The sequence below is a fragment of the Stegastes partitus genome, unplaced genomic scaffold, assembly GCF_000690725.1.
Source record: "Stegastes partitus isolate 25-593 unplaced genomic scaffold, Stegastes_partitus-1.0.2 Scaffold1100, whole genome shotgun sequence".
NCBI lineage: Eukaryota > Metazoa > Chordata > Actinopteri > Pomacentridae > Stegastes > Stegastes partitus.
The window spans coordinates 134,517-205,075 of record NW_007578831.1 but is presented as its reverse complement, the minus strand read 5'-3'; the positions used below and the strand labels follow the sequence as shown (position 1 = coordinate 205,075).

The 70,559-nt window shown below is 39.4% G+C and overlaps 4 protein-coding genes across 11 annotated transcripts in view; 1 reads left to right on the top strand and 3 right to left on the bottom strand.

Annotated features, from left to right (window-relative positions):
- Positions 1-10,049: 10,049 nt before the first annotated feature.
- Positions 10,050-21,498, bottom strand: c1galt1lb (core 1 synthase, glycoprotein-N-acetylgalactosamine 3-beta-galactosyltransferase 1, like b). Of its 2 annotated transcripts, none has more exons than XM_008296108.1 (4): positions 21,409-21,498; positions 16,206-16,475; positions 13,766-14,430; positions 10,050-13,452 (listed from the first exon to the last, which is right to left on the bottom strand). In XM_008296108.1, the coding sequence occupies exons 2-4, from the start codon at positions 16,429-16,431 to the stop codon at positions 13,144-13,146; spliced, it is 1,200 nt and encodes a 399-aa protein (XP_008294330.1). In that variant the 5' UTR covers positions 16,432-16,475; positions 21,409-21,498; the 3' UTR covers positions 10,050-13,143. The 2 variants fall into 2 exon arrangements, with proteins under 2 accessions (XP_008294330.1, XP_008294329.1); XM_008296107.1 differs by lacking the exon at positions 21,409-21,498 and adding an exon at positions 16,632-17,249.
- A 926-nt stretch (positions 21,499-22,424) lies between these two features.
- os9 (OS9 endoplasmic reticulum lectin) lies at positions 22,425-47,244 on the bottom strand. Of its 3 annotated transcripts, XM_008296102.1 has the most exons (16): positions 47,239-47,244; positions 34,087-34,249; positions 33,507-33,689; positions 32,022-32,085; positions 31,857-31,933; positions 31,135-31,233; positions 29,648-29,849; positions 29,270-29,425; positions 28,986-29,101; positions 28,420-28,480; positions 28,151-28,233; positions 27,832-28,035; positions 27,543-27,744; positions 26,940-27,107; positions 26,418-26,527; positions 22,425-23,701 (listed from the first exon to the last, which is right to left on the bottom strand). In XM_008296102.1, the coding sequence occupies exons 2-16, from the start codon at positions 34,234-34,236 to the stop codon at positions 23,564-23,566; spliced, it is 2,013 nt and encodes a 670-aa protein (XP_008294324.1). In that variant the 5' UTR covers positions 34,237-34,249; positions 47,239-47,244; the 3' UTR covers positions 22,425-23,563. The 3 variants fall into 3 exon arrangements, with proteins under 3 accessions (XP_008294324.1, XP_008294323.1, XP_008294325.1); XM_008296101.1 differs by lacking the exon at positions 47,239-47,244 and having other exon boundaries at positions 28,151-28,230; positions 34,087-34,275; XM_008296103.1 differs by lacking the exons at positions 26,940-27,107; positions 47,239-47,244 and having other exon boundaries at positions 34,087-34,275.
- On the top strand, positions 38,180-53,199 carry b4galnt1b (beta-1,4-N-acetyl-galactosaminyl transferase 1b). 3 transcript variants are annotated; one of them, XM_008296105.1, is made up of 11 exons: positions 38,180-38,270; positions 43,124-43,346; positions 43,435-43,611; positions 44,034-44,140; positions 46,921-46,958; positions 47,051-47,231; positions 48,890-48,982; positions 49,098-49,285; positions 49,370-49,510; positions 49,602-49,857; positions 50,605-53,199. In XM_008296105.1, the coding sequence occupies exons 2-11, from the start codon at positions 43,132-43,134 to the stop codon at positions 50,820-50,822; spliced, it is 1,614 nt and encodes a 537-aa protein (XP_008294327.1). In that variant the 5' UTR covers positions 38,180-38,270; positions 43,124-43,131; the 3' UTR covers positions 50,823-53,199. The 3 variants fall into 3 exon arrangements, with proteins under 3 accessions (XP_008294327.1, XP_008294328.1, XP_008294326.1); XM_008296106.1 differs by lacking the exon at positions 38,180-38,270 and adding an exon at positions 39,466-39,650 and having other exon boundaries at positions 49,602-49,839; XM_008296104.1 differs by lacking the exon at positions 38,180-38,270 and adding an exon at positions 39,466-39,650.
- A 3,466-nt stretch (positions 53,200-56,665) lies between these two features.
- arhgef25b (Rho guanine nucleotide exchange factor (GEF) 25b) overlaps positions 56,666-70,559 on the bottom strand; it is a 27,184-nt gene continuing 13,290 nt past the window's right edge. For 2 of the 3 annotated variants that reach the window (XM_008296097.1, XM_008296100.1), the window contains 15 exons: positions 69,440-69,762; positions 69,239-69,343; positions 65,462-65,589; positions 64,302-64,368; positions 63,069-63,172; positions 62,830-62,899; positions 61,905-61,994; positions 61,678-61,770; positions 61,270-61,320; positions 61,098-61,175; positions 60,801-60,992; positions 60,543-60,723; positions 60,256-60,461; positions 60,014-60,157; positions 56,666-57,009 (listed from right to left, as the gene is read on the bottom strand). In XM_008296097.1, coding sequence (XP_008294319.1) covers positions 56,908-57,009; positions 60,014-60,157; positions 60,256-60,461; positions 60,543-60,723; positions 60,801-60,992; positions 61,098-61,175; positions 61,270-61,320; positions 61,678-61,770; positions 61,905-61,994; positions 62,830-62,899; positions 63,069-63,172; positions 64,302-64,368; positions 65,462-65,589; positions 69,239-69,343; positions 69,440-69,762 — 1,934 coding nt within the window. In that variant the 3' untranslated portion in view covers positions 56,666-56,907. The remainder of the gene's footprint in view (positions 57,010-60,013; positions 60,158-60,255; positions 60,462-60,542; positions 60,724-60,800; positions 60,993-61,097; positions 61,176-61,269; positions 61,321-61,677; positions 61,771-61,904; positions 61,995-62,829; positions 62,900-63,068; positions 63,173-64,301; positions 64,369-65,461; positions 65,590-69,238; positions 69,344-69,439; positions 69,763-70,559) is intronic. The other variant, XM_008296098.1, reaches the window with a different exon arrangement.

The following is a 70,559-nucleotide window of genomic DNA, read 5'->3' as shown; positions in this document are numbered from 1 at the left end:
TGATATACTCAGAAATAAATGACCCACCAATGATTACAATATAACATTTATAATTAGAATAATCTATAAAATCTACTGTTTTTAGATTAGATTCATATTTTAACAGATTAATCTATTCCCTTAAAAATAATTTGTTGCAGATGCCATCTTTGCATCTTCAGTGTACAACTGGTGGGGTGACCTCATAGCCTGAAGCATTGAAGGTAGAGTTGTTTTGTCTCTTTGTGGAAATTATGTATGAATAATTTTGGAAATTGATTTTTTTTTTTTCACAAAAATGTTTTTTTTTGTTTTAAAAAGTTTTGTGCCAAATTTTTTCTCCATTCTCTTTTTTTTTCACAAAAATGTTTTTTTTGTTTGTTTGTTTTAAAAAGCCATACTTAAAGTTTTTTTTATTTATTTATATCTCTTGCATAATGTCTTGCCATCAGTTATCACTTGTTTATGTTATTTCTAGCCAGTAGAAGCCTATTGGTCGAAGAGAAAATGAACACAAGTCAAAATGTGTTATGGGTATGAATCATTTTGGACTGAATTGTATTTAATCCTCATTATACTCTGTGTTCTCGTCTGTTTGATCCAGGAAGCTGGAATGTAAGAAAGCAGCCCCCTGTGTTTCAGCCAGTTAACAGTCTGTAAAATCACACAGCTGGCTGGTGTCTGCTTAATAAAGTGTGATGGCTAATTGGAGTGCTGCTTACACTGGAATTTCTGTAGGGAACCAAGTAGATATGACACTTGTTCATGTATAGGAATAAGCCCCTTGAGTTCAATCAAAAATTATCAGATAGATGACCGCATTTCACACTGCTGTATTTTTGATTAACTGTTTGCGTTCTCGTAGCTCTTGTGACGTGTGTCGTGGCCGCACTTGTCATCACAGTGCAATTAATAGGTGTGAGCCTTTCGCACATGAAAAGTAAAGCATCTTTAATCTTGATTCAAATATGTAATTAGGACAACACCCAGAAGTTTGTCCAAGCAGCAGCATAACAAAAAAGTCAACATTAAAGTCCCCAAAACTGCAGTTTCTAGAATGGCCTCTTGGGGGGTGGCCCAAACAACGAGTCGGTCAGCATAGAACTCTGTGTTAAAATGTCCGACTTTACAGCAGAAATATGCTCAAAAATACGTTTACATCCTGTTACAAAGAATGCTGTTGGTTTCCCATTCGTAGCAGTTGTACAAGTGGTGAATTTTTACATAACTCACACTTTTAAATTGTAATAAATGTATACATATTCAAGGACGTGGCTGGTTTGATTAATAGGTGGGTGCTGTCACGGGACAATTTCTGACTCAATTTGGCTGACACTCCACCTCTTTGCTTATTGTTGGATTCACTGTGAGTTAGGAGGGGAGATGGAGCTTCAAAATGACATTTTGCAAAACCTGTGTTGATGTTATGGAGTTTTCATTCATCAGTCAATGACTTTAATGCATCAGAAAACTCTGACAGACAGATTGGGATGCTGAATGTGAAATGTCATTGTTAAACTTGGAAGCTGTGTTTGTGAGTCAGTGTGATAAAGTTGAAGGCTCAAACCAATTTTTTACATTTTTTTTAAATTTTTTTAAAGGCCAGAAAATGAATCCTGATTTACAACTATTTAGTCAAACAACAAACTAACAGCAAAACTAAACATAACATGACATTAAAGTTAATTCTGTGCCAGGAAAGAAACATGGAAAAGTCAACAGTTTTTTTCCATTATCAAAGAAGAGAAAAAAATATATAAAATACTGACTTCTTATTTACAGGTTGTCAAGTCTTAGTAAATAGTCGAACGTTTGTAATGCATTTCATTACAGTCCGAGCACACCAGTGCAAGGACCCAATTGAATCCCTTGGGTTTATTATTATTTTCCGTCCCAAGCAAATGCGATTTTGAGGGCCTAAACATGCCCGAAAACTCACCAAAATCGCCAGAAACACCAGGACTGGCGAAAAATGTTATATTTTAAAGGAATTGGGCATGTTACTGCCAAAATGGCTCCACAGCCCCACCCTGAAAATTTCAACAGACTCCTGTCACAAGCACGTTTGGCCTAGAGCTACGCAATGTGGTAGGCATATAGAGCAGGACAGGACAGACAAAAAAGTTGACCCGCTCCAAGCCAGAAAATGCAACACGGTTCAACTGCACCCCCTACAATATTTCAACAGAGTCCCATCGGGGCTACGTTTGACGTAGAGCTACAAAAATTGGTACACATATGTAGCAGCTCGGGGTGCACAAAAAAGTCCATCAGCACATTTCCGTAAACCCAACAGGACGCAAACCCAATGTTTGGCTATTTTCAAAATCTATTTCCTCCTAGGGGGTACGTTGTACACACCTGAAATTTGGCCAGCACAAACTACAGGACGTGGTGATTAAAAAGTATTAAAATCTTCTGCTAAAGTCTGATGGAAATGCCAGCCTGCGCAATTTTTATGAAAGGCCATTTTGCGCATTTTCGCTGTGTTTCCTGCATTCAACAGAGTTCTGTTGGAAGGCCGTGTCACTTAGACCTACAAAATTCAGTGGGCATGTGTAGCAGGTCAGGACGCACAAAAAAGTCAATTAGCACCAAGTCCTAAACCCGACAGAAAGTCTGCCATTTTGAAAAAACTTGTTGAGCATTTTGGCAAGTTTACCTCATTTTTGGCCATTTTCAAAATCTGTCTTCTCCTACAGCGAAGGTCATATACACCTTAAATTTGGCCATCACAAACTGCAGGAGGTGGTGATTCAAAGTTAGTAAAAGGGTCTGCAAAAGTCTGACAGCATGGAAATGACCCGTGGAATTTGGCCAAAACGCCATAAAACGGTATGTGCTGTGTAACTGGCCAGTATGTGCTCCGATTGGCCGGAAACTTTAGACATGTGCTCCGAGTCCCAGCCAGAGCACGTTTCCACCACGGCCTGACATGCACGTCGCCACAGCTTGCCATTAAACAGGAAGTGGCTTATAACTAGGCCGCACGTGCTCCAATCTGCCTGTAACTCGACACACTCAGACTCCCACCCAGAGCATGTTTGCGTCACACCCCGACATGCGCGAAGGCCAACAATCGCACGGCGAGGACACGTCCATCGCCACTTGCGGCTTTAATTTTAAATGTAATCTGAGAATATTTATCGTTATTTACTGATGCACTTGTAATAAAATCTCACCTTGTCATTACAGACGTCATTATAGTATACAATTGAAGGGTTAAGCCAGCACAGACAGGATAAGCAGCATGTTGATGGTACTACCAGTTTGTCAGGTATGTCTTGGGCATGGGCAGGAGAACACAATGTTTACATTGTTGTGGAATGATGGGAATGTTTATTCTTTCAGTGCATTCCAGTAGCTTCAAAAAAAACTACTTTTTTGTATCAGCTTTCAGAATACAAGTGATATTTGTTGCGTACAACTATGAAGCCAGCATGAAAGTACTAAAAGTACTTCACCTTTGCTACCTTTTTTTTCCTATGAAATGTAAAAATGTCAAGTTGTGGCCTGTCTGACTGATTATGAACTGGACTGGTAAGCTGATATTGAGTCAGCAGAGATTCCAGGAACCAGATCCATTTCCAATGAAACAAATGAAACAGTGTTTTGTTCTTGTACAAACAAAGACATGGCAGGTAGTACCCGCTTGTGGTTTCCGTAACCGTTGGACGGAGCCAGGCTAACTTTTTCCTCTTATTTATTTTCTTTATGCTAAGCTAAGCTAACTGACTGCTTGCTGTAGCTTAAGTTTTAACAGACAGATATAAAAGTGATATCGTTTCATAATCCAACTTTCTGCTACAAAGTAAAAAAATGCATCAAAAATATTGTTTTAATGTTAAAAAGCAACAAAAACATTTAAGTAGCTGTAAATGTAAATTTAGTGGAGTACAAAGTAATGTGTTTTTCAACTAAAGTTTAGAAAGTATGTCTGAAGTTCTACTTTATTAAATGTACTTCATACATTCAACAGTCATACTTGATGCACAGTGGGTCAATAACCCAAATAAGCTACTCCAGTTAATGCTATAAAAAGTGAATTTTAACTTCCATAGGCGTAGATCTCAAAAAAGACTACAGGGAATAATGCTTCGGTCGCATTTATTCATGTAGATGAAACAATGCCTCTGACAGGAGCAGGCCTCTTTTCTTTAGAACAAAGATAATTGTGAAAAAGTATATTCTGAGTGTGCAGAAAGTTTTAGACACAAATTGAAATGTTGCTAAAACACATATGAGTTATTAAAGTCCAGGGGTTTATAAATTAAATAAAATTCATACATTTTTCATTGACGTGAAAAAGTGCCACATACACATTTAAAGACGTACTCCCCCACACCAAAGACACAAACGAGGTCAGAAGAGTAAATCATGTCTGTGTGCTGACTAAGTAGGGATAATATTAAATATGAAAAACTGATTTGCAAGAGTTGTATAAATTTAAAGCAAGACAGAATGCCTTACTACATTTTACTACATTATTGTCTTAAACTGTCACTTCAATCTTCAGTTTTCCTTTGCATGAATAAAGACGTTTCCACCATAAAGTGATGGAGAAATTGGAGCATAAAAAAATTGACCAGAATGCAGGAAATGGACTGCTGAACTGGAAGAGGATGCCCGGCTAAAACTTCGTCCATATTCGCTCCATTTACAGAATGTAAACCCCATCTCCACTCAGACCTTCCAACATGGCCCTGCTCAGTTTGTCAGGCTGCTCATGAAGAACATTGCAGCCACAGAGGACATGTAGTTTCCTTATGAAAACTCAAAGCTTCAACCAGAAGATCTCCAACAACAACGAGGACTATTTGATGGAGATCACCTACCTGGAGGACTGGTGCAGAGACAACAGCCTCCTCCTGAATGTCAGCAAGACTAAAGAGCTGATTGTGGACTACAGCAAGAAGCAGAGGGCATACCACCCACTCAGGATCAGTGAGACAGAGTTGGAGCGAGTGGAGAGCTTCAAATACCTGGGTGTCAACATCACGCAGGACCTGACGTGGTCCTGTCACATCAACACCCTGGTGAAGAAAGCGTCTCTACCTCCTCAGATGCCAGAGGGACTTTAAGCTCTCACCTCTCAAGGTGCTCTGGAACTTCTACACCTGCACCATTGGGAGTGTTTTGGCTGGGAGTACCACCACCTGGATGGGCAGCAGCACCCAGCAGGACTTCTTGGCCCTGAGGAGGGTGGTCTGCTGAGCTGAGCGCACCATCAGAACTGGCCTCCCCAACCAAAGGCCTTGAATTTTGAATCAATTAGACAATCTGAAAAGAAGTCTCGTTTTCCTTTAAATGTATTTTGGGTACAAAGGGAAAAATCTAACAACACTTGTTTTAGATGTCACTTCTGCTGTGTTAATTGAAGTCACGAACATAGTGAGAATCAGTGCTGAAGACAGGATTTGTCTGTTTATGGGACAGAATGATTTTTGTTTTATGTTTAAATATGACTTTATAAATTGCAGGTGGGTGCAGTCAGACTTTGAGGTCAGTCAGAAGGCTTCCGCTGATCATTTCAGTGGTCATTTACCCAGAGAGCGTGGGCGTTATTTGGCTCTCTGTTCTTTATACACCAGCCAATGACAGAGTAGACAGAACAGTAATATCCGCTTGTTGGGCGTACGCCGCTTTCCAAGTCTAGCCACACAGGCGCATTAGAGACTTCATTTCCTGGGACATGCACACACCCTATGGTAAGTGGTAAGTGGGGGTGGGGGGGTTGTTTGTTTTTTTGTTCTTTTTTGAAATTGTTATAAGAACAAAGTATGTGAAAGTTAAATAGTTCTATGCTAAGCCATATTATCGCATTTAAATAAATAATTGTGTGCCTTGTTGTGTAAAACTAGGATGCATCGCACATTCAATTTAAAGAATTTAATTTGTTCTTTGATAAAACACCAAATATCAGAGGTTTGGCATTTTTCCGTTTAAGAACAGACAGTATGTTATACAGTAATAATCGTAGAAAAGGTAATAATATTCCTGGTGTTTTCATAAAGGCAGAGGAAAAATGCAAATTTGTTCCAAACATCACTTTAAATGCTGTATGTCACACACAAACACACACATTGTTGTGTTCTGTTTAACTATGAGTACTACTAGCCTTTTCCTTGACCATGGAAAAAATGATGCATGTCACAAAAATGTGACTTTGAATGCAAATTTACGTGCCAACAACGAGAGTGACACACACACCACTGCTGAGAACTGCTGGTGAAGAGAAGAGGGCGACTCTGTGAGGACGGTTTCCGCTTTTCAGACTCATGAGGTCATCTGGCTGGTAAGTCAGTAAGAATAGGATTTGTGACATAATTAATAATTAGCCAGTCATCAACATTTAATTTTAATGGTTATATCATTAAATAACCATCAGTGAAAAGATGCATGATTTTCCTTTACAAACCGATTACAGTTCCATCCCAAAATTGCATGTTGAGTGAGATATTCAATCAGGCATGTCTGATGAGAAAGACACTACGAATTCTGTGTGTGTGCGTGTGTGCGTGTGTGTGTGTGTGTGTGTGTGTGTGTGTGTGTGTGTGCGTGTGTGTGTGTGTGTGTGTGTGTCCGTAGGGGTGGGCTGGGGGTTTGGGTGGCGGGTGGAGTGCTAATTGGATTACAAATGAGCTGAAGAACTATAATAATTGAGACAGAGAGGCTGCAGAGCGGAAAGACGTGTTTTCGACTTGCCATAGAGGTTCATTGATACTGAACAGATCACCTGTTTATACTGAAGGATCAGGCTGAGGTAAGCATTATTCTTTTTCATTATTTTGCAATAGTTTAGTCTAAAAAACAAATCCAATAACTTTATGATCGTTTACGCTGTTAATGAAGAGAAGAAATGTAGATGCATTTATTTCTCTTTTCCTGTTCTGCTACATGAATCCTTGGTTAAAAATGAATTGACTGACTGACTCATCTTCAGCACAAAACGCACTTTTTGCTGAGAATTTGGAACTTTGACAAAATGTAATAATAACATAAAGTCAGTAAAGCGGTGATTGCCTCCATCAGTGCTGAGAGCAATTGTTGGAATTTATCTTTTAAGATTACGGTGTCTGCAGCTAGTTTATTAAAATGTTCTTCAGTATTTCCTGTTCAGCTGATGAGATATGTTGTGTACTAGGGTTAGGGTTACATATAAAAAATATTGGAGTGTGAAACAGTTGTTGAATTCTTGAGGCATTTCCTTAACCTCTTAAGACCTGGAATCCACATGCATGGACATCACATTTTGGGTTATATTACCACAATAGTTTGTTTCTGATTTTTGTATTCTTATTATTCTTATTATTCTTATTATTCTTATTATTATTATTATTATTATTATATTTTGTTGTTAATTTTTATTTGTATTGTTTATTTTTTTAAAATATTTTTAAACATTTTTTGAAATCAGCAGACTGATCAGCAGATGATCAGATCAAAATTACAAAACAGCTGATTAACTATTAATTGTTAATTTATGGCTAGGTTGAAATATAACGATATCTTCATGCTTGAATTTAGCAGGATGTATGATGAATTCCTGTTGTTCACCGTTAATAAATGATTAGGTCACTATGAGTTTATTTGATTAGTAGATAAATCTTGAAGTCATTTCTCTTATTTAACAGTTACTTTACACCCTTTAGAGGTCACTGGCTCACAGTGTAATGAAGTGAGAAACTGAAAGAAGACATTAATGTGTTAACATCAGCAGAGACTGTTTCTGTGCAGCAGCGTGTATGTAGATGTGCATTAGTTTGATGAGTTTCAGACTGAGAATGACAAGAAGCGCTGTTAAGCCCAAACCTTCAAAAGCAGGAGTCTGAAGTCCTGTTGTCTAAACTAAACAGGAATCCAGCTAGTTTGGTGGCATATGCAGCATTTTGTCAAATTACTTTGAAAAGTAGTCGGTTACTGAATAGAAATGATGTGGCAATTCTTATGTGACTACGCAACTCAAAGCATTTTAATTAATTTATAAAGTAGCCGTGAAGTAACAGTACAAAAATGTTAAAAGTTTTAAGTTAGTTTGTGAAAGAAACGACAAATACACCAGTTGTGAATACAGGTTAGAGATACAGTTGTCTACTAAAAGATACAGAATTAGTTTAGAGGAGAATCTGTTGTTGTAGATTATACCTACATTTCACAAATGATTTATCAAAAAGAGCTTTAAAAAATGTTTGGTTTTGATGCACCGTCTTCTTTATGACTTTTATGTTTCTGAACAGCATGTCACGCTGCTCAAAAATAAAGATTGGTTTAATTATATCACAAGAAAGGTCAAGAGGAGACTCGATTGTTAAGGAAAACGATTGTGATTGCTTGTGCTGATTGAATGGATGACATTAATCACATGAAAAGTTAATGTGCTTTATTGTACTTTGTACCTCAGAATACTTCGTCTTGAATATGGTGCATGAGCAGAGCATTTTCTGATATGAATGGGAGGTCATATTTGCAAAGATGGCTGACATTTACAAACAAAAGATGTCTTAAGAGTTGTTTTTAATATCAAATAATGCAAAGTCAAAGTAGGATGAAGCATGAAATCTCTGACTCAGCAGATGCGGTGTGTAACATATCTGGATGTAAAATGTGTTTAAAAATTGAAGGTGTCTGTGAATTATAGGTCTACAGCAACATGGAAATTTGTGGAAGGACAGAGAGACACTACTTGGATTTGAAGTTCATGGTTCTAAAGTTTTAACATGTAGAAACACCCAAGTTGAAACAATAACGAACAGCAATCAGTTTCATAAACTGCCTTCATTTTAATGTGCTGATTCCCATTTCAGAGTGATGGGGAGGACTGCAAACTGCTGCACTCTTGCTTTGCTGACTGCATTGATCATCCTCGTCTTGTTTCCTGTGAGGTCCATGTGTGAAGAAGAGACCTACGAATCACTGAGAGAGGTATGAGCTGCACCTACACTCCCACACCTGAGTGTGTCACTGCAGCAGACACGCACAACAACTAGCAACAGGCCAACAATGTTTTTTCTTTTCTTTTCTTTCAGGCGAAGTCCGACGAATGTGAAGATACAGCGTTGAAGAGATTCAACGATATCGATTACGACACTTTTGTGAGCCTAATGGGACGGAGAAGTGTCGCTCCACCAAGCAGTGAGTTTTGTTTTGCAGTGAGTGTGTTCAGCAGTTCAACTGACATTTAGCACTTGTTGTCTAACCTTTAACCTTTTTTTTTTTTTGCAGGTCAAAAAACCACCGCAGTGTCAAGAAAAAGTGAGAATTTTAAGCATAATTCACTGTCAAACCAGCATCCAACATTTTCCTACAGTGATCTCAATGCATTGTAACATATTTCGTGTTTGTCTTGAGCAGGACACATTGATCAGGTTCTTGCTGATCTACTGGGTCAAGTGAGGACAAGTGAGTGACTTCTGCACGACTCAAAGCAATTAATACAATAAGCTATTCAGCATTTGATTGATCTATCCTGTGTCTCTCCCTGAGGTTGAAGAACCATGTGCACTGATTTTATCACCCAAATTAGTGTCTAATGTAGTTCTTGGAATGAAAACATAATTTGTATACAATCAGGACCTTGTGTGTGACTATAACTGCTATAGTGATTATATCAATTAACGACTGACAGCATAAGTTAGAACCAGTTTTTCTTTGTGTGCAACAGGAAAGGCTTGTTGGCGTGCACAGTATTTACAGAAAAGGGGAGGCGGATTCATCAATACTGGGAGGCAGAGGTAAGAAGCACTGATCTGCATCCTTGCTGAAAATAAAGAAAGAGAGAAAACTGTATTTGCTGCTAAATCTTTTGAACAAACCTTGTTTGTCTCTTTTCAGGATCCAACACTCTCTGTAATGGAGATATCACCCATCCTTCTATTTGCAACACTGACTTAAAACCTCCAGTCCACAACCATCACAACTACTGTATACAGAAGACAATGTATGAAATGATATTTAACCACAGAAAGGTGAAACAGCCGTAATAATCCTGCACGTACATTTTTCTGCTGTCACTGTACAATTCTGACATGATGTAATGTGATGTAATGGAAACAAATGTAAAAAACAAGATGTACAATAAAATATGCATTTATTTATAGTGATTAAAGTACCATCCACTAAAACAATCCTGCACACTGATTACGTGTGCTCACACAGTGAGACAAACTCATTTACACACTAAAGTGTACTGACTCAATTTCGACATCAGTACCAACATAAATACATTTAAAATATAAATACAGCACTGTACACCTTTCCCTTTGATAAATTTTTAATATTGAGAAGATTGTCAAGAACTGGATGTGTTGTATCACTCCCATCATGAACCAGATGTGGCTGTTATCGACAATGAGTCTGGCCCAGCAAAAAATCTAATTCACTTGCACAATCGTGCATTAACTTCAAAAGAAACCATTACGTAAAACATGCTGATTTGGTTAAAACTGGACTTTTTCATTTTTAATACCAGAAAAAAGAAATGAAACTGAACATGCTCTGTGTTCATGCACAGATGGAACTGAGTGTAAACACTTAGAAAAATGTATTTTTATAGGCATCATTACCCCATAGGTTTTTAACAGTAAATTAAAAAAAAAAAAAAAAAAAGTTTAAGTGGTTAAAAAGCAAAACAGCAACAGTTTCATTCCAAAGTGCATTCAATTTTTACATAAATGCCTAATTCATTCAGTTTCAGTCTGCACTTATTCCTGTATTTGGTCATAAATGTATCTCCCATAAATTTAACTCTTTGTTTGGTTACAAACTAGTAAAAAGAATCTTTATGAATACTTTGAAATATACAATATGTACTAACTGCAAAAGAACTGGTCTGACCCACCCATCGGCCCACCCAACTGCCCCCCGCCCCCCTTTGCTTTTTCAAAGAAAAAAATAACCTGCCATGAACAAGTCATTCACTGGCTTGCCCAAAGGCCATTCGCATTACAATGGAAGGATTCAACAAGATCAGACTCCATCTGAAAGCAACACTCTCATCGGGGTAATGTCACAGTGCAAAGTCATGTGTTTAGCTGATGGCTCATACAATCTCCATTTACAAGGCACAAGCTAATGAGTCCACTGGGGGAAGATGCAGAGACATTGTCAGGTGTGCGTATGCAGTGCCAGTTTCAGGAAGCACAGATAGACAACTATGTGCCGTGGATGGTTTGTCGTCAATAGAGTTTGATCACAGAGACAGATAACTTGTCCAACTGACATATCTAGTCAGCAGTTAAACAAATCTGCTGTCAACTGAACATATACCCATGTAAAAAAACAAATGAAAAGCACTAAGATTCACTGCAATATCCCCAAGACTACAAATACACAAACAATGGTTGTCTGTCTTCAGTGTGGTGTGGAAATCTTTGGCTGAATTGTGGAAATTTAATCATTTGGACTTTTCATTTAAAGCATTGTGGTTAACTCACTACATTCCTATCAACCATTGAGATAAATCAAAGCATCCAAACAATGCTTGGCTACAAAAAAAAACAAAACGATACTATCTATACTGTCTACTATTGTGTTTTCTCAGTCGATCAGGAACATCTGAAACTAAAGCTGTCCGACACAATGGTCCTGCAATAAATCCTTCCTTTGAGAAGGTTATAATGTTAGTTTGTTTTCATTTTACTTTTATCTTAGTTTCAGACAGCATGTCTCTGTCTTTTGCACACATGTGCAGAGGTGCACAATACTTCTCTAAAAAAAACAGTTTAGACATATCAACAACTGTAATGACAGTATTAGGCAGCATTTGTTTTAGCTAAATGTACCTAATTAACTGGCAACTGGCTGCATTTTCCCATGCATTACCATTTAATTAAGGGTGAAAGTTTAATAACATTTATTTTGCCAAAAGTTTAGATTATATTACTAGTTAACCAGCGATGGGAAAACATGCTTGTAAAGCACAAGACAACGACTAACAAAAAAGTGCCATCACTTTCACGACCTCATTTACAGAGCTGAAATGATTTTTTGATCAACCTATTACTCAATATTTACCAAAAAATTCTTGGTAACTCTTTTGATAATCGCCTAATTGTTAAAGTTCTGTATTTAACAAAAAATAACTATCTTGGTTCAGCTTCTCACTTCAGGGGATTTTCCGCTCTTCCTTGTCTTATCCGATAATAAACTGATCATGTTGGCATTTTTGACTGTTGGAAACTGAAGCTATCTGTACACATCACCTTGTTTTTAGGAAAATATAACAGGAATTATTTTTTTACTATTTTCTCAAATTCCATACAACAAAGTAATCAGCTGATTAATGGATGAAATAACTGTTAATGACTTAATCTGTAATTAAAATAATATTAATTGCAACTCACCTCATTTAAATATACTTTTAAATAAAACCGTAAAAAATTAATATTTGAAGCAAAGACTTTCTTCATGTAAATTTCGCAGGGCTAAATGCAAATAATATGTGACTAAACTTCCCCTAAAAACAAATAAAAAGCTCTACATAGAACACCGTCATAATGTCACAGTTGCCTGTAATGTTAAAAGGTTTTTGAATTCAGGCCTACATCAGTAAACAGTGACACCAAAACTGGTTAACCTCAAAACAAATATTGGCAACTTTGAATGGATTTGTCCTAGTCTGGGTTTTATCTGATGAGCTCAAGACACATAAACATGTTTGATCGGTAGGCACACAGTTCTCTATGCGTGAAAAAAGGCAACAACCCCAACAAGTCAAGGAGATGGTACTGCTAGATCAAGTTTTTGGAGGGACTACAGTAGGTAAATAGGTCAAACAATTTCAGATTCAAACTTGAAAGGCTCTGGAAAACAGCTAAAATACTCCCTTTAGTTCATTTTCAAATGAATACAGCCTACAGAGAGGTGCTCCCAACTATTAAAGAAGACACTTGGATGTAAAAACCACTTAACAAAACAGAAATACATGGGTAAATGCCATACATCACCCCTTAGCCTGAAAACCAGTCTTCCAGTTCACATTGTCAGCAGTCTGTCCAAGAATCCTCAATCAAACCACTTGTACAGGCAGAACCGTACAATCAAAGTGAACAGTTTTTCTGCCTTTTGTAGAGATATGAGCCGAAATTATCAAAACGAATGCAAAAACACTCAAAAGAACCATTCCTCCTCCTCCTAATGATCAGTTCCCTTGACACATCAACAGTCCTACTGTTTTTTGCCCGCTGGAGCAGCAGGAGGGTCTTTACCAGCTACAGGAGGGGGATCTGCATCCTGTTTCTTGTCAGTCCTTTTCACCTCTCCTTGCTCTTTCTCTTGAGAAGCCTGCTCTTTTTGTCCTTCTGCAGGTTCCTGGGGTCTCGACTGCTCAATACTGTAGGCTAATGGGGTGGGGGGCTGGTAACGGTATTTGTAGCCAAAGGCACGCAGGTGATAGGTGTAGTATTCCAATAAATACATGCCCAAAGCATCTACATAATGGAAAGACACCGACACATCCGAGCAGCAGTTTGGACCCTGAATAAAGAACAGAATAAGACAATTTAGGTATTGGAAGTTCTGAAACAGATTTCAGTATGAATGGGTGGTTCAAATTTAAACTCATCTGTGTGCCTGTCTATGTGACACATTAAGAAAAATTGTTTTCATAAATGTAAAAATGGACCAGTCTGTTTAAAAAAATATGGCTTCACCAGTTTGACAACAAACTACGAAAACAAGCATGCAGGTGATGACACCATCTATTCAAACTTTAACAACACTGGCAACAATGCTGAATACCACGTTAACACTAGGTGAAGAGAAGTTCCACGATCTTATCTGTACTTGCCTCTGAGATGGGGTAGTAGCAGTAGCTCCAATACCAAAAGCTCTTTGGGAACTTGGCGGTGAGGTGCTGCTCAGGGACAAAGGGGTGAAATGTCTCCCTGTGTTCAGTGTCTCTGGAGTCTCCTGCCAGCACCCCAACTTTCTCCATGCATTGTCCCATTGCCAGGTCCTCCACAGAGGTAGTGTGAGTGCACACTTTGCTTTTAAAACCTTCTACAAATCTCCGCAAAGCCTCTTTGCTCAGTACATAACCCGCACCACCACTCATGTAACCCTGCTTGGTGTAGGGCTTGAATCTTCGGCCAAAGTAAATCGGCTCATCGGGTGTGTGGTTGGAGAGGACCCATCGCAGGTTGTCTACAATTACGTAGGTGTCGTCATCTGCCTTGAGGAACCAATCTGCCTCGTCGGCATGATGTTCATAGGCGTAATGGAAGGCCCGGATTGTTTTCCAGTACAGCTGATCACGACCCTCCTTTGTACCTAATCCTACTGTGGGGAAGTCAGGGTCGTCCACGGAGCTCATGAAGACAACAATATTGCAGTGTCGACTCCATGTGGACTTCACATGTCGAGCCTTCTTCTCCAGGTTGTTAGGTCCAGTCATCACCCAGCAGAGAATGCGCACCTTTTTGTACAATTCGTCAGCCATACTGCTATCCTCACCTGGTAAGGGGGATATAAACATCATCATTTCACTTTGCAATATCCATTTAAAACAGAAGAAAAAAAAAGAATTCCCTTAGTGGGTGTGTAAATCTCTTCCAAGCATTGCAGATATTTCTCAAGAACATAAAACTCGTGACACAAAACTGCTGGAGATGTTACTAGAATGTGAACATTTCACAACCTAATTTGGTCCAATTGTATGTCTTAAAACATAAGACGGGTGTTCCCTGTGTATGTATAGCATTTGGGTAAGTGATACAAAGGAATCAAATATCACATCAGTCATATCAATTCAATGAAGCCCATCAATTATGTAAGACAAAATAGTAACTGGATCAGGCCTTGAAACAACTAATCAACACTGTATCTTCTAATCTGTTAAGGACTAAAAACAGTTTAAAGCTCATTGTTACTCTCCACAAAGGCAAACATGGAAAGCAGCCAAAAAGCCGCAGTCACCATCACTGACTGTTGTTTACTGCAGTTGGTGACCTATCTTTCAGTGGCACTTGGGTCATAATTCTTTAAGTAAGGGAGGGGCTCTATTCTGTCAGTCAAAATTCATACTTGCGGTCAGTTGTTATTAGGTTTAGTGTCATTATTGAATTTACAGTATACAAACAGAGTTCTGTTTCTGACACGACTTCAAGTTTCAAGGAATTTATATTATTCCTGTGGGGTACTTTGTTATGCAGCCTGCAGCAAATAGCAAATACAATACATTGTAAAGATATATAGACAGATGAATCAAACCGAAAGTAGATCTACTTGTTCAGTAGAGCATTGGCAGAGGGACAAAAGAACACCTGTGTCTGTTAGTCCTGCATTTAGGCAGGATGTAGCTGCGCCCTGACGGAAGCAGCAGGAACTCGAAAGTATTTAAAGTTCTGATTTGATAGAGGGCTGAGAGGTCACTCAGGGTAATCATTGAAATTTTGCTGCAGTCTTACGACACCCTGTGATCTGTTTTTATTTTTGAGGGAAAGCAAGCCGTACCAAGAAATAAAACAGAAAGTTAAGATGGATTCAATAAAACAAGAGTAAAACATTTGTACTGTCTGCTAGACTAGAAAAGTACTGTCAACATTAAAACTACGATGCTTCCAATAAAAATGCATGCGCTGGCGAGCCTTCGTGCACACAGCATCAACACTAGAGCAACACTTCAGGACCAATGTACCTGTTTTTTGCCTCTCTATTTTAAGTCTTTGCGTAATTAGTTTTAGAACATTGTGTGAGTTGTAATGTCATCTGTTCTTCCTGTTCATCTTGTTTGTATGCTGCCTCTTGACCAGGTTGTTATTGAAAATGAGAACCAGTTCTCAATTAATTTACCTGCTTAAAATAAAGGCTAAATAAAATAAAATAAACATGGAGCTCAAAGGACAGCTTGTCATCAAGGTGAGTGCTGGTAGTTGTCAACCAGCTCCACTGCTTGGTTCTCAATGCTGACAGAAGCTTTTCTAACTTTTCCTGTCTCCAAGGTACATTTAAAAGGGAAATAGCTTAATCGGTATCAAGAACAACATAATTTAGAGACATAACTATTAGATTTGTCTTTATACTGCGAGTGTTGGTGAAGTTTTATATTGTTATCAGACCACTGGTCACACAGACAAATACTGTGACTATGAAGGACAGCTACACGGCCATACCATGGAAGCAAGGGTTGAATATAGGAAATTAAAACTGTATTCACTGAGCATGTGAGAAAAGTAAACACGTCTCTCCAAATTAGAACATTTTTGGACTATATCTTCTATATGACTTACCTCTATGATGAGGGTGCTTCAGGTTGAAAAGAGCAGACCTCTCTTTCTTCCATATGTTCTTGTCTACCTCAAGCTGTTGCTGGTGGTCATGAAGTTTGCCATAGCTGCTGGCCTGCAGATCTGGCAAAGTCTTGGCAAACCACACTTGCCGCAGAAACAGGTACAGTGTGAAGGTTCCCACCACAAAACCCGCATAAAAGGAGAATCTGGATCCGAGGGCCTTCATGCTGAACCAGGTATCTCACTGGCAGTTGTTCAACTTGGCAGGAGCTGGATGTGAGAGACAGAAAGACCGCACGGACATAAGTTTCACTGCAAGTGTCCACAGCTGTAGGGAAAGTCCAGTTGCTGCGCTGGCGACTGTGAAGAAATGACAAAGTGACAGCGGTGAAGTGTCACTCCCCGTTCAAGGTGTGGTTTACTCACCAGAGGTAACGCAGACACCATAGCAGCTGTATTAACCCACAGCTATTTTCTCACCTCGATTAACATGAGCTTTGAATAGCCAAAGCTGCGCGAGCTGAGCCAGCTTCGACCACGACGCAGTCTTTTCTCGGAGCGGTAACTTAGCTCAGCTAGCCATACTACAGCGCTGCTCAGTTAACACCTATCTGGCAACACAGCGAGCAAAGCGGAACAAAAATGCAACCCAAATGATCCTCCCGGAAGAAAAAGCGAATTACAGCTGCAGTCATATCCAGTTAATCATTTGCTCATGCCTGCTGTGAGCCGAGGCTAGCTAACTGGCTAGTCCGTTATTTGATCGACAGTGCTAACTTCAGTGTTAAGTTAACGAGACGTCCTGTAGCTGCTGCTGCACAGCTAACGGAACCGTTAACGGTCGAGCTAACCGACCGGGAGAACCGGACCGACTCGAATAAGCTCCGTAGTTTAATGAAACTATCGCGCAGGTTGAAACAGCGATATAAAACTGGTCCACAACCCTGCAGGGACTACATCTAACTTGTCTAACTGCTGTCTTCCGTCCACACAAATGGTTACATCCGGTCACAATTACGCACAAAAAAAATAAAGCGCAAACACATTTTCTGCCGCAAATAAACGTGCAGCTGTTGCAGCCATTCCATCACACTTTCCCATACTGGGATTTGCTTCCGTGTTATTTGGGTAAGGTCGTACATTTAGATTTTAACCAAAATGGAAACCAAAATGTGAACAGAAAACGAAAGAAAACGCCGTGTAGAGATATATTCACATTGGGTCACATTGTCTTCATATAGTAATTAAAATGTATGACCATATCTAAACATTGTATTCAGATCATTTTCCACTTTTTGGAACAAGTCTGAAATAACGGTAAACTAGGCCAAGATGCTTCCTTAAGAATAATGTTTATTTTCTTTTTTTTTCTTTTTTTTATGTACATATATAGTATATCAATACAATATGTCCATAAGAAGTATGTGTACAAATGTACAGGGCACGTTTGTGACTATAAAACTAACTTCATAAGTCAGTTTCTTCATTACAAAACGTGTCAGTCATTCATAAGATTAACTTTGTTTTTAAATTTTAATGTCGCTCTGAACTGCAACCTAGTTTGCTAACACATAGAAAATATAGTTTAATTAATAAAACAAAAAAAAACACCATTATTGTCAACTAATATAGAGGTATGAAAGAATGATTTTCATTGCCGAAACACATTAAATTCACCACTAACATAAATCAATTCAAAATCACTATATAGATAGATAGATAGATAGATAGATAGATAGATAGATAGATAGATAGATAGATAAAACTAGATAGATAGAACCTCAGGGAAATTGTTGATATATATAGGGTGTGTGTGTGTGTGTGTGTGTGTGTGTGTATACATACATATATATATACATACATATATATATACACACACACATACATGCATACATACATACACACACATATATACATATATATGTGTGTGTATGTGAATGTACATATGTACATATATGTATGTCTATATATGTGTATGTATGGTATCGGAAGATGGCAGATATGTATGTATGACATGTAGCATGTATGGTTGAAATATGTATATAAAAAATACGATATAATAATGAAAGGATAATGCACAAGGTTATATGGCATAGCTTCTCATAATGTGTATATCAAGATGCAAGGAAGTGTAAAGCTCACTTGGCTTTTGCTTTTGTTTTCTGTTTTCTTGTATATATAATGCTGTTGGACACCAGGAAGAATAGCTGTGGCTATGCTGAAGCTAATGGGGATCTTAATAAGCTAACTAACTATCTAACTTAGACCTAATGTGTGTAGGACAAGAGATTTAACTTTATTCTAACTTTATCATCATTGAACTTTTAATTACTGACACATAAATAATGTAAAATCACCGGTCACCAGGGATATTTAGCCAGCAGGAGCCAAGAATTCAAGTTACTTGGTAGTGCCACAGCAAGCTAATATTGCATAACATCATTAGCTTGACATGCAGTAAGATAATTAGCCTTTTAAACATACAATAATGCATGTTATTTTACAGACGAATAGCTTTAGGTTACTGTATTATTCGATGTTGAACATAATTTATTAAAATTCTGGGCTTCAGAATTTTAAATCATTGATATCGTTGGGGACAGTCCTACTAACATTTAGAAAAAGTTTGAAAAAAAAATGTTCAAACAAATGGATAACCCTTCATATGACTCTAATGTAAACAATAAATATGTATATCCTTATTTAAATTTAACAAGACTTATTCTGTGCTGTCAAAATGTTCTTAAAAAATACTTAAAAACCACACCTCATCTATAGAAACATTAACAAGGCCAAAAAATCTGAAATTAAAACAGCCTACAGCTCATGTAAATCAGCTTTCATTTTAAAACTACAGTGTTGCTACTAATGTGCCGTGTAGCATAACTGCTTGAGCATCACATTCTTATTTACTTAATCAACCACAGGATGTGTGGTGGTGTTTTTTTCATAATCGTAATAGCAAACAATTTTAAGCTGTCATATGACTGAATGCAGTAGCTGAGTAAATCTTCTCATGCATGCAGTCACACCCTTTATAAAAGGTTGATGTTGTTTTTCAGGCAATGTGCTTCCCAGGGCATTAGGGTTAATACTTAATCAAAATTAATTTGAATTAGTGGTATACATGATTGCATCCAAACTAAGGCATATGATATTCCTATTAAATCCATAGCAGACCAGTAAAACCTTGAATATACAAGAAAAAAAATCACAATTCAATATCTAGACTGGATAAGTGGCTGCCATGGTGGCTGCAAAGAGACCTAAAGGCATCTTAAAGGACATCGTTTACTAAATGAAATCCTTCACAAGGTGCATTTATCCTGCCTCGTCAGTAGCCATGTTTAATGCATTCATTGAAACCATCTCCTATTAGCAGTTGAAGTCACAGGTTTACATAGTCTACACCCTATCTAAATACTAAGCCACTTTCTAATGTTTAATTTACTCTGAGTCAACACGCCTTGTCTGAGTTCAATTATTATCATAACTTTATTTTAAGAGTAAGGTAATGTCAAGTGAAAAAATAGTGTGAAATGTCAGAATAATGATGGCGTGAAGAATATATTTCTGCTTTTAGCATTTTCATCACATTTAAAGTAGGCCAGAAGTTTAAATATAATTTGTTTGCACTGTTTCAACGACACACCACAAGGGCTACCAGGAGTATCACAACCAACTCGATGACAACAGTTAAAGGCAAACTTATCATCTTCAAATGAACAGAATTAATGCATTTACAACTTATGTAGCCAAGTAAGGGAAAAATAGCACGTAAGAATACTCATGGGCTCAGTGAGTGCTGCTCAAAACAGAAAGTAGTATGATCAAAAACATCTGGAGCAATGTTTAAAGCTTTCATACTGCTCTTTAGAAAAGTAAATACCAAAGATTTACTGTGACTTACCTATACAAAGCTTACCTGCCCAAACTGATATACAGTTTTACTACAAGTATGTGTTTGATGTGGTAAATCTAAAGCCTGCTGCAGTCTCCGCATACAAAAGGGAGTAAAAGCAAGTGATGCAACAGAGCTGCAAGTTGGCATGGTAAGGTGTATACAGAAACTACGCAGAAGTAGAAATTCGATTTCAAGAGCACACAGACCCAAAGTACCACAATGTAACTGCTAACAAGCGCATACAAGACCAGGTACAACTACTAATTACCAACAGGGGAAAACAAAAAGCAGAGACACAGTGGTGAGCTATGAAACCACAGCCGCTCTGAATGACAGATTTGCTGCACACTTAAGGCAGGTGTTGGGATTACTGCTGCTGCTGGAGCTTATTACCAGGGCATCCAATCAGACATGGGAGCAGGCAGGTGGTAGAAAGAAGCAGCAGGAAGGTGGGATGTAGAGCAAGTTGCTCAAAGTTTTGGATCAAAGTACATTCATTTCATGTCATGACATTAAGTCACTTCTCCTCTTTGAAATGTATGATTACTGTGTGAGTGTGTAGTGTTTATGGTTGTGTAATAGTGTTTGAACAGGGGAAAGTGGTGCCTTCACACCTTTGAAAATTGTTCTCAAGGATCATCCAGACTTGTGGAGGTCCACAATTTTTTTAATTAGACTTTGGCTGATTTCTTTTGATGGCCCAAAAGCTGTGGACCTAATTATCTGGAATTTGTAAAGCTGTTCAAAGGCACGGTCAGCTTAGTGTATGTAAACTTCTGATCTATCTCAATTTTAATGGTGTGAATTGAAAGTGAAATAAACTGCCTGTAAAAAAAAAAATAAAATGTTGAGGAAACTGATTGAATCATGGCTATAGCTAAGTCCTAACTGACTTTCTAAAACCGTAGTTAGCTAACATGAAATCTGTAGAGTGGTTTTAGGTGTAAACTACTGACTGCAACTGTAAAGTTTAATTTCATTGAGAGAACTTACCTTTGGAAATCATAATTAAACAGTTTAAGGATATACATGTGTAGATTCTTAGTCAGCAACTCTGTCATGGTAATCCTAGGAGCTTCAGTAAAGCTATTGATTTTTAATGCTTCAAGCAATCTTGAAATTAAAATGGTTAAAAATCAAAGAAAACAAAATTAGAATCATCACCTTTTTGACATCGACAAAAGCTGAAAATGTATAAGCTTTGTAAAACTACAATTTGGAGCAGAGCTGTTGGATTAGCTTGCATCTTATTTCCCAGGTGTACCTGACAAACTGAACAAATTTACTGTATTTACTTACCTTAGCCTGAGTATTACTAGTTATTATCCACGATAGTAATTCCTTTCTTATTCATGGGCCTTGTCTGTTGACACAGTTTTTTTTCCCAGGCCATCTAAAGGTAAAAGCCAGTCACAGCTGTTAGCTTCACGCAGCAGTCACACCAATTTTCACTTCCCCTTCTATCTATGTGGAGCACGATGAGGCCGGGTGAAGAACTTTGGCTTCCGGCCACAAACTGTCACACCTCCTGTGTTTCTTGCGCAGCTCAGTCCGACTAAACTTTGACCAGTCAGCTTAAGAGAGGTGTGGAACTGGGATCTTATTCAGGGAATAATGTTTCAGTTTATATTGCTATATTATACCTGCTAAGGAGTCGGGGAGGGAATCCAACCAGATATAACAGATGATATACGGCTTCAGTGTGTGTAAGGGCAGTGACTTGGATAAACAATGGCAATGTTTGCTCTAAAGCCACTAACCACACTGTCTCCTGTAGGGATTGCAACAAACATTTAACAATAAAATATGAACAATATGTGGCTGAATGATTTATGGAGGCATTGTTTTAAATTTTAAATTAACAAATCAAGAGTGTTGCTTTGTATTTATATGGGAGCTAAGACGGACCTCTGACAAAAGTGTGACGCCAACACAGTGTTCCTCCTGGATATATAGCATCACAAATATGATGACTGGAGAAAAACAACAGTGTGGTGGGACCCTTGTAACACTTGGGGAAAAGTTAAACATTTCAAAACTGCTAATTTGTTTTCAATCTAAACTGATGATGGAGCTGTGGCTTGTACCAAAAACTTTAAACAAGTCTTGCTTCACTGATTATGACATTGGTGATCCTGGATGACCACGATGATGAAGCTGATTATAAACAGGCTCAGTCACCTCAGGACAAATGTATCAGCTTATCTTGAGCCTCATGACACTGACTGCATAAGGAAAACATGTCTCTATTGGGTGTCTGAATAAGCATGTGTCCTACAGCATCATTAAGTTTCATATACAGGAATGCCCAGTCAGAAATTTTAAACACATTTACTCAGGTAACTCAATCCCCACGTGAGCTAATATACAACAAATCAATTCAAAAACATATTGACACAATAATTATGTACATGTTTCAGGTAGCCACAGTTATTCACAAACTATACAAGTTCAGCCCTTTAAGTACGTGCCTTCATTAATTTGGTACAATGAATCTGATTGACATTGTAGCTTTCTTTGTTTTCCTTTGCTAAATTAAATTGTCAAAAACAAAAACAAAGTATACACTTAAAAGATCTATCATACTGCACTCCTCTAAGTGTTTTCATTTCCTTTAACAGTACATGAAATCCAGACGGAAGAACAAAATCTTTTCTTTTTTTTGTTCTAGAAATTTGGGGTGTACAGAACTTGTCTAAAAATATCAAGTGTCACAGCATGTGTACAAACACTTGTGTAATCTATAGTTGTGTTTACCTTTAACTTTTCCATCAAACAAAGCGTGTCAGAAAGTTTCAAAGACCAGCGGGAACTGGACTGTGAAGCCTCAAGTATTTGTCCTTTGTATTTTCATTTTCAGACAAAATTGTACTTTCAGTAAACAGTAAGTGGAACAACCTGTGCAGACACTCATTCACTCTGTTGAGGTACTCAAAATCCCCTCGCTGAGTCACTTGTAGGTACGGACATCTCTGTCATTGGCAACATAGTAGACGAATGCAAGTAGTATTTCATTGTGGACAAACAGTGTGCTGCTGACAACTTCAGAACTAGATGCAAATATTCAGTAAAACTGAAAAATATTTCTAAAAACATACATATCGTATATCACTCGGCTATTTGAGCCATCTATCAAAACTGAATCCCATCAAAAAGGGGAAAATGCATAACTTTATTCAACTGCACAAGTACAGCTGACAACATTGCAGTTTCATCAGGCAATATATAAACGGTGCCTGCTGAGGACACCTCCATTATTGCCTACGCAAGACACACACACACATTTTCTGAATGTGCAAACGGCTTAGCTGATATTATCTGCCAGGTTTTACAGCAATATTTGAATCAAGTGGGCTCCTTTTCAAAAATGAGACTACACTTCAGAGTCCCCCTCCCTGCTGGCCTCCACAGGAGTTCATTATCATGACAGGTGCACTACAGGTACTGAATGAACTCATACGTCCATGTCGTCGGAGTCAGAGGTGCTGGATGACTGGGACTCCTCCTGGGACTCTCCCCACACAAACCTGTAGTTGTTCTCCAACTCCTGCTGCCTTTTTTGCTCTTTGTAAACTTCTTCGGTGCCTCCAGTCTGCCAGGGATGAAAACCAAACAAAAGGCAAAAAAAAGTTAGTGCCAAATGCCAAAAAAAAAGGTGTATCAATAGTCAACAGAAAGAGAAGTGTATGTGAGCTCACATTTGTATGCAAAGGTGTGGGAAAAGCTTGAAGATTACATACTTGTTTTTTTTTTTTTAAGTTATTTTTTTGGCCTTTGTGCCTTTATTGAATAGTGCAGTGAGAGAGAGACAGGAAAGTGGGGTAGAAGAATGAGGGGAGGACGTGTGGGAAAGGGCCATGAGCGGGATTCGAACTCATGACCTCCACATCAGGACTGTTGCCCTGTACATGGGACGCCAGCTCAACCAGGTGAGCTATAGCTGCGGCCCATACTTTATTTTTTCGACGTGGAAAAAAAAAAATAGACCCCTGCCACCACAAAACATGACAAAATTCTTTCAAATGTTACAGTGCTGTGACACTAACTGTGTCATTGGGGCTTAAATGTTTACATGTAAAGTCTCAGAACTCCATCAACTTATCTGACACATTAGGTATGTGAGACAGATCAAGAACTGTCATTAGGAAGTGTCAACTGATGCCAGTCCCCGAGCTAATAATAAATCAGGTTATAAAACACATCAATGAGTTTCCGGCTTGTAGTTTTCACTGTCTGAAATCACATTTAGATGTGGCAGTTGACAGATGTGGAAAACCGAGAAATTTTTGTGATAAAACTGCAGGTTGGCTGGGCAGAGAGGTAAAGCAGAGCCCTTACAGGACTGCAGGAAGGTATATTTAGCTAGGGAGTGGCAATAGTTTGCTCCACTGTGCAGTTTTGATGTACAAACTGTAAGAAAACTTGCCTGTGACCTCCTAAACAAAGGCAACATCTGGATAAGCCAGAGTCACAACCAGCTCTGTGGGCAGACTCAGTTAAAATTGAGTTCTTGAGCAGAGTTCTATGGCTACAATCACCAAAAAAGAGCAACGTTTGATGAAAAGGACACAGTGCCTACTTTTTGGCACGGGGGTGGAAATATCTACTTTGGGGTAGTGTGGCCGTCAGTGGAGCAATAGAGAAAGCACTGCACAGACAGAGAGCAGAATGGAATCCTCTGAATATTAACACATTCTGGATGTAAATATCAGTCAAGAAACTTAAACTAAAAAGATTTTGGCTTCTATACTCGGATAACGAGATTAACCATGAACTACTTTTAGCAACACAAGGAGCAGCTTTGGGAGTTGCCCTCACAGTCCCTGGGTGTCAACATCATTGAAACTTTGTGGGAAGATCTTAAAGAAGCTGTGTATTCAAGACAACCTAAAAATAACAAAAATTCTTAATCAAGAATAGCGTCTCTTAACTGAATACAAAAAGCGTTTCCAACTGTGACATCTGACAAAGAGAGGTGTTGACTGCTGTCCAAACTTTTGCATGGGCCACAGTTCTATTTATTATCCACTCATTTTTCTTAGAGGTGTCCAACCTTGTGCATACAACTGTACAAGTACTGAAACTATGAGGTGCGGAGATGGGTCAACCCTGACACGCCTGCTCTTGTGATCATATTGGGCAGATGACACCTAAAGCATCACTCTGCAAAAAGGCACTGGAAAGGGTTAGGCTTAGTCCAACAACAAAACACTAAGATAAATCCAATTTGGTTACTTTTTTCTGTTGACTGTAGCTGTAAGCTCGGCTCACACTGAAAGTGTTTTAAAATCCTTAAAGGTTATAAATCGAGACATCACACACATGCAGACAAAATTTATAGATATTCTTGTCTCTAACAGCTGACATGCAAACACCACAAGATCAGAAAATGAAGAATATGATTTAGATAACCAGAGGTTCGAAGGCTGAAAAAAGGAAAAAAGAAAAGAAAAGGTTGGAAATATGCAGTCCATATGAGTCATTTATTCCTTAGTGAGAACTAGAGGTGAGATTTTAATTATTGGTTTTAATATCTGTAGCTAACACTGACCCTCAAGGGGTGTTTAGCGTTGCTTGGCAACGTCATCCACTGCTCCAGGTGGTGAGATAATTGCAGCCATTTCGATTTTAACTCAGAAATATCAAACATGATTGATATTATCAGGGTGGCCTTTGTGAGTCTGCGTCTGGATCTGTAACCTCTTCAAATTACCAGACAAACATCGGTTCAGACCAAGATCCCAGATGAGAATCCTCCTCAGAATGTTAGGAGGGGGAAACAAGGGTAAATTCAAAACTTCTGTAATGAGCCAGTCTCATGTTTAACAGACACCAAAGTCTGCTTTGAGAGTGGCATTGACCCTCTCATCTAACTCTCTGCCAGAAAGTGAGAGTTCAATGTCAGTTTACTTTACAAGTGATCCAGACAATGCAAACATTTCAGTCTTTCCTATTTGGAAAAAAAAAAAAAATGGAAATATTAAGTTTATAAAATTTCTTGATTTGTGCTTACACACAACTTAAGTCAGAATATCCCTTCAATGTTTCATGAATCCATCATATAGTCTAATGATTTTACCATACAACTACTGAAGAGGTATCTTTACCTCACGATTTTCTGTGCAAGTAGAAAAAATATCCAAGAACAACAGTGCTCTGTGTCCAATCTCATACAGAAAGAAAAAAAAATGTACTAAGTAAACTCTTCAGCACACAGCTGCTGTCAAACACAGTGCGTGTGTGAAACTCACGGCAAGAAAAATCTGAACAAACCTAATAAAAAAAGTCATTATGACCACTCAAGTTACCAGGAGATTTATAAGTAGCTCCCTGAAGGACTTTGTATCTTCTTCAGTCAGCCACTGATCACCTGCCTCCTCTGCACTCTTCCGTGTCAAGATCTTCACCTCTATTTTACCTAAAAGACAAAAACAGGGGAAAAGGAGGGCTTGCCAGTTAAACACTTGTACAGCCTAGTAAGTCATGAGTAAGAAAACTGACTTACATGTGAATATTTAGAATGATGAATGGCACAAACACAACAGTGGATGAAAAAGAAAGAACACACATGGTTGACACACCTGGCATTTCCACTTGTCTTGAAGGCAAGCTTCAGCTAATTGCTGTCAAGAGATTTTTTTTCTGTTCTGATGATCTTTTAATTTTGCAGTAATATTAGGTGCCCTTTTAAAGGGTTGAACCTTTTACAAATGATCGGACACGTGTATACTTTTTGATAAGATGAAAAGAGAAATACAGTACTGTATGCTCAAGATAACAGATGGAAGAGAGAAAAGGCCGTGAGTGTTTCGGGCACTCCCCCTTCATACCTTCGGCCTTCAGTCCTGCCTTCTCTAGCTGTTCTTTAACCACGTCCTTTATGTGCTGCCATTGGGGGTCTCCTTCGCCCATCTCCTGAACTTTGACCTCCCCATCAGGGCTGCTGCCCGTCTTATACTTAGTAATTTTGATCTTAACATGGTCGTCAGCCGCTTGGTCTGGGGTGACGAGACAAAAGAGGGACAAACAACACAGTTCACCTCAAAACCCAAGAGCAGGGTCACAGGATGGAGGTGATAAGAGTCAATAATGCGTAATCCAAAACACTGTTTTATAAACATTATACTTGTGCACTGCCATAGGTTTTAATTCATTACTGGTTGATTTCAGTTATTTAAATTCTAATTTTGAAGTCACCCACAGTTACATGAATGCCTGCAGAGCAATCACCACTAACTGACCAAAGAAATTCAATCTGATTACATAAATTCTGAGAGAATTTTGCATCAAACTCCATGTGTGCGTCTCTTCTGAGATGGAAGATGTCACAGCAAACATCTGCTGTACATATGGATGAATTATGAGAATGACTGAGCCAGACACAGAGCGAATGGACATGCATGTGACTGAAGAGAGGCCGGCTGGCTGGTTACCTGGCTGCTTCGGAGCCAGGCTGGGGCTGCCTCTGGTGGGGTCGCTGCCTCTTTGGATTCCTGATGTCTGCTGCTCTGGGTCCTGAACGTCTTTCTCTTCCAGATGATCTAGTAGCTTATCCAGTGTTGTCTCCAGTGTCTGTGTTGCTTGAGTGCGATCAAACTCCCCTTTCAGACCCTCCGTCTCCAGTTCCTGCTGGGCCTTTAACACAGCGAAGCCATACATTATGTTAATTATTTCATTGCGCTGGGTATGAACTCTATATATACACTATGTCTACTCTTAAACCTCATTTATGATGTTGTCAAACTCCTTCTGCATTTCCTCCTTTATCTCTTCAATCTTCTCAGACGGTACAGAGAGGTCGGCCATCTCATCCTCAAACTCCTGTAGCAAGCGTTCATCTTCCTCTTTCTCCTCCTCACTGAGCTTTTCTGTCAGCATGTTGCTTGTTGGTTTCTCTCCTCTACTTTTGGCTTGGTTTTGTGCTTTCTAAAAATAAATAAATAAATAAATAAAAACAATAAGCTGGACTGAAATCCCATTGCAAAGAAAAATTCATTCCAAGGGGTGTAAATAAAAAAATAGCCTCTTGGCAAGTACTGACCTTTCTGTTACTCTCCTTAAGGTGTTGAACGAATTTCATCAGGTCGGCTGGATCAGTGATGATTTTAAAGTTGAATTTTTCTACTAAAAGCAAACAAAATAGCAAAAGAAAAGCTTAACAAATGACCACAAAGGACTCCATCTGGACTAACAGCTGCTGAGTTTGTAGATCAAACAAGCTAACTGCAGAGAAAAATAGACTATAATTCTATTAATCTTCAGTCTAAGCTGCGCTAAATAAGTGGCACTTGTCTTCCTCATGCGTTATACCTTCATCACCGTCATCTATGACTTCATTGTCTGCATGTGAGTTATAGCCACCATCTGCTGCCTGCGAATGACAGAAAATCAGGTTAGAGTTGTGAAATGGAGAGGGAACGTGTCAGCCTACACCCTCTAGTGGTCTAATGGGTTCTGACTAAGAGGAATCTTTATTCAAATCTTCACATCGACCACCTTGAAAAGAAAATACTTAAAGATCGACACTGAATAGACAGCAGTTTAGAGAATACTTTTTTTTTTTTTTTAAACTATGAAAATATTAAGAAACAATCAAACAGCAAAATGATTATCTGAATGCATAAAATTATTTCAAATCCAAAAACTTGTACTCAGTGTTTCTTTACTGTGGATGTTGTCCATGTAATTATCAGTGGATTGTTCTGTAAAGACAGCTCTAAATTTGAAAACTGTGCACTATTTTAAGCTTTTTTTCTGTCACACAGTTCAACTGAGTTCTTAAAGTCAGCCTTTCATTTCCTATCAGTGTACGAACTCCAGTAAGGGATCGTTCATTTCTGTGGGAAAATACACATTTCGAAGATGTATTTCTATACCTGATTCTCTTGTTGAGATGTAGATGTTTTTGAATTCCCTGGTTTTGTGACTCCTTCCCAGAATTCAGAATCTTCTGCCTCTTCTACCTCTACATCCGCGGATACATCAGCAGCAGCTGTTTCAAAACAAAAACAGGCATCCACTGTGAGAAAAGCTTCATGAAATTAATGTACATGCCTATCACGATGTACATAATAACTCATCAGACAGGTTTTATTTGGCAGATGGACAAATTACAAGCATGATTTGAGGGCTCTTTGCTTCACAAGTGTCAAAAATGTACCTTTTTTTTCTGACTGTTCTGGGTCATTGCCTGGTGCAGGTGAAGTCTCCTCTGCCGTTACCTCCACTGCTCCATCTGCCCCTTCATTACCGGCTAACATTTCATCAAGGCTTCTCAGCTCCTCGGAGATCTGTTCTACTTTACGCTTTGTGTCCGCTGGGAAAGACAGAGGAAGATTGGATAAGAGAAGGACAGAAGATCATGTCACACTTTTTTTTTTCCTATTGTAAAATCAAACAATAGAATCCCATCATACCCCTATCACACCTTCGAATACTTCTTTCCGACAGCATGCAACAAGAACTAACGCCAAAGTCAGGAGACAAGATGCTCTCCAAACGCTGCATCACTGTGACCTTCAGTTTATTGCACACTCACAGACTTGGGCCTTGACGTAATCCATGTACTGTTGGGCACTTAGTGCTGGCTGGCACACGATACCCTGTGGCTTAGCAGTGGATGGTGGCCGCAGGAATGGATGCTGGCAGGTTCGACTGGTGTGAATCGTCAGCACATATCGACATGACTGAGGCTCATCTACTCGGGCGATGTAGTCACCTGAGCCTTCTTCACACACAAACTGGAAATATTACAATAAATACGTGTAAGATGCTTACAAAGAAAATCAAAAAATATCACATTTTAACAGTAACACCCTGTTGAGAATCTCTAACATCAGTAGCTTCAATGTTTTTTGTGGAGTTCTTGCTCCCTGAGGGCAGAGCTATAGATATACAAAGTAAGGCAAACATGGTTTCTGGTAAATCTAACAGCCATATTCGCACCAAATGTTCCAAGGCCATTACATCGTCTCCTTTAAAACCCAAGTGTAATTGCCGTGGAGCTTTTAGGTACAACAATACAAACTGGCGCTGACTAAAAACAGTAAAGCACAAAATGTTTTGTGTATGTGGCCTATTTTTTAAAAAATACCCATACAAATGTTAATGTATTTTTACTTTTAATTCCATTCAGTAAAAAAAAAGACAACACAACAGAAATTGGGACTTTTGCAAAAGTTTGAGTTCTTCCAGTAGTAACACCCCTTTTGCAGTTATCACAGCTTAAAAATATTTACTTTCAGATCATTTCAAGTTCTAGGATACCTTTAGACTGACTTGCACACACAGCTCACTTGAATTTAACTGCCAAATAATCAGTGATGTTTAAGTCAGGGGAAAATAAGGGCCACTTGAACACAATGCTGAAGCCAGAGTTGAAGTCAATCTCTTCAGTTTCACTTTCTGAACAGACACCATGAAATTTGCATCCTTAGTCTTCCTTCTTTCCTTGCAATTGTTCCTGTGGCTCTGGCTGCCAGACAACCCCAAACCACAATATTTCCACTCCATGTCACAGCACAGGTTTCCTTCTGACTATTCCATGTAGACCAGGCTTAGCCTGAGCTTAGTTTTGAGACCCTCAGTCAGTTGCTTAAAGAGCGGCTGAGTGTTACCATAAGTTTTGAAGAGTCAGAGAATTTATCTCTGGAATCATCATCAGCTGACAATTCTTGACCTGCGCTACAACTTTTAATGAGTGAATTACATCCTAACAAGATGAAGAAGTTCTGAGACTTTACAAGTAGTAGAATGCCTGAAATATTTTACATGCCACATCAGTCAGGTTTTTAAAAACTTTTTAAGGTCATGGAATATAAAGTAAGACTGTAAGGGCTTGTATTTACAGCTTCAAAAAGAACAACAAAAAAACAACTGGCCCTGGTTCGCTCAAACTCTTGCATATTAATGTACATGTGCTTAAAGCAGCAAAACAGAAATTAAAACTTGAACAAAACAAGACAAACAAACGTAGGCACTCAGGCTGTGTGAGATACAAATGTCTCCTAAATTCAAATGTCTCACCCGAACTTCCGTCTCTCTGGGACTTCCATTCAGGTCACACTTCGAGCCATTTACATAAGTCTGGCTGTGGTATCGCTTCAGCCTGTGCTGCTTGGAGGCCTGGGAGACAAACAAAAAAGATAACGTATTTGGACAAATTTGTAGTATTTTTGGACAATGACACCACATCTTCAGCTGATAACTCACTGAACACCACTTAATATAAAGCAATATTATTCAACATCACCACGAGCTGCAGCACTGTTGTATTAGACTGCACTAGTTTAAGGTAGGTGTATTGAATAATGGCAACTGAGTGTATACATGCGTTTCCTTTACATTTTGTTTTACTGGAATTTTATGGGGTTTGATTTTAAGAGCAAAGGACCAGCAAAACACCATAATACTTACATATGTTTCTTTTTCTGTGGCTTTCAGACAGCTGGTTCTTATTAGCTGTGTTAGCAAGAACAGCTTCATTTTGTTTGACTACACTTGTCTGAGAAGCATTTTGGAAAACCATAAAAAAAATCTTAGTTATCCCTGTTCCATGTGCTAAATGGAGATGGGATTTATTTATCAAATAGTGTGATAAAATTCAAAGTATTCAAATTTTAATTTCCACTGTCACATGCAGCTACAACAATTATATGGCCATACAATAAAACCTTTTGACATTGAAATTTACATGCAGGAAATATAATACAGGTAAAAATTCAACCACAACATGGAGGCAACTTTACCTTTGCTGTTTCATTACTCCAATCAAATTCAGACTCAAAATAACCTAGGAAAAGAATGTCCCCTTTGATTTCTGTGTCTGGGAGAAGAAAAAAAAAACAACTGTCAAAAGCAGTGGTCATGGAAAACATACCGTAGGTTAATTGAAAACATAAATAAACTCTCACCTTCAAGGTGGTACTGTCTGATATGTTGACCATGACAGAACTCATATGTCCACCAGTCCTTTGTCTGCAGGAAACAAAGACAAACAAAACATTACATGTAATAGTAAGTGACTGACTTATTTCCCTTTTCATTTGGGCTAGTTGTTTAAATATAATCAACAATGCAATGAATCATCCTGTACAATTTTGTATACAAGAGGAAGTCAGTTGTACACTTAAATCATGCCAGCAACTCCTACTTTTACCACATGTGCTACAGAATAGGAGAAGACACAAACAGACACAAAAGTCACAAGGGGAAAAGGAGAAGGTGGTTCATGAGCAGAGAACAGAGAACCAGACAGCAATAAAGTACTAATGAGGAAAGAAATAAGATTACTCTTGCAGGAACTCAACTCTAAGCTGAACCAGTGAAACCACAGGAGCAATGTCAGATGTGTCTCTTCCATATGCTGCTTTTGTTCTGAATCTGTATGCAGTTAGGGAAGGTTTTGCACTTGTTCCAGCTTCTTAACACAACACACTGAGTCTTAGGTGACAACACCCTTCCAGCGCTTTTCTGTCATGCTTTTCAAGAAATCACACATTTATACTGAACAAAAATATAAGCATGTAATATTTGATTCAATTCTATCTATTCTTTGTAGCATAGGGGTCATAGGTATTTCCTGTTCCAACATATAACATCTCTACCACAGAACGAGTGTCATGAAACAACTAGGTACACACTACGTTAAAAATAATAATGGGCAGATCGAAAGTAGGGTGACCAGAAATGACAAATCAGTAACGAGTCACACATCTGCAATGCACAGAGTTAATGAGGTTGTCAGTGCTGCTTGTGAAATGTTGTCTCATTCTTCATGGACAGCTTGGTGAAGATGGCAGACATTTTTGGGGACAGGATCACATTGTCAGACATGTTCATCCAGAGTATCATGTAGCAGATTGTCTGTTTTATCATGCTGTCTGAAACTATTTCTTAGACAACAGACGGTGGAGTTGCGAACATTCAAGAGCCTGGCTGCCGAACTGCAGTGCCCGCATCAAGCATGCCAACAGCCTATTCTTGTCTTTTTATCTTATCATCTGTGACATCATGTCATTTGAATAAAGCTGCATTTCAAGGTGGCCTTTCATAGTCATGCTATCTGATTACAGTCCTGTAAAGCAACACCTGACTGAGGTGTAGATTAACTCAATAGTTGAGAGTTTTTCACCAGCTGTTTTGTGTACAGTTGGCTAAACTTACTTCTTTTCCTAGCCACATTCGAAATTAGATTCTTAACTTCTTCCTTAAGTCAGAAAAGAGGATCATTTGCATGCTGCGTCTATCTACACTATAGCTCGGTATTTTTAGAGCCATTTGCAAAATATATTTTAAGAAACAGCTGTTGTTTGAGTGATGTATTATGTATTAAAAACAAGAGTCTTAATCACCTGATTTGACTAGTGGATTACATAGATAAGCAGTTGAGGACCAACCTTCAGGAGACATGGGGCACTGTGCATCGGCCTGAGCAGGTCTGGGATTTCTGGTCCGGTGTAGCCCTGTGAGTCAGGCTCAGAAGCCGGATCCTGGTGAAAGCGGACAGCCTGGGCTGGAAGTCGACACTCATAGAGCTGTTTGTACTTACTGGACACCATCATCACCTCTTCTGTCTTGGTCTGAGAGAAGAAAACTGGCATGAAAACTGCAGCATCTTGTTTTATGTCATATTTAAACAGTGCAGCAGTTGTGTGTGGATAGTTAATTACATGGTTTGCTGCTAAACCTACAGTCAGTTGTGTACAATCTAAATTAAGTCAAATGCAGGTGAAAATGAGGAAGATGAGGTTATGTCCTGACAGCTGTTACAACATGCTGCGTATGTAACTTGACAACAACTCCAGCATTAACAAGTCTCCATATAACTTCATCATACACTCTTTTTAAAACTCCCTAACAAAGAGGCCACTCTTTCTTTGAGTCAGTTAGCAGCATTAAAGGAAGACATTTAACGCTAACAAACGGTAGCCTACATCCTAGCTAACGAGCTATCCGTTAGCTAGCACCTTCACCCACCTGCCCCAGGATGACGGGGTCCGGAAGGATCTGAATCCCATACTTCATCTCGTTAAGCTCCTCCAAATTCAAGAAGGCCGGGACACAGAGGGGGCATATCAACAGGAAAACATACAACCTCTTCAGCCATCGCACAGTGGAAGCAGCCATCGTTGACTCTCTCCTCATCGCCCATTTGTCTGACAGCAACAAAACACAGTACTCCTGACATGGTGGCAGCTGATTGGTCGAAGTGAGAAGCGCCGCTCTGTCATTGGCCGATTCTGTTGTCCGTCAACGATTCGGTATTTTGTTTGTTTACCTCACCGGCGCAGAGTGGACGGGCGGTGTCATCGTGATACTGAACAGCGCACATGTCATCTGTCAGTGTTGTTCTCGCCGTGAAATAAACTCACGCCGGGAAGCGTTGTCCCTGTTGGACGAGGCGTGTCGCCATCCAATTTGGCCAAATTACAGTCATGCGGTTTATTTTCTTCCTTGGAGTTAACAGAAAACTGTGCACAGAAATATCTGGTTCACATATTAAACTTTATTTAGTAGGTGTCAAGTAGCACACGTATTAAACTGAATAACAGCAAAATTAGCCAGTGTGAGGCTCCCTTTTAAGTCTCACATTCCCACACATGATACCAGACACAAATATATGTGCACACACACACATTTACGCACACGCCATTGATGCCTTTAAGCGGGGTTTAGTTGTTAGGGTCTGTGTGGAAAATAAAATCATGAATCGTGTGATCATAGCATGTCTCCGCGGTGCTGCTGCTGCTGACTGACTGACCGCTGCGCTGAGGTGCGGTGCGTCTCTTCGCTGTTGCTGCAGGGGGAGCATCCGTCCACAGCCCGCAGTGCTGTGATGTGCGGCCGCCTCATTCGTCTCCAATCCGGTCATTTCTTTTTCTCTTTCCATTAAATCCCATTTGCAAGACAGCTGAGGAACAAATTCATTAAGAGCTCCATGAAGGAGGGAGGTGAAGCAGCTTAACGCAGCGCGTCTCGTCTGAGGTGAGCTGATTTTCTGTGGCACTAATAAAAGGCCCATTTCTGTGTCTTCAGCACGGCTTTTTTTTTTTTTTTTTTTGTCGGCATTATTTTCAGTTCTCTGGGTGAAGATTTGACAGTTTATTTGCTGGACAAAACGTGGGAAGGAAGGCGTGGGGGATCTTTTGGAGCCATCGATAAAAATGCCTAAATGCAATAGATGATTGTGATGGAGGAGACGTGTTCGAGCGTATAAGGCAGACAATCAAGCTTTTGCATGCATGCTTTTTTTTTTTTTTTCTTGTTTTTTCTGCAGTGTTATTCACGATAAGGTAGGACTAACAGGCCTTTCTGCAGCCGGGCATTTCTGTTGCCTCCTCCGGATTTGTTGGACTGCAGGATCGCAATGATTGTGTTCACATTTTTCTTCTGTTTGGAGATGTGGTGGTGTAAATGTAGGCTAATAAGACGCCCAAGTGAGGGAACAATTCTGTCACGCGTACTTTGGGAGGGACCAGTGGAGCATAATAGCATGTCCACAGCCTTTCTCACCATAGGCTCGTTTATAGGTTAATTAAAGCAGCAGCACCACTGACAGCACCCAGTTTTATTCTCGTTGAACCACCCCGGTTGCATATTTCTAATCATTGCTGCACCATCGCTGCTAATTATGCATTTAAAATGAAAAATGTTGATCCACCTGCACATTGAAGACTGGGTGCAGCCAATGTAAGCCATAGGGGGGCACAGATCACACCATTTTTCCACAGTTATTTGAATTATAGCTTTACTTATTACAGCATTCCTTCCCTCATTTTTTTTATCCTGTTTTTCATGTTCAGCAGCGTTGGTTTGTGTTTTAGCTCATTCTTGTATTGGCTGGGTTGAGCAAAAACACAGCACTGTGATTTATGGTCTTATCTGGGAGAAATCCTGTCTTTAAATAAAGTTATCTTCCAGTCTCCAGTCCTCCGCTTTTCAGCACACATTTCAGCAGCTCTCTGATACATAACAGGTTTTTACTTTATTATGCCTTTTGATCCATTTCATATTGTGTCTGTGTTAAATGCTGCCTTTGTTTGTCACAGATGAATTAGTAGTCTCAGTTTGTCTAGAGGAAGGCTGTTGAGCTGAGTAAAGGCCTGATTCTTATTCTGTTACTGGATTAACTGTAAACGCTCCCTTTTCCTCAAGTGAGATAAATTAATTGGAGAATTTAAGATTCAATCTGTGAGTGAAATCTTATCTGATACATTAGAGAGCAGCTGCCTAAAAGATCAGATGTCCTCTCTTTCAAACTTGTGAAAGAAGTAACAGCATTGTTTCTGTAAATACACGGATGTGTTTGGTTAAGATAAGAATGTATAATGTATCAGTTCTGTGCTCCCGGTGTATTGTACATGTGTAATATAAGAGGAAGTGTTTTTAAAAGGAGCAGTCAGACCAGTCGCTTCCTTTAAGAGATGTGTAAGTGCACAGGCCTGAAATATCCCAACTGGTTGGCTGCCCAGTGCTGATCCATGCTTTCTCTTGTATTGATTTTTTTCCCCATCTTGCCACTATAAAGCTAAACCGGTCATCCCCAAATCTGTCAGGAATTCCCTGGATAGCTGAAAGACCATGCAAGCAGCTCATGAAGCGCCATATGGACACTCAACTGCATCTTTGTGTGATGATGCAATGGTTCTGATTCCTTTTCGAAGGAATGTGCTCTTCTTTGGATTCTAAAACTGCTCAGTAAATGCACAATCAGTTTGTTCATGCTGGTTCAGAGGAGGATTTCAGGGATTCGTCTACAACTCTGCAGATGGTTCCTTTACTCATTTTCCCACCCGTCCATTGTCAGACCTTCCAGATCCTTCTCTTGCAGTCAGAGGTTCAAACAACATTTTCAAACACATTCAGACATTTTTTCTAGTACAACAATTTCCCTAAGGTTTGCACCAAAGGGAGCAATAAAGTTCTATTCTATTCTATTCTATTCTATTCTATTCTATTCTATTCTATTCTATTCAACATAGGGTAGGTAGGATTTTATGGTGGGTTAATACGGATGCTTTACCTGTATCTTTAGTAGGTTTTAGTAATAGTTTAGTCTAAATGTTATATCACTAAAATTTCAGGAGGGATCATGTTGGTATATAAGTAAGAGTTTTTTTTTATTACAGGAGACAATAACTCATTATCTTTTAATTTCCGTATGAGTGTGATAAGTGAGATAAAATAATGACCTTGTGTATAGATAGCTTACTATTGCGTTTTCTAAAGTTATTTTTACATTCCTTTTTACTGACTTATCTCACCATCACGTGGTTCAATTGATTCCAAATTACACTTTTTATTTCAGGTAAAGTCAAGTCAGTTAAAGTCAGTTTTATCGAGAAATACTTGAAATACATGATTTTAAATTGACTTTAGGTGTGACTGTTATTGTACATGGTTGTCTGTCTCTCTGTGTTCGCCTTGCGATCGACCGAGCCACAGGATAAAGCAGAAATGAAAAATTAATGGATTGATAGCATTATTATTAATAGCAGTAGTTATATATAAAGAGTTCATTTGCAAAAACAGATAAGTCCATCTTCACAAACCTTCAGAAAACCCACTTTTCCATCATCTACCTGAGACAATATCAATCAAATTGAAGTTATCTCTATTTTTGTCGTGTCATTTCTACTGAGTCAAATCCACTCAACTTCAGTTTGATTGATATTATCTCAAGCAAACAATAAAAAAATACGTTTTCTGAAAATCTACAAAAAAGGAGTTGCCTGTTTTTGCAAATGAACTCTTCATATATGAAAGTAGGAAGGTAATTAGACAGGACATAGCCCTGGAAATGGGTAATAACTGACACGACAAGATAGTTAATTTCACCCATTAGTTTGGATCACGGAGGGGCTCAGTTTTGCAAGTTCAATGGTAAAAAAAAAAAAACAGCCCTTGGGTCAAACCAACTCAGCACATGTTCTGTTCCATATTAGTTAAGATTAGGTTATTTTTTAATGTAGCAAGTATATTATATTGAGTATATTACAATGTGTTTTTACCTTTGTATTATATTACGATCCCTTATTTTTGTCTTTTTTCATTTCCAGATGGGGAAGGCGCTCACTCGTTTCTGTGACTGTCTACATGGTTTCTGGAGATGCAGGTGCCTACAGAGGTCGTCCTTTCAATGACTGGATAGAGGCAGTGAGGTATGTTTTCCAATAAATACTTCTTAAACCTGCAGAGAGGAAGTTCATTTTGCTAAATGGTTAAGGATGGTTCATTCCATGCTGTATCAATGGTGCCTGGTGAGATTAGACCACTGCTGTAGATTCAGCGAGACAAGCAGCTCCTCAAAGCCTGCACACACACAAACAGAGTCATGTTTCCATCACTTCAGAGGACATTACATTAACATTCAAATACAACTTTCCTCATCCGAACCATGCACCAAGTCACCAACCTGAAATTTAAATATTTATCTTTGGAGATTTACTTTTAAACAGGAGTCGAGTCCCCACAACAACGGGAATTCAAGTGCGCGCACGTACACACACACACACACGCACACACACTCACACACACACACACTCACACAAACAGTAAAAAAATGAAGTTTTTGTTCGTCTCAGCTAAAAGAGAAAGAGGTCATTGTGTGGTGGCAAACTTCTGAAAAATCAAGCATCTGTTCTTAGTAGTGATGACGAAAGAATGGAATAGAATAAAAAATGGAGGAGACATGGAGAGGAGGGGAAAAAACAACTCCCAGATGTTAAATTTCCCCTTTATTAACTATTAAAATGCTGAATTTAAATGTTACAGGACAGAGTAGCTTCATTCTGCTAATCCAGCTAATGCTGGGCTGCTTGTGTTTTTATCTGTGGCAACATGAATGTCGCTGTTGATCTGCTTGTTTGAAACTAATGTTCTGAGGTGGTGAAATCCAATGTGTTTCAGAACAGAAGCTTTATATTGCTGATGGCAGGTTATCGTTCTGACTACATTTTAGCCACCAGAGCATTTTACGAGGTTATATCAAATCAAATTTAAATCAGATTTTATTTGTATAGCACTTCTCATACACTACAGCAACGCAAAGTGCTTTACAGCATTTAAAAACATTACAACATAGTACAAAAATATTGTAAAAGAAAACCAGTCCCTCCCACCCTCTATGCATACACATATACACATTCCACAGCTCTGCAACCATGACAATGAGAATTTAAGGGATGGATCTTTTCCATTGCTTCCATTAGATGATGAGCAACACAGTTTGTTAAATTTCAGTCGGAGCTGATGTGGGGCTTCAGGAGTTAAATGTTTTCTGTCTCCGTTTCAGTGGGCTGAACTGAGTTTCACTGGAGGGGTAATAGCAGAGAGTTTTAAACTTTATACGGTAACTTTTTTTATTTGCTTGATTTGGTTAACTAAGACTACTGAAGCATCACAGTAACTTCATCTAGACCCTAAAATGGATCTTTAAAGATCGGATTTTGTCCCTAAAGGTCATACTGGAGCTTTGTATTGCCGTTTCTTCAAGGTGTGGACAGGAGGAATATTACATGCGTGAACTACAGAGGAACCAGGTAGAAGTTGTCTTCTCTTTGGGGGGGGAGTCGGCTCAAAAGTATTAATACGATGATATTTTTTGCCATGAATGAAAATCAAGCGATTATGGATGTGTGTCTCATGCCGGATCAATTGCTGATTCACTGGTATGCATGCTGTTCTCATCATCAAAGCAGTCGGACCAGTGTCGCAAACTTTAGCTCGAACTTTAGAAAAAAAGACAATTTTCCTTGATTACAGCTGCAGTAAAACAAAACAGAGGCAGAAACCTCATCGTCTGTGGTGCTGAAAGCAGCAGCAGAGGCTACTTCTCAATTGTTTTCTTTTCTTAATAGTATCTGTAGATCAATCGACTAAATGGCTGACGTTTGTTACAGCTCAGCATGGCGGAGAATTAAATAACAATGACAAAGGTGCATCTTAAAGAAGTGCATAAGAAATGCAAAGTAGCAAGATGAATTACGTAAATACAAACAAAGAATGAAAGAAGAACTAGGACTTATTTTCTAAATCATACTCTTCAATACTGCTTATGAACTGTAATGCAATTTTATTTTCAGAACTTTGAGGACTTTGACATGTAAAAAAAAAGTTCATTATGAAGTAAATCTAGGTTATACCTTCAGGAATTTTGATTTATGAATAAAAAAAACTATTATAGGATTGTGTGTGGCATTACCAGTGACTAAAAGAAAATCTCTGTTGAGAGATGGTGACTTAATGCTTTTTAAGGTCATTTCAGTATGTGGCATTCACGAGATGACTGAAGAAAATAGCAAGACACTGGCCACACAAAGCACCAGTGTTGATGTAATAAGGCCAGTTTCAAACAAGAAATACCAGCCAGAGCCACAATCATTCACGCAGATCATCACAAAGTGCAACAACTGTGGGAACAGTCACGCAGCTAAGTGAGAAAAATGTCCGGCTTTTGGACAACAATGTCATAACAAAAAAAATGAACTACCACAAGAGGTGCTGCAAGTCAAGGCCACAGAACCAGAACAGGCCTAACACAGCCTGTACATGTAGGACAGTGGATCAGTCTCCAGTATGGGAAGATGAGGCATCACTATTGGGATTCTGTGCCTGCATGGACATGGGAATTGTGAAAATGAGCCCTGATGTCCATCCCATTTCCATGGAGAGTAGCAAGGAGTTCAGCTCACAGACACTCTTACAGTACAAAGACCTCTTCAGTGACGAGCTTGAAGAACTGCCAGTGTCATACTCCATGACAGTGGACCCTGATGTACAGCCTGTAGTCAGACCAACACACTGCATCCTAGTCGCGATGCAAGAAAGAGTCAAAGCTGAGCTTGATCGCATGCAAAGCATTGGCGTCATAACTCCAGTCAGTGAGCCCACAGACTGGGTCTCATCAATGGTAGCGGCACATGAAAAAGACAAATAAGACATCAGACTCCGTATCAACCCTAAGGACCTCAACACAGTACGAAAAAGGCCTCACCGCCCCATGCGGAGTCTTGAGGAGGTTGCAGCAGAAATTTCAGGGCCAACAGTGTTTTCTGTGCTTGGTGCAAAGAATTCTTTCTGGCAAATACGCCTTGATAAGAAATATTCAATGATGACAACATTCAGAACTCCTTTTGGACTCTACAGATTTCTTTGCATGCCCTTCGGCATCAGCTCTGCAAGCGAGGTATTTTAGCGCACAATGGATCAGCTGTTTACAGGCTATCCATGTGCAGTCATTGTCGATGGCATCATTGTTGGTAGCTGAACACAATGCCAACTTGAAAAGAATGCTTGAACGAGCAAAAGAGGTCAAACTCAGGTTAAATCCACGCAAATGCAAATTCCACTTGGACCAGGTCGACTATGTAGGCCACATCTTCACGAGCGAAGGTCTTAAAGCAGACCCCTCTAAAACATCACTGACATGCCAGTCCCCACTGATGTTACGTTGCTGCAGTGCTTCCTTGGCATGATCAATTTATTGGCAAGTACATTCCAAACTTCAGTAACATTGCACTGAGGAAACTGACCCACAAAGAGACCGCGTGGTGTTGGTTTTAGCAGCATCAGGAGGCATTTGACCGCCTAAGTCTTGCCTGTCAAGCCCTCCTGTGCTGACTTACTATGATATCAGAGAACCAGTCACGCTCACCTGTGATGCATCATTTGGAGCTACATGCATACAAAACAGCAGGCCTGTTGCTTTTGCATCTCGCATTCTCACAGAAACTGTAACACGGCATGCTCAAATAGAGAAAGAACTTCTGGCTGTTGTGTTTCCCTGCACAAAATTCCAACACTGTGTACGGGAAGCCCACAATAGTGGAAATGGACCACCAACCTCTTGTGACTATTCTCAAGAAGCCCATTCATGCAGCCCCTGCCCACCTTCAGAGAATGTTACTCCAGCTGCAGAGCTACGACATCAGCCTGGTATACAAAAAGGCCAAACATTTGTATTTGGCAGATATTATGTCAAGGGCTCCCAGAGCCCTGCTGAAGGTGATGCTTTTCAAGTCATTTCTGTGAGTTGCATCTCCACAGCCCGTCTGGAGGAACTCAAAAAGCACACAGCAGAGGATGAGACACTACAAATCCTGAGTGCATCATCCAGAGAGGATGGCCCACCAGACAGAACCAGCTTCAGGCTGCTGTTGGATCCTTCTTCGCTTACAGAGATGGACTAACAGTGGAGGATAGAATTGTGATGAAAGGCCACAAGGCAGTCATCCCCAGGTCTCTGCATAAGGAGTACATAAACATTGTACACAAAGGACACTCAAGTGTAGAAGCGACCAAACACAGGACAAGAAGTGTCATTTTCTGGCCACTACTGTCAAACGACATAACAGAAGAATTGCTTTTGTATGTCGTGTGCAACAGCACAAAGCCTCATCAACAGAAGGAACATCTACACCTTCACGCAGTTCCAGATGTCCCATGGTCCACAGTGACTACAGACATTTTCGAATGGCACGGCCAAGGCTACCAAGTGCTTGTGGATTCATATTCTGGATGGTTTGAGATGGACCTCCCTTGTGACCTGACAGTGACATCTGTGATCAGGAAACTGAAAAGACATTTCTCAGTTCATGAAACACCACACACTCTCATTTCTGACAGTGCTAGACAATACACCTGTCAGCAATTTAAAGACTTTGGAACCGACCCCAAGGGACACCCAGCAAGTCCACTCCCGACGCCTCAATAAGAAGGCCACTTTAAAGCACCACTACGACAAGTCAAGCCACCTACTGCAGTCTCTGGCAGAAGGACAAGTGGTCAGACCCTAAAAGGACATGACAAGCTGGGAACCGTCAAAAAGATAGTCAAAGAGCCACGTCTTAAAGCAAGCTGTTGCAAAGGAACGAGTTTCTACAGTAGTCATGATAATTAAAAGCTGAATCAAATATTACTGCTGTATGTGTCTTATCTTAAAATAAAAAACAGAGCTTCGCACACTGAGACTAACTAAGCACCCACTGTGTCACTCAACATATGTATCTGACAGGTTTTAGGATGCGGTCCCTGAGAAAGACAGTGTTGCTCGCCATCTTGGTGTCCGTGGTGCTCGTACTGGCTCTCCTCCATTCATGGCCGACTCGAGCCTACACCACGGTGGACGTTTGGCAGCGACCGGGGCCGTTAGTAGAAAGACATCTGGAGGAGAGGCTCCCAGAACCAGACCACCATTTAGGCAATATCCCCTTTCATGTGAGGGATAGCGTGGCAAGGTAAGAGGTGGTTTATTTTAACTGTAGACTCCTTTGCAGAATAAACCTGAGTTAAAACGTGACTCTACGCGTCTCATAATCTGTCCAGCTTGCTTGCACGTAATGGGTGCGTATGTGAGGGAGAAAGTGGAGGAGTAAACCTGCCCTTCGCCCAACTCTTATTCCCGCGGGTGTCAGCTCACCCGCTGCACACTGCCTTTGAAGCCTCGGAGCTGGAGGAAATGAAGAGGAGACGGGCCAAAGAGTACAAGAGCTTTCAGAAGAGGTAAGCAGCATCGTGAAATGGAGATGTCACATTTCATACTCTGGCAATTATGATGTTTTTATATATTCAAGATAGAGACATTCATATGTTCAATCAGCTATCAATCACCTGTCTGTCTTTCTCTCTGACATGGACAAAGTCATCTCTTCCCTCACATCACCATTTTCAAACACTGTACTGCTTCACTTTGTAGCTTGGTGCCACTCAGGATTCATTATTCCACCTCCATCTCATCAAGAAGACACAGCAATGCAGCAATGCAATCAAAATGGCAAACTCATTCCTCCAGTGCGCCAGACACTTCATGCAAAACACACTGAATTTTTAAGCATATTTGTCCACTCATTTTATTCTTGTCTGTGTTTGTGAATGTGTAGCCTATGTCGCTTCCTGATAACAAAAAAAAAAACCTTTCCCCTCAGGTCAAAGACACCTGCAGACGTACTCATTATTGCAGAGGCTAACAGTCCCTTACAGTTTCCCACACAGGGGGTGGAAGTACGACCCCTGAAAACAATCATCATCCCAGGTAAGATTTCTTTTTACAAAAGTCCTATTGTGAATGTATGGCATGTAAAAATGGTTAAAACGGATCACTACAGTTAGAAAATCTACTTGGTAGAAATAGCCAGAGCTGGGTTTTGTGATGGAAGTTCTGTATTATACTGGGTTCACTGTATGTTACTGCTGTCAAAAGGCATGTGATTCTTTTGCATATCTCATAGGACTCACTCAACCTAAGGATGGCTAGGATGTACCAAATGCTTTAAATGTAGCTAATAAACTGTGAGCCTTTGTGGGACAGCTAAACTGAAGAAAAGTAACAATGTGACATGCTGTTAGATCCTGTCTCCATGTCATGGATGGAAGTGGCAAACTTAGATTAAGTTTTGTCTCAAAAAAAAGGACATTACATTATTATTCAACATGTTTTATTGATCCAAGCTGTTAGTCTCTCTTTTCATGACAATGAAGTTTTATTTTTGTGGGCATTTCAGTTTGCAACAGAAGTAAAATTGAAGGAAGAATGAATTAGCAAGTTGTGTTTTTCACACAAACTGTATCTTTGGCGCTCTCTGTGATGTTTTTGGACCAACATTGGTGCTGAATGTGGAAAAAGCCTTTCCTGTATCACTTGCACAACTTGAAGAGCCGTTGCTTGTGTGTGTCTTTCCGTCTTTTCGTTAATGTGATGGCTTGCAGTTCAATTTTGTGAAAGTGAGGTGGAAATGTTGCTAGGTATGGGCTTTTAAGACTGCTGACACAACTTTTACAGAAAAGTGAGCAGGGTGCTCATTCAGACATGAAACCAACAAGTTCATTTGCTATCAGAGTAACAGAAAGTGCATGTCTGAAAGGCACTTTATATTGACTGTGTGCGCACTTGTGTGATAGTTTGTCTCTCATCTGCTCTTGTTTGGGCTTGACCCTGAGATCTTGAAGTGCACAGGCAGCTTTATCTTGCCTCTTCAAGGCCCACACAAAGCATTTTTACAAATGTAAGAACTGCATGATTGCCCTTTTGGGTTAATCTACAGTCAGTTTTACTATCTGCCTTCAAGGTTTTCTCTTTTGGCATACCCCTGTGGCACTCCAACTCATGAGGCGCGCTGTATGAGCAAGTCGTCACTTCTAATGGAACCCATTTTCTCTTTACTTGCATGGTCTTTCCAAAACAAAGTAGTATTTAAGTCAGATAAAGTACAATTTCACTATTGTGAAATCGCAGGACACGTCTCTTATGGGTCCACAGGAAATTCTGAGAACAGATGGTCAGTTTCTCTGGGGTCTGAGTCTAACTGCAGGTCAGAGCTTTATCCACTAATGAGGCACTCCAAGGCCTCCATGGATTCTTTGTGTGAGCCTTCAACAGACTTACAAGGCTTCCTGTGCACTCCAAGGCCTCAGGTCAAGCTGGCTATAAGGCATAAACAGAGTGAGTGAGAGACAAACCTTTTACATGAAAAAGAGCACACAGTCAATATATGAAATAAGAAAAAGAATAATGCACCTAGTGTCAGCAGTAAAATATCGTAAACCCAGTAAAATACACTTTTTCCATCACAGTTCATGTATGGTAAATGTGAATTCTACGATATATTAATGCAAGTAGCTGTATGGAGTGAGGAGAAATTTTAAATGTGTTTAGCACAAACAAAAACAAAAGGAAGAAAAAATAAAATCCAGAAAACAAAAAGGGACAATGACAAAACCTGACTAACAGTTAACTAATCCATGGTCACTGAATAAATCAGTTCAGAATGTACTGGTTCATCAGTTAAGCATCGGATTGTAACCAGCACAAGAACCCTGTTTCATCGTGACGCTAATGTTGTTTAGATCGTCTCACTTTTTGTCACTTCCACTCAAGTATGACACAAACACACACACACATTGACACACAGAGAATTTTCAGCACTATAATGAACATTTATTACATTACATCATATATTTAAAGTTATTTCAGAACTAATAAGCACTGGTTACTTTGCATGTTGATTTTTTTTAGAGTACTATGCAGCCTTGTACCAGGCTACCTCTCAGAAATGCTGTTGGTCTTTGAAGCAGAAACGTCCCTCAGATCCTCCGGTTCTTCTCTTTCATCTGTTCCACAAAGCAGAACAAAAACATTTTTGCGATGCTGCTTTGGCCATTGTGCTCCAAAGCTGAAGCAACAGCCCTCCTTAGAGGAGCTGAAAATACACATTATATATGTTTGATGGTTTTGGCATTTATCATTATTTTTATTTAAATATGTTATCCTCATTAATATTTATTTAATTCTACTTTAAGTCAACCAGGTTACAGTTTTACAATCACCAATCTTTTGCATGCAGTTTTTCATTGTATGATTTTTTTTTTTACTGTTATTTTTATTGCTTGTATTATCTTTTATTTATTAATTGTTATTGATTTTCTGTGCATTAAATCACCTGCAAAGCTCTTTGAATTGCATTTGATTTGTTTGGAAAGTGCAGTATCAATACAGTTTGATTAATTGTTGATATATTCATTTGTATGCCAGCAATTGAGCTGAAATCTAGTGACTTAGATCAAAGCAATAAATATTCATGTGCTAGTCAACAATGACTGAAGCATATGTTTTGTACATTTGTAGTTTTATTGCACTACTACCACGATACTCTGTGGTGAGCTGAAGGCTTATATAGTGTGTGTGTGTGTGTGTATAATGAAACAACTGCAGACTCTTGAAAGAAACACTTAGCAGAGTTTGTAGCATTAGGGAGGCACATATTTTTCCAATATCTGTGCACAGGAAATGGATTAAATCTGTCTCAATATTTCCAGGCTTGGCCTTACACGACCTTCCCAGAGACCATTACTCAGTAAGTATTTCAATATGTCTATATTTACTTTTACTTATTTTAGATATATGCAGCCTTCTCATTCCACCTACTTTGCTTTCCATCATCTGCAGATAAACATCACTGCCACGCTGGGGACGCTAAATGTGGCAGCAGAGGTAGATGGGGTGAAAATCAAAGGCGATGGCGAGATGCACATGAGTCTTTCCAGCATCCTGCTGCCGAACCTGAACCGACAGCTGCAGTTTGTCACCTACACAAACACGCTGTTTCATCCCAGCACTGCAGACACAGGTGGGACCTCAAATACAAACCAACCGTCCTTTTTTCTTACTGTTTAAAAAGAGTCTGACAAAACTGGAGATAAAAGTTTGCATGTGAAGTAAAGTACCTCGTGCTATTTGATTTTTTTTTTTAAATGTGATTTGAAGCAGCAGTTCAATGTTTTGGATAAAAATGCTTGTTCACTTTCTGGAAAATTAGATGGAAACAACTGATATCGCTCCCATGTTTGTACTGTTAAATATAAATGTACAGTCAACATCTGGTGAGTTAAGTTTATCATAAAGAATAGAAATTGGAAGAAACAGTTGCTTAGTTCTGATGGCAAAACAAAACTCCCTACACCTTCACAGCTCATTAATTCACATTTTATATCTTTCTGGTTTAATGTGTAAAAGCATCATTCTCCACAGGGGAGCAGATACAGACATATTAAGACAATGACTTTCCATTGCCTTTAACTTCTTCTTCATTTTAAAAGAAAGTACCACAGAATTTACAGCACATCTGTTGTTTTGAACTTGTTTCTCAGGTAACACTGCATTTACAAAATCAGGATTTAAATGGTTCTACAGCTTTGAAAGTTACTGCAGGTTAACGTGTAGTCTTAATGTGCTGCGTTTCTGTTACGATTTTACACTCGTTCCATTGAAACAGAAAGAGAAAAATAAGAAAATGAGAGAGTGATTTTCTTTGAAGTGTATTATATGCAGTATAAGTGACCACAGAGCACAGTAGAGAAGTAGACAAATGTCTCCTGGTTCTTTTTTTTACTGGTTCCAAATCAGTGTCAAAAGTTTCCACCTTTGCTGATTGTCCCTCAGCTTTACAATTTCCACAGAGCTCTTACAAGTGGACATATGACCAAAGCCAATGATAAAGTGTGTCACATTATCTGCAGAATAGTGCAAATACTAAGGATTTTCAGTGGCTGTGGGGAGATTGCCACCAATATTAAAATAGAATCCACTGGATCTTCAATTCCTCAGATGCTGGGAATGCACCAAGACTTTTGTGTTCACTCTAGCAGCCAACAGCAGAACATTTGATGTGCTTTTGCTTGTGGTTGAGACATTTTAGAGTTAAATGAAGAAGCTTTAGAAACTAAACAAACCTGGCGGAGTGTGAGGCAGCTGCTCACTCTGAATGTCTCACCAGGCAGTGAGAGAGCAGGAAGTTTGAGCTCGACGACTATTGGTTCAATATCTGGTATGTAGGATTTTATAGCAACCACAAAACACTACAAAAATGGATTTCACAATATGGGACCTTTAAAGGTTTAACTTCAATATTCAATGAAAATACAAGGCAGATCATTTTCTATTTTGTTTTTTTTTCTCTCTTTAAATTTCCTCTCACCTCTTGTTGTATAATCATCCTGGCAGGATCTAATATTTACAGAGATACCTTTTGTTCATTAAATCTGTGCAGCTACTCAGGTTTCAGTCTAATAATGCAGCCTCTGTGTTAACAATGGCGAACAGGGACAAAAACTGAGAACACGCGCTCACCACAGTCCATATTTACCTCCCTGACTCATGTGCCAAGTTCCAATTTTCACAGTAATTAATACACTATGAGTTTAATTATGTGTAAATGTTTGACTGGGAGCCACAGGAGTGATTTAGCTGCAGTTTGATCCTAATCAAATTTATTTTTGTGTCTTTTAGTGCAGTTTGAGACAGAGGGCCATCAAGCTGTCTTCAGTGTGAAGATTCGTCACGGTGTCACACCTAAACTGTACAACACTGGATCCAAAGGGGGTACAGAACCAAACCAAAGTCAAACACCTCACCGCTGAACTATATGTCTGCTTGTTCTTATGTAACAGTGCTTGCTAAAAATAAAAGTAAGATTTCCTCCATCTGTCGTCTGCAGAGTACAACGTCAGCGCCCTGGTGACCATAGCTACCAAGACTTTCCTGCGGTATGATAAGCTTCAAGATCTTATCGACAGCGTCAGGAGATACTATCCTACTGTCACCATAGTAATCGCTGATGACAGTGAAAATCCCAAAACCATTTCCGGGCCTTACATCGAACATTACATCATGCCCTTTGGAAAGGTAGAGAAGTAGTGAAGTCTTGTAATCTCTCTGCTGTCGTTGTTGATGCTCTCTGAAGCTCAGCCTTGATGTTTTGGATCATAGGGTTGGTTCGCTGGACGAAACCTGGCCGTCTCCCAGGTGACCACAAAGTATGTGCTGTGGGTGGACGACGACTTCATCTTCACAGCCAACACCAAGCTGGAAAAGCTTGTCGATGTTTTGGAAAGGACCACTCTGGATCTGGTGAGGGACGGAGCAGCAAACTGTTGTTCTCAATGACTTGTAACATTCTGGCCTTATTGCAGAGATGTCAGTGTGTGTTTTTTGCGTTCAGGTGGGCGGTGCAGTGCGGGAGGCCACAGGGTATACTGCCACCTACAGACAGACCATCTCCATCGAGCCCGGAGAGGAGGATGGCGACTGTTTACACATGAGGAGAGGATTTCATCACGTCATCCAGGGCTTTCCCAACTGCGTTGTAACCGATGGAGTTATTAACTTCTTCTTGGCTCGAACCGACAAAGTCCAGCAGGTCGGCTTTGACCCTCGACTCGCCAGGGTAGCTCACCTGGGTGAGTACAGGAAAAAAGGTCAGACAGAGTCATCTTCAACCCCACTTACATAGAGTAGATACAGCAGCATGCAGGTACATTGATCAGAGCTGAAATAGCAATAGATTCTGCAAGTCCTATTTTCTCACAAGTGCACATGCAAAATAGGTTTGAAAAACATGTCTTTTTAAAAATTACCCAAAACTGCAGAATTTATCACAATATATTATCTTATATTATCATAATATTATCTGTGATGCACCTTTCTGACTAAGAACGTTATCAAATCTTAGCTTAAAATTGTGATATTTCATCAATATCATTTTATTCTACATGTCTTATTTAAAACTTCTCCAAAAACAGGCCATGTGCACCCATCAGAGTCTATAGAACAAATAAAATTCTAAAGGTCTTGGTGGAACCATGAAGCCATTTGTGACTCAGCTGTGACCAACAGTCAAATAATAATAATAATAATAACAATAATAATATATTTTTAAATTGATTTATGCCATTAAAACCGTGTCGTACTGCACAGAAGACATTTTAGAGCCCTCTTTACCTGCCTGGTGTTTAGAGGATTAAAGTAACTGTAAGAGGGAGAATATGAAACCCATTTTTGGTTTGTTGTGTTTTGTTTTCAGTTTTGTAGTGATTAGCAGCCACCCAAATTCTTTTGCAAATTTATTTTGGGACTAGTGTTTCCATCAAATCAAATAGAACATTTTCCTGTACATTATGAGTTTTTTTAAAATATTTGGCTGAATGACTGTTTTCCATTTCCAGAGTTTTTCATCGATGGCCTGGGCTCTCTCCACGTGGGCTCTTGTGACGATGTCATTGTCAACCATGCAACCAAAATCAGACTTCCCTGGGTGAGCCAGTCAGAGAGCGACAAGACTTACGCCAAGTTCCGATATCCGCCAGCTTCCTCTGACGCCACACACACGAAAAATGGCCTCCTGTTCTTCAAGAACCGATTTCAGTGTTTGACTCATAATTAGTTCCCCCCACCCCTGCTCTGTATCCTGAAGGTTCCTCTGCTCTTCTTGAGTTGCCAAAGAAGTTTTCCTCCACCGCGTCCTGTCAGATAAGAGTTCAGACAAACACTTTGGTTTGCCTTTTCATGAAAACCTCAAAACAGTTTTCAAACTTCAGCCTGTAGAGCAGTTTTAGCATGTTTTATCTGTCGGTGCAAAGCTCTGTAGCGAGCTAAAACAAACAAAAAAAGTCCTTTTACACAGCAAATATCCAGAATATAAAAGTTTAGGAGGTCTTCTGGAGTGAGAAAATCAGCTATAGTTAAATCACAGTGTAATCGTGATTGATTCAGGGTTATGAAGGGATTACACTTTGTCAAATCTTATCTGGCTTTACATCCGATCTGGTCTAACACAGACACCAAGCTTTGAGAAAACCCAACAGGTAGCAGTCTGTGTCCCATCATTGTCATCCCATTGGGAAATGGGGAGAGATACATGTGTTGTCCTTCGATTTGCACTATCCAAAAACCAGACAGAGCTTGGAAAAGTCATAGTGCCGTCCAAGAGCCTGAGAACGAGGACTCTCTGTTAGCGAGGACAAAGAGACACTTCTCAGTAAGTGACAATCCTGTAGACTCGGAGCGTAGGTGTCGTTCTTACCAATGCCACATGAAGAACGTATTTAAAGTCTTTTCATGCACGGTACCTACGCTCTCTGACTTGACTGGTCGTGCCAAAGGTTTGGCTGCTGGCTTTGGGGTGTCTTTATTTATTTGTGTTGTTGTTTTTGCTTTCCCAGAATTCTTTGTGTCATTTGCGTGATAAATCGCATCTGAGGAAGAGATATTTTTTTGCTCCGTCTGGACTCACACCCATGTGTTACCTGATCCAGAAGCAGCCTTGTTTTTTGTCTTCTGCCGCCTGTCACTCTCCCAAGTTTGTTTAGCTAAAGTCTTAAAGAGGAAGAGCATTCGTGTCGGTGCACGCTGATGAGTGAGTTGCATCTTTTCATGCTGTCTAGGAGAAAAGTTGGATGAACCAAAGTGCATGTTATTTTCCGTCATCATAAGAGAAGAAAAACAAGCATGTTGCAGCAGAATTAGTGAGAGTTTGGTGATGAAGTGACATCTTGAAGCGGTCAGAGCACGAGAGGGAAACTGAAAAGATCGTGTTTTCACGCTGGCAGCTCCTCTGCGGAGAGTTGCGGTACATCGAAGACTGTGATACACTGAAGCCTGAAGTGATGATGCTGTGTTTTTATACCATGGCCTTTAGATGGCGCCCTTGAATCACTGTATTGTTTCCTAAATAAGTTAAATAAGTTTTTAACAGTCATTTGTTATGAGTAACAAGGTGCCAGAGATTTACAAAAGTTTTTCTTTTTTAAAATCTCGAGAGGAATATTTTAAAAGTATTTTGCGTGATGTCTTTTGTTCACTAAAATGCGGTGTTAGCTCTTTTGACAGGAGCAAGAAACTAACATCAGCGACACTGTTACGAACAGCTTTTGTGTAGTTGTGTGTTCAAAAATTTGTCTCATCTTAGAATTTGTAACCGTTGACGGCTGTATAGCGTTGCTGAAAACTTTTTTAACAGTTACATTTATTGTATTAACACAGAAATATATCTTCTTGCCTGCTTCACCCAAAAATCACCGTTATGAGTCGTTTGATCGCAGTGTTACGAGGCTTTTTTTTTTGTTTTTTTTTGTCCCAAAAGTTATTAAAATGTCTGTGGGGGGAAAAAAGAAACCAATATTGTGTTGGGAACAGATTCTACATTCAGGTCAAACAGCCTTTAAGACATATCTGTCCAGTTCATAAAGTTTAAACAGTTGACTCACACATAATTATAAACTGACAATTTGTTTTTAAAATGTGTTTTCTGTCTTTAAGAGAGTGCATTAGTTGACATCTGTATCATAAAGTCTTGGGTTGAAATGATTATTTAGGCCTGGAGGTGTTTAATTTCACACAGGTGTTGTTGACAAGATGTAGAGGTTCTGTGGTGAAGTACATATATGTCCTGCATAAACCATGTCCTAGTTATTTTCATTCAATTATGACTTATTACAGAGGAGGGCAAAATGAGCCACGTTTGAACTAACGTAGTTTAGGCTGTTTTAGTCACATGCTAACTAAGAATCTTCCAGAAACTAGTAACATTTTGCCTTTCAAATCAAGACCTACACACGCATTTTGCCCTCACAGTTGTTCTGTTATAAACCTTTCCATTTGGGTATACCAAATAGGGGAAAAAATCCATAAATGGTGTAACAGGAATGTAATAGTTGACTTGCATCAAAAAGTCTTGGGTTCATATGATTGCCTACCATTGTTTTATGTTGGTTCACATTGTTGTTGGAGGCATTATTTCATAAACTACTTCCAATAGTGAATGTTTTTCAGCGTCAGTGTCTTGAGACCCTCTTTATAAATGAATGAAACATCTGTGAAAATAACAGTGAAGAAAAGCTTATCATCACATCTTCAACATCTGCTTTCCAGAAATGTATATGGAGCAGGAAATGTAAGAAAAAAAAAAAAAAGCTCATTAGACTTTCTAAAAAAAAATCAGATCCACAGACAGATCCACAGTCATACATGTGTACACATCCAGTTTGCTCCTGATCACCTGAACTCTATGTCTTTGGATTGTGGGAGGAAACTAGTGAACAAAGGACCGGAGTAAAAATTATCCAACAAATCTAGTTGTGTACGACACATACTGTATACAGTACCTATCAAATGTATCCACCCCTGTTGGAAGTTTCCCCATTTTATTGCTTTTCAATATTAAATCATGTTTAAAATTTATTAAGCATTTTGACCAAAAAAAAATGACCAAAAAGTCTCTTTCATGTCAAAGTGAAAACAGATTTCCTCATCGTAACAGTAAAAGGATAACATGTAAAGCAACGAATTGCATAAGTATTCACCCCCTTTAACCCTATTCAGGACTTTCATATTGTCATACGTAGAAGGTCTTTCAGTCCATTGGACCCCAAGAAAGAATATGTGCAAAATATTTGTTAGTATTCATTATAGACTTTTATATGTTTAATACATTTTCTGGTAAGTTGATGTATTTTGGGTTCCAAATTAATGACAAATGTCCCTCTTTTTATATTAAAAAATAAATAAAAATTGCAAAAATAGAGAAACAACACCTGTCACCTAAACCAAATGCCTGGGGTCCAAAAGACCCCAAAAGTCCTGAATAGGGTTAAAGTTACTCACCTGACACAGTTGCAGCCAGTTGGTGCTTGAAGTCACACAGTTAGTGAAAATGAAATAATCTACATGCAGTGAATGTGTTTGGTGATTGTAGTGTAATATATACTGGTGAATCAGTGCTCCTGTCTGCATCTACACTATGTAGACCACATATGTCAAACTCAAGGCCCACGGGCCAAATCAGGCCCGTCACAACATTTTATCTGGCCCGCGAGAGATGTGTGTTTCCTAATCTCATACATAATAGGATTTACCTGTTATAATATAACGTAATATAATTTTATTTATGTTATAAGACAGCAATGTGCTTTCACAGGGACTGAGACCAAAATGTTCTCATATGTGACCATTTATGAGAGTAATGCTTCTGTGGCCCAGGATGAAAATGAGTTTGACACCCCTGATGTAGACAAAAGAACACCTCAATCACAGCAATCATCTTTTTATACATTTTATATTGACATTACTTTGTATAATGTGTTTTCACTTTGACATGAAAGAGTCTTTATTTGTAAATTCTTATTAAAAAAGAAACAAAACGAAATTGCATTGACCATGATTCAATGTGGAAAAGCAATAAAAGGAGAAAACTTTCAATGGGGTGAATACTTTTTGTAGGTACTGTATCTAATCTAATTATGTTTGGGGTTTTTTGTTGTTTTTTTTAAAGCTCTCAAAATTCAAAACTCATATTTCTTTAACATACTCAGAAAACAGCAGTCACTGACATACCATGACATTTTGTCATATTCTGCATATACACACAGAAAACACAATTATGAAATCCAAAGTACATTTATAGACTGTTTGCAAGGTTTGCATTGTGCTTATTTTGAGCGGCACACTGAGGGTGACACATATTAAAGGTTTAAGAGAGCAAACATGTTGAAAAAGATGTTAATTGAGGCGGCTTTCATGTAAACGCATAGTGTGACCTCGCTCGCACTAAAGCGCAGTGTAAATGAACAATGAGTCTTTGGGACTTGATGTGTCACCCAGTCCGATGGCTGCAGGACAAACAGGCTCTGTACGTTGCAGGGAAATGAAGGAGTTTCAGGAAGTCTTTATCCTGAAGTGCTGACATGATGCAGACCTTGTTTTTTAGAGGCATAGTGAGTTAACGCCTGGCACGATGCTACTTCAGCAGGACAGATTCTTGTCACAGTTTAAAACAGTAAAAAAAATTACTTGTTTTGTGTCAGATCCCACCTGGTAATCATGGAACAACTTACCTGCCATTTATAATTGAGTTTGCCATAATACAGAATTACTCAGAATACAGAATCTTTGAGATTGGGACATGAGGGAACTGATATCACGATGAACTCGTTCATAATCATGACCATCCTCCTCCACTTGAGGGTGCTGTACACCAACATGTCATGAACTAACTCCAGTGCAAAGATCACATTTAATGCCATTTTCAATGTTATCTTGAAAAAATGTGATCAAAACCCTAGATGGCATTTCTCCATATAAAAACACTTTTCTGGGCAAGAAACCCCTCCTGGATAACGGTAGGTTGGGACAAGGACATCCAATAAAATACAGTGGACATTGTAATAAAGTTAAGATGACACATTATCTAAAAAGCTGATGTATAGAAAAGACAATAAATGACAGAAAATCTTTCTGCAGACTTTCTTCCTCTCAGTGAGGCATCCCACATCTGTTGTTTTTCCTGCAGTGGGCATTTTTTAATGGTTTCCTGCAACTTGTGAAATTGTTCCATGCTACACAAATGACCCCTCGCTAAATGGCCAATCAGTCTGTATTCATGTCCTTCAGGGGACGTGTTTTCATGGGTCTATTTATAAATACAATACACTGGGAACATGGCTGGATTAATGAACCGATCTACCAGACAGAGGCCCCATGGGAACCAGAGCCAGAGTCTGAGTTTGGAAAGTCAACACGACAACCGCAATAAGACATAAATTGATGCCAAAGACACATACAACAACTTCAGTGTTGTCTGATAATCTATTAATGACCAAGAAACACATGAGGTTTGTGTTTCATGCTGGAAATTATTTTACAAGAGATTTTCTGAAAAATGATAAATATCTGAACGCCATTTCTCTTTAATTCTATGTGTGTATTGGGACAGCACAAGTTTTATTGATTCCACACAAATTTATTTACATTCAAGACGACAGTGACAGATGAGCACCTGTTTTATCTTTGTTCCCTTTTTCCTCTTTCTCCTTGATTATGACACGTGCTTTGTGTAAGTTCGCAAATGTGTTCAGTCCAGATAACAGTGACAATGGCAGGGTGAAAATAGCCCACCGAACGGAAAACACAGCTATTTGCTAAACTGTGGGGAATGCACAGATACACACGACGTGTATGGAGTCAAATCTCAGTGTGAAACTGGAACAACCAATCACTCACCGATGACAAGGTTATTATAGTTATTTGAGGACAGAGAGTTATGGCTGCATAAAAGGATTTGAGGTCTCAGTTCTCTGGGGAAATAAAGTGGAACTGATCATTTATGAAAAACATACATTACAAAAATATCCATTGAGGAATTTTCAATGGAAAAAGTAAGAAATTTATACCAATACAACATAAAGCACAGTCTCTGTGGTGCTTTTAAAACCATACTTTCACTCATTTCATCTCTTCCATTGCCACCATCTGTAAATAATGTGCATATATGTGCACATGCAGGATATTCACACACTCAAAAGATCACAATCACAACCACTATGATTGTGCAAGGTCCAATCCAGATTATCCTGGACCACAATTGTACTAAAGGAAATTTTAGACAATATGTGACTCTGACGATGTCTGAAACCAACTTAGCACTCAGACTCAGTCGAGGTGCTCCAAATCCAGGGCAAAGTGAGTTCAGGTTATTACTGCTCACTCTCCTTGAGCTGATCCAAGTTGTTCGATCGATGTGCTGAATGAGTCCCAACGTCGTAGAATGTGATCGCCTGGAAACTGGCAGTGACACCCTGAGAGGAAACAAGAAATAGTGTTTTTTAACTTGAGTTTCATTAAGACACACAACACCTTCTGATTTTCAAAGATTTCTTAGACAACTGGTTCTCTGGATGGCCTGACATTAAATGGAATGTTGCATGCACATCATCAAAATAAATCTGAATTACAAATGTCATGCTGTGAAACAAAACATTGTTCGTCTGAATACCATCACAGGCCAAACACTAAAATAGCTTCAGCTGTAAGTAATGACTTCTTTACACTATTCTTTTGTTCAAACAAATTTCACGTAGCATTAATTGAGTTGTTTTAGCCACTTTTGAGGCATCACAACAAGCTGTGCACACTACACATTTAGTTATATGATTGACTGTTAATGCTGGGGTAGGCAGTATATACGTTTCTTGGCATCATTGGCCTCTTGGCTCCTTTTGAGGCTTTAGAAAAATGTAGACCGTGACAGAAGACTGGCGCAATCACAGGTGTTGTTGGTTCAGGTGAGGAAGTATTAACCCTATTCAGGACTTTTGGGGTCTTTTGGATCCCAGGCCATTTGGTTTAGGTGACGGGTATTGTTTTTTTATTTTTGGAGATATTTTTTTAAATATAAAAATAGGGACATTTGGACCACCACTATAGCTCAACTGGTTGAGCTGGTGACCCATGTACTGCGGTTATAGTCCCCAACGCAGCGGTCGTGGGTTCGAATCCAGCCCAAGGCTATTTGCTGCAGGTCCCTCCCCCATTCTTCTTCTCCCCACTTTTCTGTCTCTCTCTCTCTACTGCCCTGTCAAATAAAGACAAAAAGGCCAAAAAAAATAACTTTAAAAAAAGAGGGACATTTTTCATGCATTTGGAACCAAAAATATATCAACTTATCAGAAAATGAATACCAACAAATATTTTGTACAACATGAACTTTGCTATACTATATCTATATCTATATCTATATCTATATCTATATCTATATCTGTCAGTCTGCCCCAGGGCAGCTGTGGCTACAATCATAGCTTACCACCACCAGAATGAATGTGTATGAATGAATAATTGACAGTTGATTGTATGCGCTTTGAGTTACTCCTTGAGTAAGAAAAGTGCTACATAAATCTGATCAATTATTATTATTCTATTTATTAGATTCTATTTTTTTTTCTATTATTTTTACACTCATGTGATTGCGAAGCTGTTACATGAAAATGTCTGTTGTCCAAAGTGAGACATTACACAAGTCTGACAAATGCCAGACAAAAAAAAAAAAGAAAGAAAGATTTTTGGGTACATAGGAAACTTGTCTGTGCTCTTATGCATCTAAAGAACAATACAACTGCTGCCTATCCAAAAACACAAAGAAGGAGCCAAGAGGACAAGAAGAACTTTGTGGAATCAGGCCAAATCAGCACGTCCAAGAAGAGCACTGTGATCAAACCATTTCCTCCTCCTGCTGGAAGTCTGAATGAATGTGATAAAACTGCAGGTCAAACATTTGATTTTCCATAAACTGGATGACTGAGTGACACCAGCTGCAGGTTAGGTCGACCAGGTTTGTAATGAACGCTTAAAGAACAACAGGATATTTGACAAAGGCAACCAGAGAGTCATTTCCTCTCATCATCAGTGACCATGACAACAAAACAGCCTAAGAACACAGAGATCCAATCTACAATATTTAAAACCCAGTCAGTGTGTTTGTGTTGGAGTTGTTGGAGGTGCAAAGTGAATAATGATCACAACTAACCTGATAAATCTCACCGCTGCACTACTGAGGTATTTTTACGACCAGAGGAGAAATGTAACAGAGCAGCAGCGAGGTGGGAGGTTTAACCACTGGAGGTCAGCAAAACTATTTACAGCTTCTGTTAAACTGATTTGTTAAACATTTATTTTGAATAAATTATTTTGAATATTTGAAAAAAAAGACACTGAAATGGAACATGCTATTGAAAACTGTCATTATTTCACTATTTCTGAGAAAACAGGTTTCACTGAAACTAAACAGTTCCTGTGAATCTTCTAATCTGCTGTTCTGTTCTGTGGATTATCTCAGAGTATTCAGCGTGTCAGAGAGTCTCCAACGACAGTCATTTTTTTAATGATGTGAACACCAAAACCAACAGGATTCACCTAGATTATACTGGAGAGTAAAGCATTTTAAATAGTAGACGGGGTAAAATAAACTCTCTGCATGGTAAGATACCCCAAGTGGTATGCAATTTGTGTAGTGGAATTCTGGAAGAGGTTAAAGGAGGACGTGGAACCCACACAGAGAGACACACCAGAGACTCAGATGACTTACAGTCGTTCTCAGATGTATTCATACCCTCCCATTAAAGAAGGAAAAAAACAGCTGTACTGAAATGAGCTGAAATTGACAGAAGTAATAAAAATCATGACATTGCTTTTGAATTGTGGTTCAACAGAAGTATTAAAAAAAAACAAACAAACAAGCAAACAAGCATGATGGGACCCATAAACTAATATTTTGTTGAACAACCCTTTGAGCCAATCACTGTAATCCAGTGTTTTCTGTAACTCTCAATCAGACTTCTGCACCTATTGACAGATATTTGGATTTTGGCTTAATGCTCATCAGCAAAGTACTCTAATTTGTCTGGGACAGTTTTTTTTTGTTTGTTTGTTTTTTTTTTATTCTTTTCAATCACAATTCAAAAGCAATGCCTTATTTCACTAAATTATATATTTGTTATTACTTTTTTTCAGTTTCTAGTTATTTGAGTGACTATTGTGAATTTTGCCTTTTCTTTAATGTACGGATATGAATAAGTTAGAGGATGACTGTATTCTATAGAAGATTTGCAGACTGGTACACATCTGTTACAGATACGACCTTTACTTGGGGAAGTCAAGAGAGGAGTTAAGGGTAAAAGTTCCTCTCTAGAAGCTTCACAGACAGGAAAGTATTTTTTCCTTTACAGTTTGGGTAAATTGTGATGTTGTTACTTGTACATTAAAATTTAAATACTCTTCTTCCTGCTCTACACCAGAGGACAGCTGTACCTTGAGGGTGTGATGGTTGCAGGACGGCGGGAGGCCGTTGGATGTGGCGCAGTCGTGTTTCACCTCTGTGCTCAAACTGAGCTGCTGGTGGGAGGAAAGTGGAGGGTGAGCTGCTTGAAGCTTCACGTCACAGGGGGTAGAAACCTTCAAACAGACAGAAAAATCACATAAAGACGGTGTGGGGAGAAAGAGGGATACATGCTTGTGTGCAGACATGATGGTGAGCGTTGCTGAACTCGCACCACATTTGAGGCGGGGCTGTGTTTGGACGAATGCAGAGAGGGCAGGGAGGTGTTGTAGGACAGCAGGCAGGGCGGCTGACGTCTGTCCATGGATGCCGAGGAGTGAGGTCGCAGGCCAGACACTGGGGCAGTTGGAGATTTCATGTTCCTGCCCAGGCTGTGCGACTTGCCTTCCTTGCGTTGGTACTCTATCGGGGACTGAAGGGCTGAAGAGGACAGAAGGACGTGTCGCATTACTCAGACATACCAAACTTTTAAAATTAGCCTTTCCCATGAAAAGCTGGTACCATTAAGGAAGTTCCTCTGAGTCTCCAAAATCTGGACCACATCACTGCGCCAAGCTTGCTGTATTTCCGGAGATGACGCATTCATGATGAAGCGTGTCACGCTGCCGTTGGTCCCCCTCGAGGTCAGAACCAGACAGCACAGATCCTCCTCAGACTGCTCCTCCACACCCAGACAGCTGACCTGCACAGCATGAACGGCTAAACATCAGGGAAAATCACTAAACCAAAGTTGTAGATAAAGTCTAGTTCTACTCTTACCTTGATGCTGTTTTTAAAGGTGTAGCCTGGCAAAGAGAAGCCTTTTTTCTTGTCAATCGGCTCACTGAAGATGACCAGCTGCTCAAAGAGGAAGACCCTCCTCTCCCTCGGCCTGGACAGGATGCTGTTTTCCTGCTCGCTGACAGAAAAAGTATCCTGCTGCAGCAGTTTCCCCTGAGCTGTGATTTTCCCCTGAAACAGCGAGACAAACATTCCCAAAGAATAGGAGTCATCCTGGACGCACATCTCATCTGCGGTAACTGATTAAAAAGCATTTCAGAAGATTCAGCGCCTTACCTCAAAACCTTGGAGCCTTCCCACATTCATCATATCGTTACAGCGTTTTGGCACGAAACACATCACCTCCACCGCTTTCTGATGGACCAAAGCAGATCAATGATTGTAAACAACAAGATGCTGATGCCCCAATGAAATGTAAAAGTGTTTCCATTCCAGAATGAGATCGTACCTGCAGCTCCTCAACGTCCCTCCCAGCTTTGCTGTAGTACTTCAGGAAGTCCTGAGGATGCCGGTCAGAGAGAGGTTTATTTAATTTTAATAGATTTTGAATAAATAAGAAAAGAAGCCCACTTTGAACAAAAAAACAAAGGAAGTTTATGTAACGCAAAGGCATACCACAAGAAAATTATTAAATGCCCAAAAAGTGAAGGTCTGCGGCTTTGTTAAGGTACACAAGTTACATAATAGTAAAATGAGCTATTTACTCGCAGCTTGATTTTTTTTTAAATGTATTTTATCATTTTTACACTGATAATGTTGCAGTGTTCTGAACCAAATATGTAGCAAATGATGTAAAAGTAATGTTCACATGTAGCAGTGCCGTGCACATTAATACACGTCATTTTAAACAGCAAACCTTTAGCAGTAGCTGGTACTTCATGATCCTCTGAACGGGTTTGATAAGCAGGTCATTGAGCTGCAGCCGGTGACCCAGCTGCTGCCTGATATCCTGTGAAGAGACAAAAAGGAAGGAAAAGTGTTCAGACAAATAAACAGACACACACTTGGCAGGACATCGAGAGTGATTTAGGTTAAAAATAAGCGAGCTCTGGCGATGAAGACGGGACAAAGTCGGGCTCTCACCTCAAAGTAGGTGTCGATGTACTCGGAGACGATATGCTCTGACTTGGGTTTGTTCTGGCAGTAAACCACGTACATGTGAAGACGTCGCTCCTGGAGGTTTAACAGAGACCACACTCATGGAAATGATTTAAAATAATGAGTTTACAATGTGAAGAAGGGACGGACAGAGAAATAATCACATGTCCGAACCACTATTGTTTCTTTTCCTTTTCCCCTCGAGAGTGTTTTATGTCAGTGCAGGACATTTGCTTCGTTAAATAGCTTCTGTGGCTGAGAATGAATGTTTAATTAGCCGTAGTTTAATTAGACATGTTGATGGAAGTGGAATTAAAAAGCTGAGCAGGAAAAGCTGTACCAAATCAAAATATTTTTCCCATTTTTTTCTGACAGTTTATTTCCCTGCTATATGCTGATACACAACTATACAGCGGCAATAAAAACACTCTTTGAGTTCTTCAACGTTTTGATGTTTTACAACCCTGAATCCATGTGATAAGTGTCTCAATAAAAGTTGCAATTTGTCAGTTGTTGTGTGTTTTATGATGGTTCAAAACCTGTTTTCACTCTGAGATCAAACAATCTGTTTTCCCGAAGTTCAGAGTAAAACAACTAAATAAGAGGCAGATACTTTTATAGAGCTGTGAGAGTTGCAGTTCCAGTTCATTTTCACACACAACATGGTCCCTGCAGAGCACCTTTAGTGCTGATTGCCGGCTTTGAAAGCTCTTTAGTCAAACCAGAGTGATTGCAAGACCTTTTTATTCCGCAGCTGCACCTGCAGAGAACTGAACTACAGCAAGAAAACATCTGCATGGCAGCAGGCCAAGACTTTACACCACGGGGGGCTGAGATGATTGAAACTGAAAACACGCAGAGGGACGAAAAAAGAAACTTGTCGTCCACGCTCACTGATCTTTAGACTCACATGTTTGATGAAGAGCTGAGCCAGGCTGTCTGGATCACCCACACATTTTTCCAGCTCTCCCAGGAAATAACTGTGTGACACGAAGCAGAGGAGGTCAGGCAGAAACAGTCATCCAGTCAAATATAAAACAATTTTAAAAAACACTCAGAGGCAGGAAACAGACAGCAACAAGGAGCATGAGACACGGTGAACCGTCATGAAATAAGAGAAGCTCAAGAACAATAAGTGTTGAGACTCACTCTTTATGCCAGTCGTAGATCTGGTGGATGTTTCCAAACACAATCCTGTCCTTCCCTCTCATGTCCTCTGGAACTCCCTGACTGGTCATGGTGGTCATGTAGCCCTGCACAGTCACACACAGCTCATTAGTCACACCAGAAGTTTCTGATTTCTAAATGGAAAACAATCTGAACTTGTGCAGTTTTTGTTGTTTATTAAGGCATCTTTTTTTGTCCTGTATACAGATCACAAGTCAGCAGCATTGTGAAGTTTTTGTCAGATCAGAACCATAACTAAAATTAAACACTTTTTTTTGTTTTTGTTTTTTTTAACCTCTTAAACTGTTCTGCATTCAGTTATTAGTTTGCAGCTGGACGACTGTAATTCTCTGACACAGTCCAACATTACAAACGACAGTTAGTTCAGACTTTTAACTGCTACAAAGAAAAGCCAGAACATCAACCTGGTTCATTTGGGTTTCCTTCCAGTGAAACCCAGAATTGAGTTTAAAATTGTGTTTCGTTTCTAAAGCTCTTAATGGTTTAGCTTCACAACACATTAATGATGTGTAAAGTCTATTTACTCCTCTAAACTCCCTCTCATGCCTCAAAACTTTTTCAGCTCTTGCATCCAGACTCTCCTGTTCAAGTTCTTTCTGTTGCTTTTCGTTTGTCCTGAAGCTGCCCTAGTCATGTCCACTCTTGTTTTTCTTGCCCTTGTATTGATCAGCTGGCTGCATTTTACTCTGTTTTCTCTTTAACTCTTTTGCTTTTACAATTTTTTTTTTTCCATGAGCCAATATGCTTGACGTTGGCTATCGTGATCATATGGTTGTTTGTCATATGTGACGATCCTGAAGTTTTCTGTGAGTCTTGTCACTTCCTCCATGGATTTTAATGCACTACTGCATGGTATTAACTCGGTGTCTTCTGTGTTTTGTCCTCTCTATTCCTTAAACTCTCTGCAGGTGTTTCTGGTTCTGAGTCTGATCTGTGGTCATCTATGTGCTGCATGTACGGAGTGTTTGGATTTGTTGTCCTTTACATGTATAATTTTATAGGTTGCCAGTCAGGTAATTGGCTGTTAATAATATTATAGGTTCTTACCCTTAACATTTAAGTTAGTCTGGTTAATTTGCATTATATGTAGTATGTGACTGAGAAGAACGTTTGGCTCAATAGCTGTTTTTGTAAATGTGCCATATAAACCACTGTGACTTGACTTGACAGGTAGAGACTTGAAGTGAGACGCACCTGCACTATGAGTCCAAGATCTTCAACATACAGCCTTTCTGTCTCTATCAGTTCTGTCAGGACATATCTGGGAGAGAAGACATTACAAAATAGGACAAATGCATATCCGGTTTACAATGTGGCAAAATAAAAACACAAATGTGCTTGTGCTTCAAGAATAGTTCAACATTCTGTAAAATTTACTGTAAAAGTTAGATGAGAGGATTCAAATTGGTCTCATAAATATGGAGCTAGGAGGCAGTTAGCTTAGCTTAGCTTATCATAAAGGTAGATTGTTACGGCCCCCATTGCTTGTGTGCCATCTTGTTGTTGTGGACCTTTGCAGCCTTTGCATAGGGAGATGGCCTGTGTAGGCCCAGCTGTGGCCTGCTGGGAGCTAACCCAGCTGCCGGTCAGCAGATTTCAGCTGATTAGCCTGGAGCCCCAAAACTGCACTCCAGCCCTTGTTCTTCCCGCCTCCCGACCTGTCTGATTGGTCTACAACCCGGTTTTCTCCTCCAACAAGACTCTAGCAATTGTCCCACCTGGCTATAATTCTAAAACTAACCTGGCGGTCAGGGCAGCTGTGATTTAATGTGAGCAGTTCGCCTCAGTGCCTCCTGTGTTTTGTGTAAATCTGTAACTTCTGTTAGCAGCTGCATAACTTAGTTTAGAAGTTTATTTTTTCTCTGTTAATTACATCACACAGCAATAAATTGCTTTACCTCAACAATAACATCTGGTTTTCTGCTACACTCAGCTGACCCGAGACAGCTGGGTCATAACACTCTCATAAATAAGAAGCTAGGAGACAGTTAGCTTAGCTTAGCATAAAGGTAAAAAATTGGGAAACTGCTGGCCTGCATCTATCCACAGGTAGATATATCTATTTACAGACACATCTAACTTGCTGGTTAACATGTCATATCTAGTGCATGTTTAATTAAACAATGCAAAAAGTGTAAAAAGGATCATTTACAGTGACGCTGGTTGTCAAATTTTGTAAACTTTGTTTAACCTCAACTATGATGGCTGTGTCCTCCTGTTTCCAGTCCTTAAGGTGAGCTAAGTGGCTCCTGATATACGAGTGGCATCGTTCATCTCATCATTTCTCTACTAGAAAGTGACTAAGCGTATTTTCCAAAGATGTTGAATTCTCTAACATTCATCTCAACACCTACATGCTCTTCTCTAAGGCAACATTTCTCTCCTCTTCGCTGTCGACTGTCGCGGACCACTGGCTGGCTGAGTCATCAGTCACTGGACAGCTGTCGTCTCCCTGGAGAGTGTTGATGCTGGATTTTTGGCTCTGAAACACAGAAGTAAGACAATGTATTTTTTGGTAAATATCGCTGTAACATGTTATGTAAGAGGAATCAGAGTCTGTTTGGCTGTGAAAGACAGTGCTGCGATTGACTGAGAATCTTTACTCAGACATGTTACACTCAGGTACGGTTTGGACATATTTGAACTTTAATTGGGTCGTTCCATTTTTTGGCTCCTGTACATTTCTGTTTCACCGTATTTCATTCAGCCGCAAATATGGCACCGTTTTTAAACTAAAATAAAGTATACCCAAATACATATTTTAGTAGCAGAATAAAGACTTTACACAATAGATAATAGAACTTTTAAGATACTGTGCAATGTTTGAGATAAAACCAGGAGTTTCCAACCTGTTTTTGATTCTGACATCTTATAAAAAGCAGTGTGCAGCTCAATCACATTTCAGATGTGTATAGGTTGTTAACAGCTCCAACAAATACGAATTTTTCCCTCTGAAGTTCTTATATGGTTTCATTTCAATAAACGTTCTAGTATTTCACCAAAAACCAAAGATTAGAGAAAAAGTAAAGCCTCGCTGCTAGAAGACTCCCAGTTAGGACGCCCAAGATCTTTCTGCGTGGAGTTTGCATGTTCTCCCGGGTTCTCCCCAACCAGTCCAAAAACATGTTGAGGTTAACTGATGATTCTACATCGTCCATAGGTGTGAATGTGAGTGTGCTTGGTTGTCTGTCTCTAAGTGTAGCCCTGTGATAGACTGGTGACCTGTCCAGGGTGTCCCCTGCCTGCCCCTGAGTATTTTTACATTTCTGTATTGGTACCTGTACTTAAGTATTATTTTTTGATTCTTTAAGACCAGTTTATGTACTTACACAGTTCTATTTAAGTAGGATTTTCAGTAAGTAAGAGAATTTTCATGAGTTGTCATAGTACTTGATTAATCATTAAACACTTCTTCCACTACTCAAACACTGTGCTGTAGAATCCATGAAACACACATAAATTATTAGTCTTCATCTACAGCATCTCCTAACCCAGTCAGCATCAGTAGGGTCATTTTAAGTAACCTGACAGTAACAAGCACTTTTTTACCGGCTGCTGAATAGACTGTTAGGCAGAGAGCAAAGTTAATAAACGAGCAGTTTGTCAAGTCATGTAACAGAGATGGCGGTAAATGACCAAAGCACAGAGGATTGTTATATAAAAGGAAAAAAATATCCCTCCTCACCTAAAAGCAGTATAATCTAATGTGAATTTGACTGTAATCCTCTTGACATACTGTAGTCTCAACACATTTTGTCCTCTGCCTCGGTGCACCAGATCCTTAATCCTCCTCTAGAATCAGTGCATATTTGTAGGTCAAATATGCACTTTCTGTTTGTCTTTTTTTGCCCTCTCACTCTCTTCGAGTTAGCTGCTCATGTCCTCACACGGCATGTCCTCACATCTTGCCTATGAAAACAGTCTGAGGCTGTTTTAAACTTCATCTGATCCTCCAGTGATTAGCCGCAAGAACGCGTAAGTTTAGCTTGGTTCTTCTAAATACTTTCTACATTTACATTTTCTTTCCTACAGTAATTTCTCATCTGCTAGAAAGAGGCTAAAGGAAGAGTTTGACATTTTTTTAGTTGCAATGCACATTTGTTTTCATGCTGAGTTTAGACGAAACAGTTAAAAAAAAACTCTCACAACTAAAAAATATGCAGCTGGATCCAGCATAAACAACTAGCCAAGCTCTATCTAAACTTGTAAAACCTCTAAAGCTTACTAATGAACCCAGTATGTGTCAAAAACCTCAGTGTCAAAACTTCTACTTTCCATTTCACAAAAGGTAAATTCTCAAAGAAATAGTCGTGCACTTACCACCCAATTGTTTACATTTGCATTTTTATATTTGCGTAGAGTAAACAGAACCGATACAACGTGTTAATTAGTGAGCTGCAGAAATGCTGGGAGGAGGATTTGCTCCCCCTGAACAGAGCCACAGCTGATGTCCATTGTTTCTAGTCTTTGTGCAAAGCAAACAGGCTGCTGACTGTAAATTTATATTCAACATACACACTTAAGAGTAACATTGATGTTCTTATCTAACACTCAACCAGAAGGTGAATAATATATTTTCCAAAAATGTTGAACTATTCCTTTAAAAACAGCACTAAGACTGTTTACACTGACTCTCACAGCACAAGAAAACTGGTTTAAGGAATGAAAAGAAATGTAAAACTGCAGGTGTCTATAGAATAACATTGTCTTAAAGTGAAATTGGACTGAGAAAAGCTAAAAATGAGGACAATCTTTGTACTGTATGGATGAAAGGATGATTCTAACTGTTCAAAAATTCCTCTGATCTTCTTATGTAAAGCTTATGAAACTTGACTCTGTCATCAGTAGAGAACTGTCCAACATCCACAGGCCTGTTTCTCACCTTGCCTTTAGGCCCCTTCTTCCTCTAATTTTGGCATGCACTCCTCACCCCCAACCCTGACCCCGTGTCAGCCTGTTACAGACTGCACGGCTAGTTGATTACTTCCAGATGCTATCTACAACAGCTCGCAGGGTTGATTCCACTCTGCTCCCTGTCAGAGATTACTCAGTACAGTGTAGGGTTACTAGAAGCAGTTGTACATCTTATTTGTGTGCATGCACATGAAAAATGCAGAAAAATGTTATTTTTTTGGCATAACTGATGAAAGTCAAATGATGTGTGCAGATTAGCAGGATGCCAAGGGACGTGTGTGTGTGTGTTTATACTCCATAGCCTGAGGGAGAGTTGTGTTGATATTTAAGTGTATTTGTGTGCATTTTAGTAATTTATTGTTAGCTGCGAGCCATGCATTACTAAAGGGTTTTAATGATGAAGGAGGCTTCAATGAAAGACTTAAAGCAACTGAGACGGGAGTGAGGAATGTACTGGAGGGAGCGCCTTTGACTTATATTTCCTCAACTAATTAAATTATACGTTCTTATCTTACACCATCATTTGCTATTATTGCAGCAAAACACGTATTTTATACGTAGTCTACCAACTTTTCTTGCACCTTGGAAAGTAAAGTTCAAGTACTGAAGCATCAATAATAAAATATTGAAACATTTTAGGTCTTTCATTGCCACAATGACTTCCAAAGAAACTCAGTATATTTTTGGTTCTACCCATATTCACTAGACTGTTGCAGCAGAAGTAGAAACATTGCTTATACAGGTTGAATAAAGGACTATTGTGAGCTGAGTGTCCTGTTCAAGTCTTTAGTGCACAAATAAGTACTACTCAGCATTTTTGGTGAATCATATAGTTTCTTTGCAGCCTGGTACTAAATGTTCCTTGGCCTGGTATTAGTCTGCGGTCCGGTGGTTTCTAACCACTGTCATATATCATCATAGCAGCACACTTTGTAACTGAGTCGGCCAAATGTTCAGTGCATGCAAATTAAATATTTAATGGACCTTTTTGCTGTGTCACTGCGAGCCTTTGATCCACCTTTAATCCAGCTGTATTTTTGGTCCTTAATTGGTACAAATGAATTTTAAAAGAGTGTTACTGCCGGTGTTAAACAGCTGTAATCGAGACAACCGCAGCTGCAGTTTATATGCTGAGAGAAAGAAAGAGCCTCTGAATCAAGAGTCTGAGTGTAGACGGTGTAAAGAAAAGACAGAAGAGAATGGAACAGGGACATTACTAGACTCTGTGTGTCTCTGCCTTGCAGGAGGTCAGAAAAGTAGCTCTGACTGGGCGGCTGCGAAGGTGACTGAGCTGCTGGACTCAACAGGCCGTCTTTCCACTCCTGCACACAAAAATAAACAGCCATTAGAGACACGTACATCAGATGTGTTTCCTTGGGAATGCAAATGAAGCTCATATATCTGTCTTAACGTCTCACCGTGTCTCCAGAGCGGAGGATGGTGTAGTTATCGTGCATTTCCAGAGGCCTTTGCTGAGCCTCACTGTGGGAACGGAGCGATGGCGGTTGCCTCCCGTCTGACCTGAACATCTGCTTCTCGGCTTTTCCCGCTCCACTTCTGGCATCGGAGCTCAGCTTGCGGACGGGATTGGTAAGCCATTTCTTCAGGGCGCTGACAGGGTGCCGGGCTCCTCCAGATGAGGAGTGTGAGCAGGGGCTGGAGCTGCCTGAGGCCTGGTGGGGCACCGAGCCCGCTGATGGAGTGATACTGCCGTCACTGCCCGCCACAGAGTACGACTCTGCTGCAGAGAGACAGTGAAAGAGGCGGGGAGGGGGGGATTGGGATAGAGTACATCAGCTAATTGTGGGGTATATCCTCTGAGGTCAGATGTTGCAGACAGATTTCTGCAAAAAATGCTGTTCAATTTCCTGTTTTAAGCCGAAACTGTAATTTTAGTAGCTGCAGCTACTGTTTCTACTGGTCCTAAATCATTCTAAACCCCAAAACAGATCTGTTCTCACGAGAAAACATTCAAAATATAAGTAGAAACATCACAGTTTGCACATATTTGTTGCACACTGTCCCAAGAAAATGTAATCAGAGTAACAATGAAGGAACAAAGTAGGAGCAGCAAAATAGTAAAAGTATTCATTATGCAGCAGAACAACTCTGTCAGTGCTATTATGTATCATGTCATTAGATTAGAACTATGATTAATGTATAAACATGCATGTATTTTAGTTTAATGTACCTTAGAATAACAGATCACATTTTATATGCTCATTATATATTTTAAAATTAAACAAATATATAACGTAGGTGTCAAACACACTGAGCGAGCAATGCTTTTCTCAGAAAGCAGGAGTATAATTACATATAACTTCCACACCTTTGTGCTTGCATGTTACAAGAGCAGTACTGGAGCAGGAATGTACTTACGTTACTGTGATCTGGACAGTAACTGTTACTTTTTCCATTTAATCAGCACACTGTGAGGACCTGACTAAAGCCATAATGACACTGTAAACTTTATACCTACTGTGGTGAATCCAAACCCTCACGATTCTCAGCTACAACTCATCAGGCACACATTTTTTC

What these genes read in the sequence shown, in the direction of transcription:
- c1galt1lb (XM_008296108.1), bottom strand. Translation starts at nt 16,431, where the DNA reads ATGAAGGCCCTCGGATCCAGATTCTCCTTTTATGCGGGTTTTGTGGTG. An exon ending in GAAGCACCCTCATCATAGAG is followed by an intron (nt 14,431 to 16,205) that starts GTAAGTCATATA and finishes CCCCCTTACCAG; the next exon opens with GTGAGGATAGCAGTATGGCT. An exon ending in GCTACTACCCCATCTCAGAG is followed by an intron (nt 13,453 to 13,765) that starts GCAAGTACAGAT and finishes TTCTTTATTCAG; the next exon opens with GGTCCAAACTGCTGCTCGGA.
- os9 (XM_008296101.1), bottom strand. Translation starts at nt 34,254, where the DNA reads ATGAGGAGAGAGTCAACGATGGCTGCTTCCACTGTGCGATGGCTGAAG. An exon ending in CATAGATGACGGTGATGAAG is followed by an intron (nt 28,231 to 28,419) that starts GTATAACGCATG and finishes TGCTTTTAGTAG; the next exon opens with AAAAATTCAACTTTAAAATC. An exon ending in GGCAGGACTGAAGGCCGAAG is followed by an intron (nt 26,528 to 26,939) that starts GTATGAAGGGGG and finishes TTTGTCTTTTAG; the next exon opens with GTAAAATAGAGGTGAAGATC.
- b4galnt1b (XM_008296105.1), top strand. Translation starts at nt 43,132, where the DNA reads ATGCGGTCCCTGAGAAAGACAGTGTTGCTCGCCATCTTGGTGTCCGTG. An exon ending in TTCCCAGAGACCATTACTCA is followed by an intron (nt 46,959 to 47,050) that starts GTAAGTATTTCA and finishes CATCATCTGCAG; the next exon opens with ATAAACATCACTGCCACGCT. An exon ending in CAACACTGGATCCAAAGGGG is followed by an intron (nt 48,983 to 49,097) that starts GTACAGAACCAA and finishes TGTCGTCTGCAG; the next exon opens with AGTACAACGTCAGCGCCCTG.